At 48.3% G+C, this 71549-nt stretch overlaps 3 protein-coding genes and 1 pseudogene across 4 annotated transcripts; all 4 read right to left on the bottom strand.

The window, feature by feature from the left end:
* Positions 1-24581: 24581 nt before the first annotated feature.
* LOC125549287 (uncharacterized) lies at positions 24582-29103 on the bottom strand. Its single transcript, XM_048712735.2, has 2 exons — positions 29000-29103; positions 24582-26682 (listed from the first exon to the last, which is right to left on the bottom strand). The coding sequence occupies exons 1-2, from the start codon at positions 29056-29058 to the stop codon at positions 24651-24653; spliced, it is 2091 nt and encodes a 696-aa protein (XP_048568692.2). The 5' UTR covers positions 29059-29103; the 3' UTR covers positions 24582-24650.
* Positions 29104-37419: 8316 nt separating this feature from the next.
* LOC125547235 (uncharacterized) lies at positions 37420-45719 on the bottom strand (annotated as a pseudogene).
* Positions 45720-46397: 678 nt separating this feature from the next.
* LOC147956815 (uncharacterized) lies at positions 46398-61001 on the bottom strand. 2 transcript variants are annotated; one of them, XM_087535476.1, is made up of 9 exons: positions 60893-61001; positions 51592-51844; positions 51187-51409; positions 50968-51088; positions 49977-50339; positions 49625-49880; positions 48106-48328; positions 47875-47995; positions 46398-46545 (listed from the first exon to the last, which is right to left on the bottom strand). In XM_087535476.1, exons 2-9 carry the CDS (start codon positions 51752-51754, stop codon positions 46528-46530), a joined length of 1488 nt encoding a protein of 495 aa, XP_087391602.1. In that variant the 5' UTR covers positions 51755-51844; positions 60893-61001; the 3' UTR covers positions 46398-46527. The 2 variants fall into 2 exon arrangements, with proteins under 2 accessions (XP_087391602.1, XP_087391601.1); XM_087535475.1 differs by lacking the exon at positions 46398-46545 and having other exon boundaries at positions 46654-47995.
* LOC147956816 (uncharacterized) lies at positions 51916-58235 on the bottom strand. The gene is made up of 2 exons (XM_087535477.1): positions 56200-58235; positions 51916-52450 (listed from the first exon to the last, which is right to left on the bottom strand). The coding sequence occupies exons 1-2, from the start codon at positions 57344-57346 to the stop codon at positions 52317-52319; spliced, it is 1281 nt and encodes a 426-aa protein (XP_087391603.1). The 5' UTR covers positions 57347-58235; the 3' UTR covers positions 51916-52316.
* Positions 61002-71549: the final 10548 nt, after the last annotated feature.

Here is a 71549-nt window from a genome sequence, read left to right as displayed (position 1 = left end):
AAATGGAAAGGTGCTGCGGTAGGTACAGCTACCTGCTACAGTGCATCATACCTAACCCTGACGTTAGGGGACAAGGGCCTTAAATGCCCGTCTGCGTCGCCTAAACAGTGTAAAAGGGACCGTCAGGGACACCACCGCTCGCCACGATGGCAATCTTGTCAGTGCCGCTTGCCACCGCATACCCCTGGCTGCACAGCCTCCCGCCACGTACGCCTGGAAGGGTCCCAGAGCGACACGTTGGCGGATGTGCTGGAGCGCGGGCGCGGAGTGGTGGCTTGCCGCGGCAAGCGCCTTGCCGCGGTCGTTGTCTTGTCGCGTCCGGGAGCTTGTCGCTCATCGGGCCTTGCCGAGACATGTGGCGCGTCGCAGCAAGTTCCTTGAGATGCCTTGGGTGGCCTTCCCGGCAAGCTCCTCTTGCCGGGGTCTTGACTTGGATACTTTGTTCTTGAATGGCCCTAAAGGAACCACGGAGGACCTTGGCGGTCACCCGGCAAGCCTTGCCGCGGGATGCTGCGACTGCCCGTGCACAAGTTCGGGATACTAGGGTACCCCTACTCTAGTACACCGACAGGAGCCCCCGGGCCTGGGCCATACACGGTGCTGAGCGCTGTTGGGCCAGGCCCAAAACAGGGCACGGGCACGCGCGGCCTAGGTTACGCCGTATCTCTCTCCGCATCCACCGCGCCCTCCTCGAACGGCACGTGTTGAATGCGGCGCCGTGGGAGAGATCGTGGGGGGTTTCTTTATTCGGAAATGCGGAACGTCCGCCCCCTCCCTCCTTATAAGCAGGGGAAACAGGGGTAGTTCGCCCATCCGCTGGTTGCTGCTTCAATCTCGGAAATCTCCGCCGCTCCCCCATCTTCCCAAAGCCGAAGGAGAGCAGCGCCCCGCCCCCCATCGCCACCAGTGCCACCAACGCCGTCAATCTCCTCCACCACTTCCGCCATGGTTCCGAAAGCCGACAAGGGGAAGGCTGTGAAGACGACCGAGGCGCAGCGGCTTGCGGCGCTGCGGAAGGAGCGGGCAGTCTTCCCCCCCAGGCTCGCCGCGAAGGAGCTGAGGGAGAACTACTACCTCTTCTGGTCGGTGGAGACGCGGGCGCACCCGGGCACGCAGGTACTTCCCGCCGCCGCTTGGAAGAAGGCTCCGAACGGATACCCTTTCTTCACTTTGTTCTTCTATTACGGGCTCTGCCCGCCCTTCTCTGAATTCTTCTGCGACATCATGAATACCTACGGATTCCACCTCCTTGACTTCACCCCCAATGCCGTTCTGACCATGGCAGTTTTCGCGCATCTCTGCGAAAACTTTGTCGGAGTCCATCCCAATGTAGCCCTCTTTCGCCACTTCTTTATACCCCGGGTAGAGAGAGGAGAGCCTTTATCCGGCGGAATCGCCTGGATCTCCAGGGCCGGCAAGAAGGAAACTTATCTGGAGGGAGAATTCCACGGCAAGTGGGAGGAGTGGAGAGCAGATTGGTGCTGGATTGACGAGGAGAACCCGCAGCCGTTCACCACCCGGCGCCAAACCCCAGTAGCACGCGGCAGCGATTCGAGTGACGTGGCCCCGGAAGACGACAGGCTGAAGATTGCTGTCACCCGGATCCTGCGCCTCAGGCTTGCCGGGCTCACTTTAGGCGCTGTTGGCGCAGACTTTCTTCGCCGCCGCATCGCCCCCCTGCAGGAATGAGGAAGACCCGCCTGGGAGTTCAAGAATGCGGCGGATATCATGAGGCTGCGGCCGGGCCTCAACTTCAACTTTACTGTCCTGGAGCTCAACGCGATGCTCCAGGAGCTCTTCAAGTATGACCCCCAACATCACGAAGCTTTTAGGTTGCCGGGGGGCATTGTTCCGTTGTGCAACAATTCCTCGCTCGACCGCATCCAGGCAATGATGCCGCTGTGCGACTCGCATGGAATTGTGCCAACTTGGCAGGAGCCTGCAGACGACGTCGTGCAGCAGTTCTTCGATGACTTGGTAGAGGTGCCGATCCGCTCTGACGAGAAGGATGGCCTCACCCGCGACACCACGGATGCGGAGATGGCACTCATCGCCACTAGAGTGGAAGAGGCGGCGGCAGCCGCAGCCGCGGGCGAATTTGGGTTCACCGTGGAGGAGGCAGAGGCAGCAGAGGTGGCAAGCCGTGCCGAGCGAGGGGAGCCCACCGGCAAGAAAGAACTTGCCGGACATGGCGTCGGGTCGAGCGAGCCCGCCAAGGATACGAGCGGCTCGCTGGAGATCAACTCATCTTCCACCTCATCTTCGGACAGCTTGCCGCAAGCAGAGCCTCCATCTCCACCAAGAAGGCGCCTCCGCAAGGCCGGGGAGGTAGCGGAGCAGCAGGCGAGTGAACAGCAGCCGCGCCGCGCGACACGCTCCACCGCGGCAAGCACTGTTGCCGCGGGAACATCTCACGCTGCAACGGCAACTGGAGCGGGGCCCTTCCGGACCACCGCTTCTACTCCAGCCGGAGCGGGGTCGTCTCAGACCACCGCCACTGCTCCCGCCAAGCGGCCAAGGGAAGCTACTCCTCCGCCTCCTCGCGCCGGACGTGAGGCGGACTTCGACTTCTCCACGTTCAGCTCCGACGAGGAAGAAGAAGAAGAGTAAGATCCTCTTGTTGTACTTGCGGTTTTTCGATCCTTGCTGTTTGTCTTGTATCTCATTTGCTTGACTCTGAACTTGTTCCTTTTTAGGACTCTGGCCCAGAGAGCGGCAAAGAGAGCCAAGGCCCCGGTGATTATCATCGAGGATGAACCCACGACAACAGCGGGGGGTGCACCCGAGACAACCTTGCCGGACCCGGCAACTTTTCTCCAGAGCAGCCCCCAGTGTAAGTATCTAGTTTGCTTTCCGCTGTGAGGCGCGCATGGATATTCTGTCTTTCCTGATATTTGATTGCTGACTTGTGTAGGAGCAGAGCAGCCTCACTAGGATCCAAGGGAGAATCCCCCGACAAGGGAGAACTCTCCGGCAAGGGAGGGCTTCCCGGTAAGGGAGAAGTCTCCGGCAAGGGAGGGTTCTCCGGCAAGGGACAGCACCAGCGGCCCCCCGACGGCGGAGACCACGACTGGAGGACCCGGTACAGGTAATCCTCTTGCTTCGAAACTTCCCTTGGGTTCTTCTTCTTTTGATCTTCTTTGCTTGACTCTTCTCCCTTTTCCGGCCATCAGACCCATCTGTTGTGGAACAGATGGAGACCGAGGTTGCCGCCGACGAAGCAGCCGGTGCTGGCGATCCCGCCGGCGCAGAGGCCGCCAAGGCTGCCGCCGCAGCAACTGGCGAGGGGTCTGGCGATCGCACTGACGGCCCTGAGGCCGCAGGAGCGCCAGGCGCTACACCGACCACCGACCCGTCCGCCGCCGCCGCAGCGCCAGGCTCCGAAGAGCCCCAGCCAGGCGTCTACTTGAAGGCCGGCGACGACGTCTTCATCAACCTTCCCTGGGCATCAAGCTCCAGGGCGCCGGTCAAGGGAGAGATCTTCGACGGGGAGGTGCTTGCCTCCGTTGGGCTGACGCTGGTTGACGCGCCAAGCAGCAGCAGCAACGAGCCCGAGGAAGAGCGGCTGCTGCGGAAGTTGTTGTCGCTCTACCGCGCGCGGCAAGCCAAGCTGGAATCCCGCGAGGCGCTTGTCGCGAAAGCGGGAGCAGATATTGAGAAGCGCATGGAAGAGCTCAGGGGTTTCCACCGGGAAGCCCTCCGATCCCTGGCGGAGGAGCGGGAGCAGCTCGCCGAAGCGCAGAAGGCCTTCCTCCTCGAGAAGGCTAGAGTCGAAGAGCAACAGCGGCTTGCCGCTATGAAGCTATCCGTGCAGGAGGGCGAGCTGGCGCAGCGGAAGGTCAATCTTGACGCCCACGAGGAGGAGCTTGCCGCGCGCGAGGAAAAACTTGGCGGAGCCCTCAAGCAAGCAGAGGAAGCTGCCGCCGCCACTGAGGCCGCCAAGAAGGAGCTGGAGACGAAGGTGGCTCAGCTAGAGGACTCCAACGTGGATCCTGAGTTGAAGCTGACCACTTTGACCAAGACGCTGGACGGCGCCAAGAAGCAAGAGGCGGCCTTGAAGGAGGAGGTCAAGGCCGGCAAGGCGCTGCTGGCGAGTGCTGCTGCCGCCCAGAACACCTTCAGGGAGACTGTGGAGCACTGGACGGAGAGTCTTGTGAATGCTGCCACAGACATTGACAGGGAGTTGGCGCAGCTGGGGATGGAGGATCTCGGATATCCCTCCGACAAGAACCTCCAACCCAGCGCCAAGCTCGTCCTGTTCTTCAAGGGCGTGGCGACGGCCTTCTAGCGACTCCGGGAGAGGATCCCAAAGCAGCTGGCCGACGAGTCGTGCAAGATCTGCGCGGGAGCTCTTCAGAAAGTGTTGATGAAGGTGGCCTTCCGCAATCCGGGCCTCAACCTCACCAACGTCCTCAAGACCCTGCCGCCGGATGCTGATCTGGAGGCGCTCAAGACCCTTGTCGCACCCATTGTGGACAAGGTGAGCGGGATCAAGAGGGTTGAGGGTGATCGCGTAGACTAGGCCGCCCATCTTCTTCTATTCTTGTCGCTGCTAGCCCTTTATGAAAACAATCTGTTAGAGCCGTGACAAGTTATCTTGTAATATAACTTTATTCTGGGTGACAATTGCAATGTTATCTCCTTTACTTGATTCCTTCCTTTGCATGTTTTTGCCCTACGCTTTTAGGGAACTTGTCGGCGCAGGCACCTTTGCCGCGAGCGCTGAGTGCGGGACATCAACAGCCTGCTGGCGGTGCCGCTGCCGACAAGAAACCTTGTCGCAACTAGTCGCTGCTCACTTAAGTTGTTGAGCGGACTCGAAACAAAGTAAGGGCGCAACTATTGTAGCTCACTTAAGTTGTTGAGCGGACTCGAAACAAAGTAAGGGCACAACTAGCTACGAGTTGGTTCCTCCGCGCACAGGTTTTCCATACAAAGCACGGTCGTTCAAGGAGGATAACTTAAAAATTTAAAAAATCTGATTGCTCAAACTTTGGCAACTTATCTTTTCTGTTGTTTGCTTCCCGGCAAGGCGAAACTTTCTTGAACGACGCCTGGTCCATACCATTATCTTCTCCTCCCCCCCGGCAAACTTGTGCGCGGGGGAACCTTCCTTTCCTTGACAAGAAGAGAAAATAAAGATATATGGAGCCTTATGGCTCGTTGTTGCTTACCGGGGGTAGGTGCTGCACAAAGTTGTCGGATAACACATGCAAAAAATAGAAAGCATGAAATTGACAAGATGTGCGGAGCACATGAGCTTTACTTATGCACGGGGTCTCCGCCCGGCTTTGTACAAAGGATTACATGCAACAGCGGCAAGACTTGTACAAAAGGTGGTTGCCGGAACAGGTTCCGGCAACCGCGCCTTACGGGTAAAACTTACGAAGATGCTCAATGTTCCAGGAGTTGCTCACCGGAATGCCATCTTCGGTCTCAAGGCGGACAGCGCCAGGCCTAGTGACTCGTTTCACCCGGTAAGGGCCTTCCCACTTTGGCGTCAACTTGTTGGTATTCTTGGCGGACTGAACACGCCGAAGAACAAGGTCGCCTTCCTCGAGACTTCTGGCGTTAACTTTGCGGCTATGGTAGCGGCGCAAAGCTTGCTGGTAGCGAGCAGCTCGCACAGCAGCCTGAAGACGGTCTTCCTCAAGGAGCAGCGCGTCATCTTGTCGCAGCTGGTCTTGCTCAAGCTCATCATAAGCGAGCACTCGAGGTGACCCGTATACGAGTTCCGTGGGGATAACTGCCTCTGCTCCATAGACTAGAGCGAAAGGTGTCTGGCCAGTGGCTTGATTTGGCGTCGTCCTGATCGACCAAAGAGCCACCGGCAGCTCCTCAATCCAGTTTCTTCCGCACTTGTGCAGCCTGTCGAAAGTCCTGGTCTTGAGTGCTCGCAGCACTTCAGCATTTGCCCTCTCCGCTTGACCGTTGCTTCTCCGGTGAGCAACAGAAGCGAAGCAGACCTTGGCGCCAAGATCTTGGACGTACTGCATGAAGGTGCGGCTCGTGAATTGCGTAACGTTGTCGGTGATGATCCTGTTAGGGATCCCGAAGCGGCAAACAATCGACCTGAAGAACTTGACTGCTGACTGTGCTGTCACCTTCCTCACTGGTTCCACTTCCGGCCACTTTGTGAACTTGTCGATTGCAACGTACAAGTACTCAAAGCCCCCGAATGCTCGGGGAAAGGGGCCGAGGATGTCGAGCCCCCAGACCGAAAATGGCCAGGATAAAGGGATTGTCTGGAGAGCTTGAGCTGGCTGGTGTATCTGCTTGGAATGGAACTGGCACGCTTCACACTTGGTTACTTGTGCAGTTGCATCCTGGAGGGCTGTCGGCCAAAAGAATCCTTGCCGGAACGCTTTGCCGACAAGTGCTCTTGCGCCGATGTGGTGACCACATATGCCTCCATGTATCTCTGCCAACAGCTTTTGTCCGTCTTCCCGGTGAATACACTTCAATTTCACACCGTTGAGTCTTCTTCTGTACAGTGTCTTGTCGACAAATTGGTACATACTTGACTGCCGGGCTACTCTTTCCGCTTCTTCTTGCTCTTCGGGAAGTTCTCCTGTCTGAAGGAATCGGACAATTTGCTGTGCCCATGCCGGAGCTTGTGGCTCGACAACAAGGACTAAAGGCAAATCTGCGGCTGCGGGAACATCCGCTTCTACGGCGAGAACCTGCGGCTCTGCTGGAGCTTGACGTTCCCCGACAAGCTTGCCGGAGCAAAACTTGTCAGGAGTTTGTGCTTCAACGGAACAAACCCTAGGGCTTGCCGGAGCAGGCTGCTCCTCAGCGCTCTTGGTGTTGATCTCAGCTGCTGTGGGAACATCCGCTTCTACGGTGAGAAGCTGCGTTTCTGCCGGAGCTTGACGTTCCCCGACAAGCTTGCCGGAGCAAAACTTATCGGGAGCTTCTGCTTCAACGGAACAAACCCTAGGGCTTGCCGGAGCAGACTGCTCCTCAGCATTCTTGGTGTTGATCTTGGGGACCTTCTTGGCGGCGGCTTCGGGAAGCTCTGCCGGAAAATAGTCACCAGAAATCAACTTCCTCTTCTTGCTTTGTCCAGTTGATGGTGTTACGGACGGTTGAGTCAGCTTGAGCACAAAGATCCCTGGTTCCACAGGTAACTTAAGTGTGGCGCACTTTGACAGGCCATCGGCAATGTCGTTCTGAGCTCTCGGAACATGCTCCATCTGTAGGCCGTCAAAGTGCTCTTCTAGCTTTCTCACTTCGTCGACGTAGGCTTCCATCAACGGACTCTGATAGCTCTTGTTCACTTGGCGGACGACAAGCTGTGAGTCACCCCTGACAATGAGCTTCTTGATCCCAAGGTCTGCCGCGATCCTGAGACCGGCAAGCAAGCCTTCATACTCTGCAGTATTGTTTGTTGCTTGCTCCTTGGGAAAGTGCATCTGGACTACGTACTTGAGGTGCTCTCCGGTGGGTGCGACAAGCAGCACACCAGCGCCGGCGCCTTGTAGTGAAAAGGCACCATCAAAGTACATCAGCCACTCTTTGCTTGCTTCCTTGACGGGGATGCTCGTTTCTGGAATTTCCTCATCTGGTGTTGGCGTCCATTCTGCTATGAATTCTGCCAATGCTCTGCTTTGGATAGTTGAAGTACTCTCGAACTTGAGGCCAAAGCTTGACAGTTCCAGTGCCCACTCAATAATCCTGCCTGTTGCTTCTGGATTCTGCAATATCCTCTTCAGCGGAAAGCGAGTGACAACTATGATCTCATGTGCTTGGAAGTAATGGCGCAGCTTTCTCGAGGCCATGAGAAGGCCGAAAAGCAATTTCTGCACGCCAGAGTACCTTGACCTAGCCCCCTGCAGAAGGTAACTGACAAAGTAAACTGGGCGCTGCACCATCTTCTTCTATGTCTCCTCGTGCATCTGCGCAGATCCATCTTTGTCGGGACCAGAGCTTGCCGGGGAAGCTCCCTGCTTGTCGCTGGATGCGCCTGCCATGGTTGCTGGCTCATCATCTGCCTCCCTCTCTGCTACTAACGCAGCACTAACCACTTGATTGGTTGCCGCAATATACAGTAGCAACTTCTCTTGTGGCTTAGGTGCGACAAGTATTGGAGGGGAGGACAGGTATCTCTTCAAGTCTTGCAGCGCAGCCTCCGCTACCGGAGTCCATTTCATTGGACCTGCCTTTTTCAATAATTTGAAAAATGGCAGGGCGCGCTCAGCAGACCTAGAGATAAACCTGCTGAGAGCAGCCACACAACCGGCAAGTCTTTGTACATCCTTGACGCGCTTTGGTGCTTCAATCTGCTCAATGGCCTTGATCTTGTCGGGATTGGCTTCAATTCCCCGCTGAGATACGAAGAACCCGAGAAGCTTGCCGGAGGGGACTCCAAACACACACTTCTCGGGGTTGAGCTTGAGGCTGATCTTGCGCAGATTTGCAAAGGTCTCGTCTAAATCTTGGATCAGGGTTGCTTTGTCCTTGCTCTTGACCACTATGTCATCCATGTAGGTTTCCACATTTCTGTGTATTTGTGGCTCAAGAGCGACATGGACTACTCTTGCAAATGTCGAACCAGCATTCTTTAATCCGAAAGGCATCTGTATGAAACAGTACGTGCCACATGGAGTAATAAATGCGGTCTTCTCCTCATCCTCTTCTGCCATGAAGATCTGATGGTATCCAGAGTATGTGTCAAGAAATGAAAGCAAATCACATCCGGCCGTGGAGTCAACAATCTGGTCAATGCGCGGCAAAGGAAATGGGTCTTTGGGACAAGCTTTGTTAACATCGGTAAAATCGATACAAAGTCTCCATTTCCCATTCGCCTTGCGCATGACTACAGGATTGGCCAACCACATAGGATGGAGCACTCCTCTGACAAGGCCTACTGCTTCCAACTTCTTGATCTCTTCTGCAATGAACTCTTGGCGCTCCACTGCTTGCTTCCTGACCTTCTGCTTGACGGGCCGCGCATGAGGACAAACGGCAAGGTGGTGCTCAATTACTTTCCTGGGGACACCGGGGGTGTCAGACGGTTGCCACGCAAACACGTCGACATTCGCCCCAGGAAAGCAATGAGCGCGCTTTCCTATTTAGGGTCAAGAGCGGCACTGATAGTGAAGGTACCACCAGTGCCGTCCTCCTTGGCGGACACCTTCTTGGTCTCTGGCGGAGCTGCCATTGCCTTCTTACACTTGCCGATGGAGCTCGATGGTGCGTCCTCGACGGCAGCGCAGCACTCCGAAGAGGTACGCTTGCCGGAGTGGGCATCAGAACTCTTGCCGGACTTGGTCTTCTTCTTCCCCCCGGGAGCTTCAGCGGCAAGTGACTTGCGGTCTGTTGCGGCTGCCGCTTCCCGGTAGATCTTGTCAGCGCAGATAAGAGCATCCTTCTTGTCGCCAGGGACAGAGATGACGCTTATCGGGCCTGGCATCTTCAGCATGTTGTATGCGTAGTGAGAGGCTGCCATGAACTTGGCGAGTGCTGGACGGCCAAGTATCCCATTGTAAGGCAATGGAGTATCGGCAACATCAAAAGTGACCCTCTCAGTCCTGAAGTTCAGCTCGCTGCCAAATGTTACTGGCAACGTGACTTTCCCCTTCGGCTTGCTCCTTCCCGGGTTGATTCCTTGGAATGTGCCGGTCTCTTCGAGCTCGCTGTCAGGGATCTGGAGTTTCTGGAGTACAGCGGAGGAGATCAGGTTCAAGCCGGCCCCGCCGTCAACTAGCATCTTAGTGACCTTGAGGTTGCGGATAGTTGGTGAAACCAACATCGGCAAGCACCCGACCGCAGTTGTGCGATCAGGGTGGTCCTCAATATCAAAGATGATAGGCGTGCTGGACCATTTCAGAAGCTTGCGTGACTCGACAGGTGGTTCCGCTGCATTGACTTCCCGCACCCACTGCTTGAGTTGACGGTGCGAAGTATGCAGAGAAGCACCGCCGTCAACGCACAAGACCTCTGTGGCTTTCTGGAACTCCTGCTCACTGGTCTCAACATCATCCATGTCTTCGTCGGTGTCGTTGTCTTCATCCTTGTCGCGGCCGCGGGGAGGTCTGTCTCCTTGCCGCTGCTTGGCCTTGCCGCGGCGTCCTCCCCGGCCGACGCGCTTCTTGCCAGATTCTCCAGCGCCTCCTTGGGCCCTCTCCTTGTCTCGTCGCTCGTACTCAGCCTTTTGCTGCTGGACAAGTTGCTCGACCTTCTTGCAGCTCTGGAGGTCATGGCCCTTGGTGCGGTGAATCTTGCAGTACTGCTTGTCGGTGCCGTCCTGCTTGTCGGCGACCGCCACAGCCTGGCAGTTGGTGCACGCGGCAATCTCCTTGCCGGAGCTACCAACTTTGGCTTTCTTGGTGCCACCTTCATTGCCGGACTGCTCAACGACTAGCACATCTTTGCCTTTCTTCTTCCTGTTCCGCCGCCGGTTTTTCTTTGCCGGGGCAGCATCCTCGCTGTCAGATCCTCCTGCTCCTGTATCTTATCCAGGGAGTTTCCTCCCTTCCTCAGCACGTGCACACCTGTCGGCCAGGGCATACAGCTCACTGACGTCTCTGATCTTGCACATCGCCATCTCCTCCCGCATCCTGCTGTTACGCACGTTCTGATGGAACGCGCTGATGACCGCGGCAGGGTGGACATCTGGGATGTTGTGCTGCACACGGCTGAATCTCTGAATGTACTTGCGCAGGGGCTCCCCTTCCTTCTGGGCGAGTAGATGAAGGTCACTCTCTTGGCCATGAGGTTTGTGGCCGCCTGTAAAGGCGCCGACAAACTGATGGCACAGGTCTGCCCAGGAGGATATGGAGTTGTCCGGCAAGTGCATGAGCCAGGACCTGACGTTGGGTTTGAGCACCAGCGAGAAGTAGTTGGCAAGGATCTTGTCGTCCCGTCCCCCTGCAGCATGCACCGCGATGGTGTAGATGCTAAGGAACTCCGACGGATGTGACTTGCCGTCGTACTTCTCCGGTACATCTGGATTGAAATTCTTCATGCTGGGCCACTGGACTTGCCGCAGCTCACGAGTGAACGCAGGACAACCTACCGCGTACGGCAAGTCGCCTGGTTCCCCTGGCGCATGCATGTCAACAGAGGGCCCAGCGCGCTGGTCTGATTGACGCCGCGCTTCTCTCCGGCCCTCGATGCGAGTACGAGCGTCTTCTTGCTGTCGGTCGTGAAGAACTTGGCGCTGATCGCGACAAGCTCGTGGATCTGACGACGCGGTGGAGTCGCTATCGAGGTGGATCCGGTGAGTCGGCGATCTTGGCCTTCGGGGCGGAGAGTGCACAGTGGTTGCACCCCCACCGGTCTTGTCGCCACCGGCTCGTGCCTGGCTAACTTGCCGCGGCTGCGACGTGCTCGGCTGCCGCTGAGTGTCGCCATTGGCGAAGCCGATGAGACTCTGGATGGTGGCCCTCCAGTCGTCGATCTTGTCTGCTGTTGGAGGGTAGTCTAGGAGCAGTTGAGCTCGCGCCAAAGCTTCTGCTGCAGTGGCGGGTGGTGGTGTCGAACGGTGCGAGGAGCGGGATATGCTCGGACTTCTAACTATGTTAGAAGGAGCAATACCCTGTCCAGGCGACCGTGCCTCGCTCGTGCCAGCATGTTGGCGTGCATGTTGGTCTTGAGCACTCCGTGATCCACCAGCTCGATCTTGGTCCAGCAAACGCATGGTACCGTGAATACCATGACGCTACCGGTCCTGCACCTCCTGGGATGGGCGCGGTGCATGTACGGACGCTGAGGTCTTGGAGTGCGCTCGGTCGTTGTGGGAGCCGACTGCGCCGCCGACGCCCGTTCTTCCGCCGGCGTCTACCCCACCAGCCGTTTGCTCCAGCGGTGGCGGGTTCGGCACGGATGGAGCGGCCGCCTCCGAAGCCTTCTTCTTCGGCGGCATGTTGATAAAGATGATGAAGATCTAGCTCGCGCGAACGCCGGATCTGGTTCACACAACCTCGACGCCCCCTACCTGGCGCGCCAAAGATGTCGGGGGACTGATCCATGAATACCTATGGGACCGGCGGACCGAGTCCCTTTCGGTTCGGCGGGGGCGGAGGTCGTGCAAAGAGCGGATCGAGGCAAAGCACACGAGCAGTTTACCCAGGTTCGGGCCGCACGGATGCGTAAAACCCTACTCCTGCTTTGTGGTTTGTATTGAGTTCTTGCTCGGGAGCGCGGAGTGCTACAGTACACACCAGCAGCTAACGAGACCGAGCGTGAGTGTTCTCTGAACTCGCTAACCCCCCCTACGTTGCGCATGGGCCTCCTTTTATATGCTCAAGGGGTCACCGACAGTTGGCAACGTAGACAAGGGTAGAAATGGAAAGGTGCTGGGGTAGGTACAGCTACCTGCTACAGTGCATCATACCTAACCCTAACGGCAGGGGACAAGGGCCTTAAATGCCCGTCTGCGTCGCCTAAACAGTGTAAAAGGGACCGTCAGGGACGCCACCGCTCGCCACGATGGCAATCTTGTCAGTGCCGCTTGCCACCGCGTACCCCTGGCTGCACAGCCTCCCGCCACGTACGCCTGGAAGGGTCCCAGAGCGACACATTGGCGGATGTGCTGGAGCGCGGGCGCGGAGTGGTGGCTTGCCGCGGCAAGCGCCTTGCCACGGTCGTTGTCTTGTCGCGTCCGGGAGCTTGTCGCTCACCGGGCCTTGCCGAGACACGTGGCGCATCGCGGCAAGTTCCTTGAGATGCCTTGGGTGGCCTTCCCGGCAAGCTCCTCTTGCCGGGGTCTTGACTTGGATACTTTGTTCTTGAATGGCCCCAAAGGAACCACAGAGGACCTTGGCGGTCACCCGGCAAGCCTTGCCGCGGGATGCTACGACTGCCCGTGCACAAGTTCGGGATACTAGGGTACCCCTACTCTAGTACACCGACACATAATAACGCCCGTGTTCTCTAGGAAGAAGAACACTCGCCGGACTATATCCGAAGAGGTCGCCAATCACGCCTCAACTAGTCGGGCTCCAGGGCCGGACACGGAAGCAGAAGCGAATACGAGGCGCACGCCGGATGTTCCTCTGACAGAGGATGCAGATAAAATATCCTTCACAAATTCCGAAGTGGAGAGCGCCATGAACCACAGGCGTCGCCGAGCCGTACTCCGTGACGCTTGTTTCTCCCAAGAGGCGTTTGATGACTTCAACTCAGGAGACGCGTACATCCGTGCTGCTCAAAATGGTCTAGCCAGAGCCACGGACCAGTATGTAAAGGATATACGGGTAAGAAAATTTGATGATTACATATAGCAGTGGCCCCTGAGACTAGAAAAAGTTTAAATAACTAATTTAAGGATCATATGTTATGCAGGTTCTTACAGAGAAGAATACCCAGTTGTCTCATGAGCTTGAAGAGTGCAAGGCCCAGCTACAGGCTGCAGCTACCACAGAGAAGGAGTCCGAGAATGCCTCCTCTGGTAACCCTCTATTTTTTTAGAATCATAGGTACCATGTAGAGTGCGGCATACATGCGAATCTGACAATAAATATTGCAGATGACGCCGGAGTAAATCCGGATGAGCAACATCTCCTACGCCGGCTAAAGGCTGGCGAGCGCGTGCTTACAAAAGCTAGGCAGGAGAAAAATAATCTCCAGGATGCCAACACCCAGCTGAGCGTGGAACTAAAGGATGTTCGTGCCTAGCTATCGGACTCCGTGAAGGAGAATCAGCGGCTTCGACGCGGCATTTTCAGTAAGTGCTTGAACGGACTTTAAAAAGAGTTCGGCGAAGAAGCCGGCTAACAGAGTTATGTCTGTAGGTATGCTGACGGGTCGTCCCGCGGATGAAATGCCCGGGTCCGCGGGTGATCTTCTACCCGATCTCTCACAACTGCACGAACAAGCTCGGCAGGTGATGCAAGGTATTACCCATGCCTTATGGCCATCCGTCTCCCTGCCCTAAGGCCTTGGAGGGCTTGCGGAGAAGCTTAAGGGAGCGTGGCGGCGCTTCCGATTATGGAAGATATCAGCCTACCGTCAAGGTGCCAGGGAAGCCTGGGCCATGGTGAAGACGCGGTACACCAAGGCTGACCCAAACCACATGGCCGAGGTCGGACCTGTGGGGCCCGATGGGAAAGAGATCCCCGTGAGCTTAGTGTATGAGCAAGTAGAATTGGCCGCAAAGTATTCTCAACAGGATTGTAGACTAGACAGCCTGTTGGATGGTATAGAAGAGGAATTTAGTCAGTCAAATTGACTATGTAATTAAAGTGACATGTATAATGCCTTCTAGCCGGATTGTAGATCATTTGTCATGGCAGACCTTTTCGCTTCAACCTCGGGACCCGATAGTCCGGAGTGCATCCGAATACCCTCTCGGTTATGTAAGAACCGGGGCATGCATGGAAACCAGGCGTAGGGTCATTAGTGCTTGAACAGACAAGTGCCCAACTAGTTATGTTATATTACATGCTTAGTAAGAAACATCTTCCAGGGAGAATAGTTCCGTTAGGGGTTCCTTTCCCTGGGTACGCATGCCCTAAAGTGCATGTCCGGACTGCGAAGAGACGCAGGAAAAACATCTGGGGGCACATATGGAAAATAAAAATAAAAAATCATTTTTGTTCACCGACCGAATATTCCCTTAAGAACGCTAGCTTTCGGCTTCACCCAGTCTGAGGTACACATCCGGCTGACCCGGCAGTAACAATCGCAGAGGTGCTCCCCTTATGCCCTAGCCGAATTAACGGGAACGTAGGGCATAAATACAAGAGCCAGGCAACCCAGCTTGGCCAAAACTTAAGTCATATCGATGCATATAATGGCGAAGAAAAGGTACATGCGGAAGGATGACACATGTGCTGGGCATGAAGCCCGGATAAATAAGTAAGCTTCTGTGTAAGAAGCCCCCAGGTATAATGAGCGCGGCTAGCGCATCAATGGTGTGCAGGCAAGGCACGAGTTGGCCCTTGAAGGCATCGGGAAAGAAAATAAAAGAAGAAGGAGAGAAATAAAGGACATATAATGTATATGCAAAAAATGGACAGAGGAAGGAGACGAACATAGAGTCCGGCCTTAGGCGTAGAATCTTCGGAGCCTGGCTGCGTTCCATGGGTTCGGCTCAAGTCGGTTATCCGATGCATCTCGCAGACGGTACGCCCCGCCGGTCAGAACTTAGTCAATGATGAAGGGACCTTCCCATTTGGGCTCGAGCTTGGTCTTTTTCTTCTCCGGCAGGCGTAGAGCTAGTTCGTCAACGTTGTAAGTTTTGGCCCGTACTTCTCTGCTTTGGTATCTTCGAGCCTGTTGCTGATAGAATGCGGAACGGGCTTTTGCCACGTCGCGCTCCTCCTCTAGGGTGTCCAGATTGTCCTGCCGATCGGGCTCGGCTTCTCTTTCTTCATACATGCGCACTCGAGGTGAGTCATGAATTATGTCGCAGGGCAGAACCGCCGCTGCGCCGTACACCATAAATAAGGGTGTGTATCCGGTAGTATGATTCGGCGTGGTCCGCAGGCCCAGAGTACGGAGTCGAGCTCCTCTACCGAGTGCATATTAGATTCCTTTAGGGAACGCACTAATCTGGGTTTGATGCCGCTCATGATAAGACCATTTGCTCGCTCTACTTGACCGTTAGTTTGTGGGTGATAGACGGAAGCATAATCGAGCTTAATGCCCATGTTTTTGCACCAGAGTTTTACCTCGTCGGCAGTGAAGTTCGTGCTGTTATCGGTGATGATGCTGTGGGGGACGCCATAACGGTGTACAACCCCGGATATGAAGTCTATCACCAGTCCGGATTCGGCCGTTTTAACAGGTTTGGCTTCTATCCATTTGGTGAACTTATCCACCATGACCAGTAAGTATTTTTTCTTGTGGGTTCCCCCTTTAAGGGGTCCTACAATGTCAAGCCCCCAGACCGCGAAGGGCCAGGTAATGGGGATTGTGTGGAGGGTGGTGGGTGGCATATGGCTTTGGTTTGCAAAAAGCTGGCAACCGACGCAGCGTTGGACCAAGCATGTGCATCTGCCCGGGCCGTTGGCCAATAAAAACCTGTACGGAAGGCCTTGCTTACAAGGGCCCGGGCTGCGGCGTGGTGGCCGCCGAGTCCGGCATGAATTTCTGCCAAAAGCTTCCGCCCTTCCTCTTCAGAGATGCACCTTTGAAGGACTCCGGTTGTGCTTTTCTTATAAAGCTTTCCCTCATGGACCCTATAGGCTTTAGATCGCCGCACTATGCAGCGTGCCTCATTTTGTTCCTTGGGGAGTTCCTGCCTAGTTAAGTAGGCCAGGAATGGTTCTGTCCACGGGGTGATGATGGCCATTATTGCGTGGGCTAAAGGTGTTATTTTGGTGGCAGAGCCTCCGATTATGTCAGAGTGTGCGGTATCGGGCATTGTGGCCGGGTCCGGAATACTGTTACCGGTGTCCCCTTCACATACCACAGATGGCTTAAACAGCCTCTCCAAAAAGATGTTAGGGGGGACCGCATCGCGTTTTGCACCGATGCATGCGAGGACATCTGCCGCCTGATTGTTTTCCCGGGCCACATGGTGAATTTCGAGCCCCTTGAACCGAGCTGACATTTTTAGGACGGCGTTGCGGTAGGCTGCCATTTTCGGATCCTTGGCATCGAAGTCTCCATTTATTTGGGATATCGCGAGGTTCGAATCCCCATGCACCTCCGGGCGTCGAATGCCCATGGAGACTGCCATCCGGAGACCATGTAACAGGGCCTCGTATTCGGTTGCATTGTTGGAGTCCGTGTACAATATTTGGAGTACATACTGGACTGTGTCTCCGGTGGGGGACGTCAGGACGACGCCAGCCCCCAGACCGGCCAACATTTTAGAGCCGTCGAAGTGCATAATCCAATTGGAGTATGCGCCGTACTCTTTAGGGAGTTCGACTTCTGTCCACTCGGCGACAAAATCGGCCAACACCTGCGACTTAATAGCTCACCGAGGTTTATATGTTATGTCGAACGGGAGGAGCTCAATGGCCCATTTGGCAATCCGGCCTGTGGCGTCGCGGTTGTTTATTATGTCATTGAGTGGTACTTCCGAGGCCACTGTAATCGAACACTCCTGAAAGTAGTCTCATAGTTTCCGGGATGCCATGAATACCGCATATGCTATCTTTTGATAATGCGGGTACCGTAATTTGCATGGAGTGAGGACAGTGGATACATAATATACCGGCTTTTGAAGGGGGAATTTATGTCCGTCCGCTTCTCGTTCGACGACGAGCACTGCGCTTACGACTTGATTAGTCGCTGCTATGTATAGTAGCATTGGTTCGCCGGTGTTAGGCGCAGTCAAGATTGGGTTGGTTGCCAGTATGGCTTTTATTTCTTCCAATCTGGCTGTGGCAGCATCCGTCCACTCGAAGTGTTCGGTGCGCCGAAGGAGGCGATAAAGAGGTAATGCCTTTTCTCCTAAGCGGGAGATAAAGCGGCTTAGAGACGCCACACATCTGGTTAACTTCTGGATTTGTTTGAGGTAACAGAAAGGGCCGTATCGTGTGATGAATGTCGTTGCGGCTTGGTCGGACTCCGCCATCTCGATTTGGTGGTAGCCGGAGTATGCGTTGAGGAAACACAATGAATCGTGTCCTGCGGTAGCGTCGATAATTTGATCAATGCGGGGGAGAGGGAAGGGATCCTTTGGGCAGGCTTTGTTGAGGTCCTTGAAATCGATGCATAGGCGCCAGGATTTGTCCTTCTTTGGTACCATCACCAGGTTTGCTAGCCAGTCCAGATGTTTTATTTCTCTGATGAATCTGGCCTCCAATAACTTGGATAGTTCCTCTCCCATAGCTTGTCTCTTGGGTTTACAGAAACACCGAAGAGTTTGCTTGACCGGCTTGAATCCTTTAAGGATATTAAGGCTGTGTTCGGCCAGCCTGCGTGGGATTCCTGGCATATCTGCAGGATGCCAGGCGAATATGTCCCAATTCTCACAGGAACTCTCGTAGTGCGGCGTCCACGGCGGGGTTTAACTGTATCCCGATGGAGGTTGTTTTTGTAGCGTCCGTTGGGTGGACTTGGATTTTGACTATTTCATCCGCTGGTTTAAAAGAGGTGGACTTGAATCTTTTGTCAAGTATCACGTCGTCCCTGTCCACTGTGGAGCGTAGCACGTTTAATTCCTCGGCCGCAAGGGCTTCGGATAGTGCCTCGAGGGCCAATGCGGCTATCTTGTTTTCGGCGCGGAGTGCTGTGTCCGGATCACTAGTGAGAGTGATGATTCCGTTGGGCCCGGGCATTTTGAGCTTCATGTACCCGTAATGGGGTATGGCTTGGAAGATCGTGAACGCCTCCCGCCCTAAAAGGGTGTGGTATCCGCTACTGAACGGAGCCACTTGGAACGTAATTTCTTCGGACCTATAGTTCTCCGGCGTGCCGAACACCACATCTAGTGTGATTTTCCCTGCACAGCGCGCTTCCTGACTGGGGATTATTCCTCAAAAGGTTGTGCTGCTTCGCTCGATGCGGTTCCAGTCTATTTCCATTTTTTGAAGGGTTTCCTCATAGATGAGGTTTAATCCGCTGCCGCCGTCCATGTGCACTTTGGTGAGTCAAAAGCCGTCCACAATTGGGCTGAGGACCAATGCGGCTGGTGCTCGGGCTGTTCGGAATTTAGGTTCGTCACTGGCATTGAAGGTAATAGCCGTGTCATTCCATGAATTTATTGTTGCCACGTGGCAGATTTCGGCAAGGCTACGGAGTGTTCGCTTTCGCCTATTATTTGATGCGAAGGTCTCAAAGACTGTTAATACCGTATTGTTATCCCTGGGATGGTGCTCTGTGGCATCTGGGATGAGAAGATCCTCGCCACTTTTGGCCACCTGTCGGAGTATCCAACATGCTCTAAGGCTGTGTGTTGGTATGGTATCCGCTGTACTATGGATTTTGCAGGGTCCGTTGAGCCATCGCTCCAATACGGTTCTACGCCCTGTAGAGGGTTTTTGCTTTTTTGGGATTAACTCGGGTGTCCTATGATGGTGCACCCTTTTGCTGCGGACTAGGCGTGTGTTCGGGGCCGGATTATCCCAAAATTTTGTTTTGGTTTTTTCAGGCACTTTCCATCGCACAGTATTTTCGTACTATGGACGCCAAGTCAGTGAAGCGTGACATCTCACAGTGACTTATGGCGTTAAGGATTCCCTTGTTCGTGAAATTATTGCAGAAAAATAAGATTGCGTCTTCCTCGCGACAATCCTTAACCTTGTTCATCACAAGGAGGAATCTGACCCAATAATGATGTACTGTTTCCTGGGGCTCTTGCCTGATGTGGGAAAGATCGCTTATATTTGGGTGGGTGGGTGGAATTGATTCCGAACCCTTACCCGATCTGAGATCCAGGGGCCGAGGAGTTTCCAATCTTGGAAGTTTGGGTTCCGGGATGTTGCCCGATAATCCTGGCTCGCTGCCTGACTCTAGGTTCGGGGCTTGAGTGTTGTCCTCCCGCAAACCGGTATCCGGCTCGGAGGGCTCAGGAATCCGAACATAGTTAGTCCTCAAGATAGAGGAAAGGTCGCCGCATTGTTCCTCCACCACGGCAATGTGATGGGTGACCGGTGGAGAGTTAATCTCCCTTTGATCGGGTTTAAGCCCAATTCGATCATAGTCCGTAGCGACTCCCAAGGCGGCGATGCGATCCAAGAGCTCGTTTAGGGAAGAGAGCTCCATTGGATCCATCTTCTCGGTGAGTTCCGAGTTGACGTGGAGGCTGTTTTCGATGACCCGAGAAGTCATCGTCGGCGCAGCGGCCGAACAGGCGGTCATGATGAAACCACCTATCCGGAGAGTTTGGCCGACAGCCAAAGCTCCCCCAGCGGTAGTGCCGTCTTTAAAGACGAGACGAGACATCCTTCCTCACAGTGACGGCACAGTGGAACTCTCAATGAAAGCACCAATGTCGGTGTCAAAACCGGCAGATCTCGAGTAGGGGGTCCCAAACTGTGCGTCTAGGCGGATGGTAATAGGAGACAAGGGACACGATGTTTTTACCCAGGTTCGGGCCCTCTCGATGGAGATAAAACCCTACTCCTGCTTGATTGATATTGATGATATGGGTATTACAAGAGTTGATCTACCACGAGATCAGAGAGGCTAAACCCTAGAAGCTAGCCTATGGTATGATTGTTGTTGTTCGTCCTACGGACTAAACCCTCCGGTTTATATAGACACCGGAGGGGGCTAGGGTTACACAGAGTCGGTTACAAGGAAGGAGATCTACATATCCGTATTGCCAAGCTTGCCTTCCGCACCAAGGAGAGTCCCATCCGAACACGGGGCGAAGTCTTCAATCTTGTATCTTCATAGTCCAACAGTCCGGCCAAAGGTTATAGTCCGGCTGTCCGGATACCCCCTAATCCAGGACTCCCTCACTCATGCTTCACTTAGATTATTTTGAGAGTCTTAAATAGCATGGTAATTTGCTTAAATAATCCTAATATGCTAGGTATACAAGATTAATAATAAAATTCTCTTATGAGTGTGTTGAATACCATGAGAAGTTGGATACTTGATAATTGTTTTGAGATATGGAGATGGTGATATTAGAGTCATGCTAGTTGAGTAGTTGTGAATTTAAGAAATACTTGTGTTAAAGTTTGTGATTCCCGTAGCATGCACGTATGGTGAACCGTTATGTGATGAAGTCGGAGTATGATTTATTTATTGATTGTCTTCCTTATGAGTGGCGGTCGGGGACGAGCGATGGTCTTTTCCTACCAGTCTATCCCCTAGGAGCATGCGCGTAATACTTTGCTTTGATAACTTGTAGATTTTTGCAATAAGTATATGAGTTCTTTATGACTGATGTCCATGGATCATACGCACTCTCACTCTTCCACCATTGCTAGCCTCTCTAATACCGTGCACCTTTCGCCGGTATCATGCACCCACCATATACCTTCCTCAAAACAAACACCATACCTACCTATCATGGCATTTCCATAGCCATTCCGAGATATATTGCCATGCAACTTTCCACCGTTCCGTTTACTATGACACGTTCCATCATTGTCATATTGCTTTGCATGATCATGTAGTTGACATTGTATTTTTGGCAAAGCCACCATTCATAATTCTTTCATACATGTCACTCATGAGTCATTGCATATCCCGGTACACCGCCGGAGGCATTCACATAGAGTCATATTTTGTTCTAAGTATCGAGTTGTAATTCTTGAGTTGTAAGAAAATAAAGGTGTAATGATCATCATTATTAGAGCATTGTCCCAAGTGAGCAAAGGATGATGGAGACTATGATTCCCCCACAAGTCGGGATGAGACTCCGGACAAAAAAAAGAGGCCATAAAAAAAGAGAAAAGGCTCAAATAAAAAAATGAGAGAAAAAGAAAGAAGGGACAATGCTACTATCCTTTTACCACACTTGTGCTTCAAAGTAGCACCATGATCTTCATAATAGAGAGTCTCCTATGTTATCACTTTCATATACTAGTGGGAATTTTTCATTATAGAACTTGGCTTGCATATTCCAATGATGGGCTTCCTCAAAATGCGCTAGGTCTTCGTGAGCAAGCAAGTTGGATGCACACCCACTTAGTTTCTTTTTGAGCTTTCATATACTTATAGCTCTAGTGCATTCGTTGCATGGCAATCTCTACTCACTCACATTGATATCTATTGATGGGCATCTCCATAGCCCATTGATACGCCTAGTTGATGTGAGACTATCTTCTCCTTTTTGTCTTCTCCACAACCACCATTCTATTCCACCTAAAGTGCTATGTCCATGGCTCACGCTCATGTATTGCGTGAAGATTGAAAAAAGTTTGAGAACACCAAAAGTATGAAACAATTGCTTGGCTTGTCATCGGGGTTGTGCATGATTTAAATACTTTGTGTGGTGAAGATAGAGCATAGCCAGACTATATGATTTTGTAGGGATAACTTTCTTTGGCCATGTTATTTTGAGAAGACATAATTTCTTAGTTAGTATGCTTGAAGTATTATTATTTTTAAGTCAATATTAAACTTTTATCTTGAATCTTTCGGATCTGAATATTCATGCCAAAATTAAGAAGAATTACATTGAAATTATGCCAAGTAGCATTCCACATCAAAAATTCTGTTTTTATCATTTACCTACTCGAGGACGAGCAGGAATTAAGCTTGGGGATGCTTGATACGTCTCCAACGTATCTATAATTTTTGATTGCTCCATGCTATATTATCTACTATTTTGGACATTATCGGGCTTTATTATCCACTTTTATATTATTTTTGGGACTAACCTATTAACCGGAGGCCCAGCCCAGAATTGTTGTTTTTTTTGCCTATTTTAGGGTTTCGAAGAAAAGGAATATCAAACGGAGTCCAAACGGAATGAAACCTTCGGGAACGTGATTTTCTCACCGAACATGATCCAGGAGACTTGGACCCTACGTCAAGCAACCAACAGGGAGGCCACGGGGTAGTGGGGCACGCCTACCCCCCCAGGCGCGCCCTTCACCCTCGTGGGCCCCCCGTTGCTCCACCGACGTACTTCTTCCTCCTATATATACCTACGTACCCCCAAACGATCAGATACGGAGCCAAAACCCTAATTCCACCGCCATAACTTTCTATATCCACGAGATCCCATCTTGGGGCCTGTTCCGGAGCTCCGCCGGAGGGGGCATCGATCACGGAGGGCTTCTACATGAACACCATAGCCTATCTGATGAAGTGTGAGTAGTTTACCTCAGACCTATGGGTCCATAGTTATTAGCTAGATGGCTTCTTCTCTCTTTTTGGATCTCAATACAAAGTTCTCCCCCTCTCTTGTGGAGATCTATTCGATGTAATCTTCTTTTGCGGTGTGTTTGTTGAGATCGATGAATTGTGGGTTTATGATCAAGTTTATCTATGAACAATATTTGAATCTTCTCCGAATTCTTTTATGTATGATTGGTTATCTTTGCAAAGTCTCTTCGAATTAACAGTTTGGTTTGGCCTACTAGATTGATCTTTCTTGCAATGGGAGAAGTGCTTATCTTTGGGTTTAATCTTGCGGTGTCCTTTCCTAGTGACAGTAGGAGCGGCAAGGCACATATTGTATTGTTGCCATCGAGGACAACAAGATGGGTTTTTTATCATATTGCATGAATTTATCCCTCTACATCATGCCATCTTGCTTAAAGCGTTACTCTGTTCTCTTGAACTTAATACTCTAGATGCATGCTGGATAGCGGTCGATGTGTGGAGTAATAGTAGTAGATGAAGGCAGGAGTCGGTCTACTTGTCTTGGACGTGATGCCTATATACATGATCATACCTAGATATTGTCATAACTATGCTCAATTCTGTCAATTGCTCAACAGTAATTTGTTCACCCACCGTAAAATACTTATACTCTTGAGAGAAGCCACTAGTGAAACCTATGGCCCCCGAGTCTATCTTCATCATATTAATCTTCCAATACTTAGTTATTTTCATTGCTTTTATTTTACTTTGCATCTTTATCATAAAAATACCAAAAATATTATCTTATCATATCTATCAAATCTCACTCTCATAAGTGACCGTGTAGGGATTGACAACCCCTTATCGCGTTGGTTGCGAGGATTTATTTGGTTTGTGTAGGTGCGAGGGACTCGCACGTAGCCTCCTACTGGATTGATACCTTGGTTCTTAAAAAATGAGGGAAATACTTACGCTACTTTGCTGCACCACTCTTTCCTATTCAAGAGAAAACCAACGCAAGTGCTCAAGAGGTAGCATCCATCACCTCGGCGCGCCAACGGAGGGGTTGCGCGTCCATCACCGTGTTCGGTGGCCAGACGGATCGTGTTGCCTCTGGTGAGGCAGTGATGGTACACCTAACGCCGGATCCACGCGCCATTTGGGTGGATGCAATCGAATCGATTCCTAATTAACAAAAGGAGTCACAGAGCTGCTGTCAGGCGGCCTCCTCCCGGGAGTGGCAAAGCGCAAGCCGGACAATCATCTCCTCCTCGAGACCGTGTGGGATGAGTTCGGGGTTGACGGATCTGGAGGTATACGACTCGATCCAGTGCCCCCATGCCGGAGAAGGTCGGAGATCACCGGACGGGAGCTTGGATGGCGGATGGGAGTTGACAGAAGTGGCTAGGGTTTGGTCCGACGAGCAGATGAGGAGGAATATATGTGGGGTCGGATGGGCCAAGACCGGCGTGGCGGACACGCCCGGGCGCCCCCATATCTGCCCCAGATTTGGGTTGAATATGAGGGGTCCCGGTCAGCCCGGGCGTTTGAGGAGCCCGTCTTCGGTTTTTTGTGACCGGTCACTGACCAGGCCATCCACCCGAGCGTTTGGGGCGCCCGGTTGTAGATGCTCTGAGAGATGTGTTTTCTGGGGTGAAAGCGGGTTTAGAAGAATGTGCTAAAATACAAGGAAAAATGTAAAAGTTCTTCTTTGATAGCTAGGATGATTAAGAGGTTGATCTAAGTGAGGATATAGATACAGTAAACAACATATAGTGTTAGAAATTTGAACACGGCCTTTGCTGAATGTTTGGCGTTTGGTCAAATAACAATGCTAGTAGACAAGTTGACAAACTCAAGTGCACAAAGCATAGCACAAATAGATTTCATAGTATTTGAATCCAAACTAAATATTTGCAAGTGGATATTTGCAAAAGAAAACGGACTAGCCAATGAAAATAAAAAAGATACCAGTACAATACACAAGGTTTATGACCCTTGAAGCATCTGAAAATGGTAAAGGTACAAAGCTAAGCATCCGGCGGTGGTAGAAAAGGGCCTAGTAAATGCATCAGCATTAGTACATGCGTCACGAACTCCCCGCCGGTACTGAGATGCTTGACATGGAAAGACCCCCCGCAGCGAGGCGCGATGTAGAAAAGCATCTCCAGCCATACCTCTGCAATGAGTTCCCAGCGGTCATCTTCAGGCATGTTAGTCAGATCACGAGCCACTCTACGTGCACGAGGCAACACTGGAGAATCAAGAACCTTCATGTTGTTTTTCAAAAGTTGCACTTGATTTACCGGTTGGTTTTTGCTGCAAAGCTTGTCCATATCGGTTGGTTGTTGCCTTTCTCTGTTAGTTGGAAGCGCCATCATAACAGCTTCCCTCATACCACGATTAACACACCCTCGAAGAGTTTGCTTGATTTCCTTCTGAGTGTTAACATGTACGAGCTTGGAGCTGGTCGTAAGCATCACATCACACGTGAAGACAAGATACATGGTATAGTTTGATAGCTCTCTGATCGCTCTTATTTTCTTAGTTTGATCAGGACAGGTGATGCTATTTTCTCTCAAGTAATATATCTCTGTTGCAATGTGCCAGATCAACACACTTGTTGGCAGGTCAGCATTGTTAATGATCGTGCGCATATCAGTCCATCTCTGAAGCGCTAGCTGTCCACGGAAGCTAGCAAAGTTCCAGCATTCTTGGTCACCTGTTCCCAATTCTAGCAGCTTATCAAGGACAAGCTCCTCGAGCTCTTTACTAACGGCAATTCTTGAAAATGGCTTGCCAATCCATGTTGATACAATTGGCACGATGCCTGTGGACTTTTGTCTGGTGTGATGTTCCAACATGTTATATTGTCCAAGCATTTTGGACCAGCGTTTTCTGTGTCGGCCGGCAGGGTGAATATAGTTGGCTACACGCAAGACTACATTCGTAAGTGGATAACATGTTGGTGCTTCCCTTGATGCAAAGTAGGAAAGAATGGACATGAAGAGAGATGCCACCTCAAGGGTTATGGCCCCTACGAGTAATATGTAGGAGACTATGACATCAGTCGTGTTGTAGAGTTCGGCTTTTTCAGAAGCCATAAAGAGACGCAATGTTATCAAGGCCGAGATAAGTGGGAAGAGCAAGAGGAGTGAAGCAATGTGAAGAAATACTATGGCTGTGATTTTGTCCTCGGAATCTTTGGACATTATTGTACGGATAGGGAAAATCCAGAACATATTAAGCAAACCCTTGGTGTAGATGCGTTCATAAGAACGAACAAGTAGTGTGCCGACATAAACATAGGTATTGGAGCGGTTTGCACTAGACTTGAGCACATTGAGCAAGCCTGGTATGATAGATGCACATTCAATAGTATCCCTATCATTGAGTGGAGTATCCATCAGTATTTGTGCGAAATTGTCAACGGGTGGCAGCTTCACATCATCCTGGTTAATCATCATATCATGCACTACTTGCTTTAGTATATCCTCGGAAGGCCCCCTAGTCAAAAGAGTCGGTGTATAGTATACACCGCGTACATATCTATCCAAAATAGGCACGGTAGCATCTGTGAGGAGAAATGTTCGAGATGAGCAAAGGCAAAAGGTGCGCCCAATGTACTTGAAAACCCCAGACAAGAACATGAGCACCGTGGCAGCAAGGAGGCGACTGTCTTGCCAAGACGATATGGTGATTATGTAGCCAGCCACCGATGCTTGGGTGATCAATCCTAGCAGGTGTCGTTGCCAGAGCTCGTTGTCTTGCATGGAGAAGGCAGTGATAGTGTCTTGCCCTCCCAAGTGTAGGAGTAGGAATGGTGTCCAGAAGATAAGAAGATGGTGTGAGCCATTCGCATGGACCGCGAGATGACCGAGAACAAAAATGGCCACAGAATCGGTAGATAAGTAGGCTAGCCATATAAGAGAGTTGAGGATGCGGGACACGTTGTGCCTCCGCATGCCTGCTGTGAAGAAGAGGAATACTTGTAGGCCAAAGCTTGCAAGTATGAGGCAATGAATCTCCCATTCGCTCCAGAGCACTTGGACGACCTGCAAGCTGCCGATGGCCAAACCCAAAATAAAGATCGTCACTCAATGGTTCATCAGATATTGTATTACTTGCACATATTTGGATGTTTTATTATTACTCCTTCCGTCCTAAAATTCTTGTCTTACATTTGTCTAAATACAGATGTATCAAGTCACGTTTTAGTATAAGATACATCTGTATCTAGACGAATCTAAGACAAGAATTTTGGGACGAAGGAAGTATTATTTTGTATATGCAAAATAAAAATTTATAATAAAACGTTTTGTAATCCCCTTTTGTTTGAGGCGTTTCCATCAAAAACTACACATTATTTTTAAAAAATGGCACCACAACATGTAACCATAATTTAGTCAATTTCTAGGTTAATTATATCTATTATTAAAGGGGAATTGGTCGTCATACATTCGCCTCCACCTCTGCCCCCTTCGGGTTGGTTGTTTCCCTCCTGTATGCACATTTCCCATGTCTCGCATTAACTCAATCAAATCGTACAAAATACTCAACTAAATCAAAACTCTCCGCGTGTTCCCTTACCCATAGCCAAATCAAATCAGATCTTACTGAAGTCTTACTAAATTAAAACTTTACTTCTCTTCCCCTACTCATACTCAAATCACAAATCTTATCAAAATCTATGGTGGGTGTAAGGTATACGTCGAGTATTTAACAAAAACCTACCACATTTTATGGAAACGTTCCTACAAACTACCACTTTACTAATTTGTGCCGAAAACTACCATTTTCTCACTAATCCTTGACTAAAAACTATCATGTTTGAAAAGAGCCCGATTTGCCTCTTTTAAACACGTTTCTGACTGGTTGGGCCCACACATAAGCGTTGACGTGGCACATTAGCAAAATTTGTTTGATGGCAGCCGAGGAGCTCGCGGCGGCCGGCGAAGGACGAAGGGCGCAGGGCGGGCGGCTCCAGTGGCGACCCATAGCGACCCGCAGCGGCTCCGGCGGCTCCAGGAGTGACCCGCGGCGGCTCCAGCGGCGAAGGGTGGCGGCAGCGGGCGCGGCGAGACCGGGCGGCCGGAGGCGGGGGCGCGGCCGCGGGAGCCGCAGCATGCGAGGAGCAGCAGCAGGGGCACGACAGTGGCGAGCCGTGTGTGGCGGGGGCGCGGCCCGGGCGTAGCAGGTGTGGCGAGCGCGCGTGGTACAGGGACGGCGACCACGGTGCGCATGGCGAGGGGCGGCCACGAGCGCCGCGGGCGCGCGCGTGCGGGTGCGGCTCGGAGCACGAGCTCCGGCGCTCGGCCACCACGTTGATGCGGCAAGTAACCGAGGGGGGAGTAGAGGGGAAGCAGCGGGCGCTCACGATGGTGACATGGAGCTGCACGGGGTGGTCGGGGATGCGGCTAAGTGTGGCTCCGGCAGTTTGCGGGGCGGCGTACTGCGCGTGAGGAGGAGAGGTTGTGCGGGCGAAAGGGTCACCGGAGAAAGAGATCGAGGCGGCAGCGGCCTTCATCGGAGGCGGAGAAGATGAAGTACTCCGGTGACAAAGTGGAAAAGTGATAGTTTTTTAAAAAATTAGTCGTTAGTGTTTTTTAAAGAATTAGTGAAAAAGTGATAGTTTTCAGCACAAATTTGTAAAGTGATAATTTGTAGGCACGATTTCATGAATTGTGATAGATTTTTGTTAAATACTCGGCATATGTCTAAACGATTGGTGTTAGCCACTACAATATGTATTCCCTCATTACAATGCATGCAAAATTAGCTATTACTCCCTCTGTAAGGAAATATAAGAGCATTTAGATCACTATTTTAATGGTCTAAACGCTTTTATATTTCTTTACGGAGGGAGTACAAAGTAAGATAGGTAGATAGTGGTTGGACATTGATCAAAAGTATTTAAATATGTGGCTGAGAATAAACCATATTCGAGGTAAATGTAATGCAGTATCTCCGTCCTAAAAAAATAGACCCTATAAGATTTGTCAAAATTTAGAGGATTTATTTATGTGTGTGGTCTAGGAGACTAGGAGAAAGAGAAGAACTCGATCTATATATAGACTCTCGCGTGAGTGTGCCGTCCATGAAGAAAGCAATGGAAAATAGACAAAAGCAATGCAATTAAGGAATGTGTTGCATGGGCCTGCACGGGACAAACACAAATTACTAGTTCCGCTTTTCCTTTCGAGGTTTGAAATTACTAGTCTCTTGTGCATTGTAGAGTTACTCCATGTAATTGTATATATACTCTGTGCACTTCCAGAATGTCTTAAGTTTTCTACTAGTACAAAATTAAATTCCCGCAAAAAAAGTTCAAGAAAATAAGTACGAGAAAATGAAGGCAAGGAGTTGCATGCATTGTTACCTTTGTTTGTCGATCTCGTTGGCGCCTCCAACTTGCCCAATATCCCTTAGTGGCCTCATTCCCAATCAGGCCGTGGGTAGACAAGCAAACCAAATGGATGGTTCGAGATGTTGTAGTAGTTGCTGCACGAATTGCACACTGATTTATACACGCACGCAAGCACGAATGGAGTAAATCTCAAGTCGAGATGGTGCGAGATGCTTGCTTCCACGAAACCCATTCTCATCCTCTTTACAAAAAAGTGAACAAAATCCCTCTGCTGATGTCGCGCAACAAGGCAAGAACTGTATTCTAATCACTTTGCTTGTCTTGGATATCTAGGGCCTGTTCGGAGTCCCTCCTCTCCACAACTCTGCTTCCGGAGCTGGAGGAGCGACAGTACAAAACCGCAGAGTGGGATAGGAGGCGCTCCACAGATTCTCTGTTTTCACGGAGCGGGAGGATTACCGAACAACCCCCTAGTATCACGAATAAAGCTCCTCTACAATAAAGAGAGCGAAAATTCTTCTCTTTTGTAATGGAATGGTCCCGTCGATATATAGCTTGCTCAATGGCGTCAGCGAAATTCCAGCGTCCGGGTACTCATTATGGATCAACAACACTGAGTTTGGAGAGGAAAAGGCCATGCTGCGCTCGAGTCTGTGTCTTCGTGAAGAAGTCAGCCAACTGGAACTCAGAGGGCACATAGTGAAGAGCGAGAGTTTGATCCTGCACAGCAGCACGCACAAAGTGGGCATCCACACCGATGTGCTTGGTGAGCTCATGCTTCACCAGGTCACGCGCAATACTGATAGCACCGGTACTGTGTGACAGTAAGGGAGTCGAGGTAGTAGCAGACACACCAAAATCCTCAAGTAACCATCGTAACCAGATCACCTCAGCCGTCAACATAGCCATGGCTCGCAACTCAGCCTCTGTATTCGAGCGAGAAACTGCAGTCTGTTTCTTTGTCTTCTAGGAAATAAGGGCAAATTTGATAATTTGCCATCCCTTACCTCCCCCTTTCATAATTTGCCCCCCCCCCCCCCCCCGGAATGACAGGTGGGGCCCGGGCCCGCCCGTCATTGAGACAATGGGTGGCAAATTGTGAAAGGGGGAAGTAAGGGGTGGCAAATTATCAAATCGCCCGAAATAAGAGAGCCACCGAGAAAGACACAGTAAGCAAACAGCGAGCGTCGATCAGAGGGATCACTAGCCCAGGGTAGCATCAGAGTAGGCCTGGAGCTGAAGAGAGCTGGAGCGGGGAAAGAAAAGGCGCTGAGAGATCGTGCCACGAAGATATCGTAGAACACGGAGGAGGTGACTATAATGGACAGAGGTGGGAGCTGAGACAAACTGACTCAGGATGTGGACAGGATAGGAGATGTCAGGACGCGTAATAGCAAGATAGACAAGGCTGCCAACGAGGTGACGATAGCGAGTGGGATTAGGAAGAGGGTCACCATCAGAGGCACAAAGCTGAACGTTGAGCTCCATAGGAGTCACAACAGTGCGCTCATCACTGAGAGCAGCGCGAGCAAGAAGATCCTGAATGTATTTTTCTGGGGAGATGTAGAAGCCATCAGAGGTCGAGGAGATCTCAATTCCAAGAAAATAGCGAAGCGGACCAAGATCAGTCATGAGGAACTGGTCGCGAAGGCGAGCCTTAACAAAGGCAATGTAGTCAGAGTCGTCACCAGTGATGATCATGTCATCCACATAAAGAAGGAGAAGAGTCCGGCCATGAGGAGACGTGTGAACAAACAGCGCGGGATCATGGTCACTGGGCAAGAAACCAGCGGCAGTCACCACAGAGGCGAAGCGCTCAAACCAGGGGCCTGTTTAAGACCATAGAGGGAGCGGCGAAGTCTACATACCATACCATCAGGAGCGTAGTACCCCGGTGGTGGCTACATATAGACCTCCTCACGCAACTCGTCGTTGAGGAAGGCGTTCTGAACATCAAGTTGAGAGATAGACCAATGACGAACAGAGGCCACGGCAAGAAGAGTGCGAACAGTGGTCATGTGAGCCACATGAGCGAATGTCTCATCATAATCGCGTCCCTGCTCCTGTTGAAAACCACGAGCCACAAGACGCGCTTTGTAGCGCTCAAGAGAACCATCAGAGCGAGTCTTAATCTTGTAGACCCACTTGCAGGTGATGGGATGAACATCGGAAGGAAGCGAAACCAGATCCTATGTGCCAGAGCGCTCAAGGGCAGCAAGCTCTTCGGCCATCGCAAGCTGCCATTCAGGCTGAGTCATGGCAGTTTGATAGAAAGTGGGCTCAGCAATAACAGAGAGACCATATCGATCAGGAGAATAGTGATCAGGCGGGGGTGAGGCCGAGCACGGAGGTTATGAACTGGGGGAGGCATGACGGGAGGAGCACCAGAGGTGGAAGGCGCGTCAGTAGAAGCATCCTCAGAACAAGGGCGACGAGTATAGTGGAGAGGAAACGGTGAGAGAGGGTGATAGACTGGAGATGATGGTGGAGAGGTGGAGGAGTAGGATGGGGAAGATGGTGTCGGTGGTGAATGAGAAGGAATGAGAGGGGAAGGAGTAGGAAGAGGTGAAACATGAGGCACATGGTGAGGTGTATCGGGGAGAAGAAGAAAAGAAATATCGTCCACAAAGAAGCTTGAGGAAGAAGGACCTGGGTAGTAAGGGCGAGACTCGTCAAAGGTCACATCACGCGAGATGCGCAAGCGACGTCCAACAGGATCCCAACAGCGATAGCCCTTGTGCTCATCACTGTAGCCAAGGAAAACACACTCAACCGACTGAGCAGTCAGTTTGGTGCGTTCTCGCGGGGCAAGAAGGACATAGCACACACATTCAAACATACGAAAGGCGGAGTAGTCAGGAGAACGACCAGTGAGATACTCCATAGGAATACCACCTTGTAGGGCAGTCGATGGCTGAATGCTGATGAGGTAGGTGGACGTAGAAACAGCCTCAGCCCAAAAATGTGGGGGAAGGGAAGCGGCGATCATCAGTGCATGAGCCGTCTCAAGCAAATGATGATGCTTACGTTCTGCAACGCCATTATGAGCATGAGCACCAGGACAAGAGCACTGGGCAAGAGTACCCTGTTCCGCGAGAAAACCACGCAATAGTTGGGAGATAAACTCTCCAGCGGAGTCAGCACAAAAAGTGCGAATATGCGTGGAAAAGTGGGTGTGAACCATGGCAGCAAAACATTTGTATATAGGGAGAACCTCGCTACGAGATTTCATGAAGTAGAGCCAAGTGTAGCGAGAGAAATCATCAATAAAAAAAACATAGTAGCGATGGCCACCTTTCAAATCAAAGGGAGCAGGACCCCAGACATGAGAATGAACTAAGTCAAAAGGACGCTGAGATACCGACTCACTGGTAGGATAAGGTAACTTGGTCTGTTTGCCAAGTCTGCAACCATTACAATGTAAGGAGACATCTCCAGATACAGACCCTAAAAGGCCCTGACGAACTAAAGAAGACAAGCGAGAGCCACAGATGTGACCAAGGCGATGATGCCACTGCTGGAAGGACGCAAACGAAGAGACAGCAAGAGCATGAGAGCTTGCAGAAGTGGTGACAGCGGAAGGAACACAAAGCCAGTCAACCTCCCAAAGATCCGCTGACTCACGGCGCCGGGGGCCAGCACCAACCAAAGCCTTGGTGCGACGATCCTGAATGGAGCAAGAGTCGGTATCAAGAATGACACGATAACCAGAATCAGTAAGTTGAGCAGCAGAAAAAAGATTCATGGTAAGACGAGGAACATGTGAAATGCTCGGGACAGAAAAGGACGGAGTGAAAAGAATACCACGACTAGCAACAGGAAGAGATGTGCCATCGGCAGTAAGGACATTAATAGAAGAATCAAGAGGGCGAAGAGAGGACAAAGCTGAAGAATCAGAGGACATATGAAAGGAAGCTCCAGAGTCCAAAACCCACGAAGATGTACCTGACGGTGTAGATGCTGGCGGTGTGGTGGAAGCAGTCACAGCAGCAGCAGAACCCGTCGATGAAGAACCAGAGCAAGCAAGCAAATTCTTGAGCCGTACAATGTCCTCGTTAGTGAGTGACGGAGTCAAGGAAGACGCAGGAGTCCCACTGGAAGAGGAGCGCCTCTGGTCATGCTTCTTCTGGCGACAATCAGATTCCGGGGTGACCTGACCTGGAGTAGTATCCATAGAAGGTGTCATGACGCGACGTGCCCTTCTCAGCATAAGGAGGGTGACCCATGTGATAGCCTGGCTTCTTAGGGATGATAGACTACTCATATCAATAAGGAATTCCTTCTTTTCTGGGAGCCCATTCGGACAGAACTCCAAAGTTAAGCGTGCTCAGCTTGAAGTAATGTGAGGATGGGTGACCGACCGGGAAGTTGCTCCCGGGTGTGCACGGGTGAGGACAAAGTGCGCAGAAAAGACTAGTATTGATCTGTGGGGCCAATCTAGATCCCGCCAGGAGTAACAACCACCGGCGGGTGTGTCCGGGGCGTTACAAGTTGGTATCAGAGCCGACCCTCGCGGTTACACGGATGGTTGCGGACAGGTGCGTGGTCATGTTGTTCATGACGTTTATGACCCGTCGTGGCACCCGACATGACACATGTACTGGACTGGAAGCACAGACGTATGTTCCAAGAGGGAGCGTTCCTGTGACCCGACGAGGACGTCGGTTCCTCTGAGTGGGGGTGTATGTGATAGCCTGGCTTATTAGTGATGATAGACTACTCATATCAATAAGGAATTCCTTCTTTTCCGGGAGCCCATTCGGACAGAACTCCAAAGTTAAGCGTGCTCAGCTTGAAGTAGTGTGAGGATGGGTGACCGACCGGGAAGTTGCTCCCGGGTGCGCATGAGTGAGGACAAAGTGCGCAGAAAAGACTAGTATTGATCTGTGGGGCCAGTCTAGATCCCACCAGGAGTAACAACCACCGGCGGGTGTGTCCGGGGTGTTACAACCCACCCCCTGAAGGAGTAGGCAGGAGCGGTGGAGCAGTAAGACGAGCAGACGCCACAGGAACTCTAGCAGCCAACACTGACGGAGCAGCAAGTAACCCAGCAGAGCGAAGGCGGGTCTCCTCAGCACGAAGCTCGGCAAACACCTCCGAGATAGGAACACGACCACGAGCAAGCAGGTGAGCACGACGAGGCTCAAACTCAGATCGGAGGCGAGATAAGAACTCATGAACCCTCTGAATCTCCAAGTCAGACTGCGTAGTCTGACAGCAACGGCAAGTGCCACAAACAACTGTCCGCAGTGAGTCAAGCTGACGCCAGATGCAGAGCACTGTGAATAGAACTCATCAATAGACGAGTCACCCTGCTGAAGAGCATGCTCCTGACGCACCACAAAAAGGTATAGAGCATCGCCAGAGAGCTGATAGCGCTGACAAAGGTAGGACCACATCGCTGCGACAGTGCCGATACCTGATAACCCACAAGTATAGGGGATCGCAACAGTTTTTGAGGGTAGAGTATTCAACCCAAATTTATTGATTCGATACAAGGGGAGCCAAAGAATATTCTCAAGTATTAGCAGCTGAGTTGTCAATTCAACCACACATGGAAACTTAGTATCTGCAGCAAAGTGTTTAGTAGCAAAGTAATATGATAGTGGTGGTAACGGTAACAAAAAGTAGTGCAAGCAATAGTAAATATTTTTGGTATTTTGTAGTGATTGTAACAATAGCAACGGGAAAGTAAATAAGAGAGAACCAGTATATGGAAAACTCGTAGACACCGGATCAGTGATGGATAATTATGCCGGATGCGGTTCAACATGTAACAGTCATAACAAAGGGTGACACAGAATTAGCTCCAATTCATCAATGTAATGTAGGCATGTATTCCGAATATAGTCATACGTGCTTATAGAAAAGAACTTGCATGACATCTTTTGTCCTACCCTCCCATGGCAGCGGGGTCCTAATGGAAACTAAGGGATATTAAGGCCTCCTTTTAATAGAGAACCGGAACAAAGCATTAGCACATAGTGAATACATGAACTCCTCAAACTATGGTCATCACCGGGAGTGGTCCCGATTATTGTCACTTCGGGGTTGCCGGATCATAACACATAGTAGGTGACTATAGACTTGCAAGATAGGATCAAGAACTCACATATATTCATGAAAACATAATAGGTTCAGATCTGAAATCATGGCACTCGGGCCCTAGTGACAAGCATTAAGCATAGCAAAGTCATAGCAACATCAATCTCAGAATATAGTGGATACTAGGGATCAAACCCTAACAAAACTAACTCAATTACATGATAAATCTCATCCAACCCATCACCGTCCAGCAAGCCTACGATGGAATTACTCACGCACGGCGGTGAGCATCATGAAATTGGTGATGGAGGATGGTTGATGATGACGACGGCGACGAATCCCCCTCTCCGGAGCCCCGAACGGACTTCAGATCAGCCCTCCCGAGAGGTTTTAGGGCTTGGCGGCGGCTTCGTATCGTAAAACGCGATGATTTCTTCTCTCTTATTTTTTTCTCTCCGAAAGCCAATATATAGAGTTGGAGTTGGCGTTGGAAGGTGTCCAGGGGGCCCATGAGGTAGGGGGCGCGCCCTAGGGGGGGCGCCCCCCACCCTCGTGGACAAGGTGTGGGCCCTCTGGTCTTCATCTTTGGCGAGAATTTTTTATTATTTTTTATAAGACATCCCGTGGAGTTTCAGGTCATTACGAGAACTTTTTTTTGCACATAAAACAACGTCATGGCAATTCTGCTGAAAACAGCGTCAGTCCGGGTTAGTTCCATTCAAATCATACAAGTTAGAGTCCAAAACAAGAGCAAAAGTGTTTGAAAAAGTAGATACGATGGAGACGTATCAATACCCATGAACTCCGAAGCAAACTGAGGGAGGACACTTGCAGTGAGAACAGCATCAGGTTGAGCATCATCATTGCACCACTGAGTGTAAGCAGACAAATCATCTCGATAGACGGAGAGAGCATCAGAATAGGCGGATACCTGCTAATCATAAGCATCAACCGCCGCATCATCAAGAGCCTTGGCTGCATCCCGATCTGCCTGAGAAGCATCAGCAACAAGAACCGGCAGAACCAGCGGGGTAGGAGCCACCGGAGCAACATGGCAGGGCGGACAGGGTACGTCACCAGAGAGAACACCCCACAACAGAAGGCCGCGCATCTGGATGCGCATGAAACCTGCAAACTTATCATAGTTGGTGCCATTGAAGATTACCGAGCACCGATGAACAACGACATAGCTCGAAGAAGACATGAGGAGCTCCCTCTGTTCTTTTCCTCTTTTTTTGGAGTCAACGGGTCAGCAGAGACCCGACCTGGATCGAGCGGGATCAAGGGATTGGGCACCTGCTCGCTTGCCTGCACGCTCGCTCGCTCAGCCCATGCTGGAAGAGAGTCAACGACCACAGTCCACCCGATCTGGATCGGGCAGAAGAGCACGCTAGGCCAGCAGGGGAGTGCTCGAGCGGGAGGGAATCGACGCTGGTGGCTGGGGCAGCGACCCGTGCGCAACGGCAACGGAGGCGGCCCGAACCAGGGGAGCGCTCGAGCCGGGGGCGGCGACGGCGGCCGGAATCAGCCGGGGGCGGCGACGGCAGCCAGGACCAGCCGGGGGCGGCGACGGCGGCCAGACTTGCCGGGGCAGCGGCGGCTGGACGGAATGGAGCGACGTCCTAACGGGCTACGGGCGGCTGCTGCGCCCGGAACAGCAGCAGGCAGCAGCGTCTCGACCAGAGAAAGAGAGAGAGAGAGAGGGGGGGGGGGACGACGAGGCCAGAGAGGAGGTTGACGGATACGGCGGCGGCCTGAGAAGATGGCCGGAGACAGCGGCGGCCGAAGGCAGGCAGACTAGGTACGGGACGCACGGGGTTGCATCGTGCGGGGGGAAAGGGCTAGCTTGACATCTGATATCATGTTGGATAATCAGCAACTAATCTTTTACTGAGAGACCATTACATATACATGTGTGGTAAAATGCAGAAAACCCCTTATACAATGAGGATATATCGAAAAGAAACTATACACATCTAACACAAAGCAACTGAGGATGCAGCATGTGTTTGTGTTGGATGGATCACCATCACGCTGCCTGTCTCCGTGTGGAGGGCCAGTGCAGCTGGCCGGCTCTTGGTCCTGCCTCTCTCACTCTCCTCGCAAGGGTCCTTGTTGCAAGACTGCGGAGAGGAAAACACATGGGACCATAGGATTGCTGAAGAAGATGGCCGTCTTTTGCCCGATGCCTTATGGTTCATGATTATCGCTTAAACTTAATTAGAACTTCAGTGTTTCTTGATAGCCAAACGATACAATGTTGGGCAGAGTACTACTGGCCATGTCAGGCTGAGAGTAGCTCACCCAAGATACATCATAAAGATCACCGGAATAAGAAAAAAAATAGCCGTGAGCTTATGGTTCGTTAGCTTCTCAGGCACTTGCGCTTATTCAGCTTCATATGCTTCCTTAGCCCGCAAAACACATCCTTTCAATAATTTTTTTACATGAGCCCTAAAATCATAAACTTGCAGCATTTGTCTAGAGACTTTCAAACAAGCATCCTTATCCAGCTTAACTTCATATTTATCTGCATCATTGACCAACCTTGATACTTCGTCTTCTGAAATCTGACATGTAGACATTTATTTGAAAGAGTGAAATTTCCCAAGAAATGCACTGCATGCAGCTGGGGACACATTCAAAAAATAGTAGTACATACAGTAACTTACCTTGCAGGATTTGCCAGCTCTTTCAATGCACCATGTCTTATTCAGAGCTGTTGCAATCTTCCGTGAGCCCCAACCATCGGTGTCGATGCCGGATACATCCTTAATGAGAGCAGCTGCATGATGCAACTCTCCAGACTTCTCATTCTCAAAAGGGTCACACTGAAACAAGACGTGAGCCAACATGACAATCCGCTCATTGACCTGGATACAAAGAGTATTCCTTCATCATTAAAGCAAAGGATATATTTTTCCGTACTCCAAAACGTTGCAACGTCGTTAGAGTATGCGAGCTAATTGCTGTTGGGATTAACACCGATTGGTTTCCCTGTCCGGCACGGACTAGTAGCAGTTATCGAAAACTCTACGCCCCACATTAACTCCATCACAGTTGAATCATACAGGCAGGTATTTTCTGAAAAAGAGGAGTCACAGCAAAAAATGATGATAAATAAAGTTATCGATAAAAGTAACGAGCGAACGTTCGGAATTAGGGAATAGATCCGAACGATCTGACTGCCGTTCGATCCTGATTCCCCGCGCGATAATTTCTCCCTCGCTCGCCGCCCGATCCGTTTCTGGCGCGGGCCCAACCACCCGTTATGCTTCCCGCGCGTGAAAAGATATGGCAAAGAAAAAAGTGCACCTCCAGGGAGTCGAACACACGCTCTGCTCCATGGGATACCAGTGCACCACCACCTGGGCTAAGACTGGCTTTTGTATTTTATGTACAGGTTAGCTAATATTTATTTATTCAAACGTGGGAAAACAACAATGTTTTCCACAATGAGAAGAACCATCTGGACCAAGTTTTTTAAGGAACGATGTGTTGTGTTTGTACTTGTCTCCTTATTGTACAGATGATCATTTTTTAGAGAAATAAATGTTTCGCCTCCTAGACTTATATAACTTCTTTTTGTAAATATGATGATAATTTATGCACAGCAAGACTGATAACTTAGATACAAATATTGTGATAAACTTTGAACGAGGGACGGGGTATTGTTGAAATAGAGTTGATAACTCATGTGTATTAGCATGGTAATGTACGCACATCAGAGCTGATAACTTATTTAGCCCAGACGTGGTAACTATTTTGACTCATGGAAAAACCCGTGACTCATGTGTGCTAGCACGGTAATATATGCACAACAGAGCTTATCATTTATTTAGCCCGGACGTGGTAACTATTTGACTCGGAAAAAAGTTATTGAAAAGCACCATCGATAACTCATGTGTATTAGCATGATAATATAAGCAGAGCAGAGCCGATAACTTACTTAGCCAAGGCGTGGTAACTTTTTGATCTGGAAAAAAGTTGTTAAAAAACATCATGACAGCTCACGTGTAAATGACATGGTAATATATGCACAACAAAGTTGATAAATTACTTAATCCAAGCCTGGTAACTTATTTACCAAAAAACTCATCGAGGATATACCAACATAGAACCTACTTTCGAATTTCCCGTCACGTAAGATTTTTTATGTTAAAACGACTTTTTGATCAGACCAACGGTTTTTTGATTAAAAAATTGAGTTTCGAAATAGAAGAATGTAGGACGACATTAGCTTTTTATGTCCTTTAGTGTATGCATGCATGTGGGGAGAAGGTAAGAGAAATCATTTTTATGCCCCGGTATTTTTTGTGGAAACAAGCTGATAACTTATGTACCACAGATGTGATAATTTACGTATTATAAGCATGGTAACTTTTTGTCCGTAAAAAGTCGTCGAAATATACTGGGGAAAAATGTTGTTAAAAAATACCTCCATAACTCATGTGTAAACAACATGATAATACACGCACATAAGAGTTGATAACTCATATAGAAATATCGTGGTAATTTTTTGACCGAAGGAATGAAAATTGTCAAAAAATATACCCCGATAACTTTTGTGCAACATGGTAATATAAACAATAAAGCCGATAACTCACTACAAACATCATAATCACTTTTTAACCCTGAGATAAAAGTTTGTTGAAAACATACAACGAAAAACTTTTGTGTAAATGACACGGTAACTTATGTATGACAGAAGTGATAACTTACGTAGTCCAAATGTGGTAATTTTTGGTCTGAAAAAAAAGTCGTTAGAACATATCAACATGGGATCTAGTTTCGAAGATCTCGTCGAGACAATTTTTTTTGTGAAGACGGTTTTTCAATCGGAGCGACGATTTGAACTACAAAACATTTTAAAGTTTGAAAAAAAGGAATTTAGGATGACATCAGCTTTTCGTCCTTTAGTGCATATATGCATGTAATTAGAGGGAGGAGTGCACATGAAAGAAAAATTAGTCATTGTAATGCATGCATGTATATAATTAAAGTGAAAAAAGAATCGTTCTTGTCTATTGCTAAAATCCGAACGTTTGGTAGTTATAAAAGTCTTAAAGTTATTAAAAAAAACAGGCAAACCATGAGAAGCTGGCATATCACTCACCAATCTCTCTTCAATGATCTTTTTTATATTCAGGCTTTGCAACAGCCATCCTCTGCCCAGGGCAGTGGTACTTGAGGATCATCTGAGTAAGACTTTGTTTAACACTTAACACCAGTGTCTCGATTAACGGTGCTGGACTTGTCCTCGAGAGTTCGATACTCTCTCAGCCAAACAACCTGATAATGATGAGCATTATGCATGTTCAGGGGCAAAAGGAAATAATGAGTCAAAGTATCTTTTTTTTAGAAAAGGAGGATGACTCCCGGACTCTGCATCTAGGCGATGCATACGGCCATTTTATTAATTATTCTCACAAGACCTTACAAAAAATACAACAGTAAGACTAAAGCCGCCATCTAAGCAACAGACTGTCGCTACACCTATACAGTTAATGAAGGGGCGCAGATAGCCTGGGCCTAATACCAAACAGACATCGCAGCCAAACCTAACATCTAAGACCTGGGGTCCCATCCAGGACGCCTGCCGGGCATGGGTCTCACCGGTCCGACGTGCACTCAGTGGCCGCCGCCGCCAACTGCCACCGCTCCATCTTCAGAACTATACTGATGCATCAACCTTGCTCGGTCCAGCTATCGTCGACGCCACCACGGCGCCCAACGGCACCTCCTCCCTGCGCGCAAACAGCTGAGCACGTCGCGGTCGCCACTGATATACCTCAGCACCATGCTGCCAAGTACCACCAGCAGACACAGCTTGAAGTCTTTGGAAGATCTATCATGCGTAGCACCTGCCGACCAGGCATGACAAAGCGTAGCACCTGTCGGTCAGGCATGACTTGACATCTCCACCGAAGCTCCGTGCAAGACGAAGTCGCTCCACCTCCAGCCTCTCTGAACGGGAGCACCCCAGGAAGACACGGCGAAGAGTTGAGCACCACAATCACCGCGAGAGCCGGACCAGCCGACCGCCATGGCGAAGCGACACCATTAAAGAGAGAACCGTCGCCATCAGAAACGCCAAGAACGCGCTGCAGCTGTCCCACCTCCCGGCGGACCCAAAGCGGCGCCTTCAAGAAGGTGACGGAGCTGAGCACCGCCGCCGCCCAACAAAAGTTGTGGGTTTTCACCCGGGTACAGGGGAGGACGAGGGGGAGGGAGCTAGATCTCGAAGCCGCCTTCAAGAAGGAAACAGCACCCGGAGCACCGCCGGCGTCGTGGCCGCTGCAGCCGGCCAAGAAATTACTCCGATCCAGAGCTCGCAACCCCACATCCGCGCAGTCAGCCACCGGATTCGGCGGGACTGACGAGGAGGAAGCAGCAGCACAGAGGCGCCGTCTTCAGATCTAGCGAAGGAGAGCAGCAAGGGATCCCTCCAACGCGGCGCCCGCATCCACCGCCAACTCGCCGCCCGCGCGGCCGAGTGGACGCCGCCCTCAACACCGGCGAGCGCTGCCCGCCCAGGACGACGCCGCCCTCACTAGCAGAGGCCGCCGCCTCAAACCCTAGGCCCGAGCCTGAGCGGCGTCGCGGCCGAGGGCCTCGCCGCCACCCTCATCGGCGACCGCGCCGATGACCCGGCACCCGTCTCCGGCGGCGCCGAGGGAAGAGATCGAGAAGGGGGGTGGCGGACGGCGAGATCGGTCGCCCCCGAGTCGCCCTCGAGAGGGCGACGCGAGGGAATGGGCTGTACACCATGAATCAAAGTACTAATGAACAGTGTGTGTTACGTTCCTCCCTCGTTGCAAGAAAATGAAATTAACATGCAATCGGGAGAAGGAAATAAGGGGGCACAATACAACCTTCTTTGCCTCGGCGCCGCAAGTGAAGTGAGTCCATATTTTCTGGAGGAGACAAGGGATAAATGTGAGACAAGATGAGTTTATAGAGAAAACTATTTATATCTACAATACCTAATATATAAAATGTGAAACTACGTCCTATGATGAATCTAATGATATAAATGTTTGACATTCTAGATATAAATGTTTTTCTTCACAAACTTGTCAAAGTTGGAGAAGTTTGACTTTTCAAAAAAAAATATTCACTACATTATGGAACAGAGTGAGTAGCTAAAAAAGAGCAGTAGAGCACTATGCGAGCTTGGGCCAATAATGCTAAAGATACGGGCAGCTTCAACGGACTTTTACGGGATGGCAGGGTTGGCCCTGGGGTGTAGATCCGCCCCTATCGTTCGCGTCACCTTTGGGAAAAAGAAGAATGAAATGCACAGTGTTCGATGAATTTTCTAATCCATTGTTTTATTTCTCAAAAATAAAAATGTCGTTGAAATTGCATATGCCTATTTGGAGATGAATTCTCTTGTTGAGTTGTTTTCCGACGACTCACTGAGAGTAGTGGCGCACTACTGTTTCACATGATTGCCGTACTTCATCGCTTGAGTACAGTTTAAGTCCACACGATTGCTCTGCCCCGCCACCATTGGTTCTAGCAAGATTATCAACATATCATGCGCTTCTTCGTTTCGCCGATCTTCATAAACCCGCAGCTTGAGAGTTGCTCGCCGGAGATGGCTATGTCACGAACTCACGATAGATTCTTCCGTGTCTGCTGTAGCAAGCATCCCATGAACGCACTCTGTTGATGACTGTAGCACAGTCAGACCGAAGAGAACAGTCAGAGCTTCGGCTGCCTCTGCCTCACTGCAGCGCTCAAAGAAGAATATGGCCCTCATTACGGATACAGTTTGCAGGAGCATGCTTTGGACTTTGGACGTGGTGCACAAAATGGTCCTGTTTGGAGAACAAGGGATGGTAAACCTGTGAGAATTTGGAGGCATGATTTTGGTTACCGCCTATGATCTCCAAGTGACCGCAGGGAAAACTAACTCAAGACTTAACCAAGTCACAGTGCCGGGCACGAATGAATGGGACGCGCAACTGATTGGACTATCATCAAGATGTGGACGACTGTTAGTTCTTGCTCATCACTTCTTTCATTAGCAAGTACCCTGAATTCCAAATCATACATTGTGAATTCTGGTGCGCTGTTAAAGGACAAGATATTAAACAGTGAAACAAAAACTACTCAAGCAGGAAGGCTTTAATTAAGGAACTCACCTAAGAGCTTCTGCGTCATGGATTATCTGCACCTTCGTCCTAAAGTTAGCAGGAAGCATTTTTCTTTCTTTTCTTTCTGTGGGACAGCAGGAAGGCTTTTCTGCCTGTTTGACAACCAACGACAGGCTCTACATCATCCGCCAGTTCAGACTTCAGAGCAAGAAGAGTGAAATAAATGCACGCAAGCTCTGAAAAGTAAAGATGGTCGAAAGTGTCGTCGGTGAACTGACCTGCCTTACTGATGAACACACAATTTTGTAACCCTATTCGTCGATTTCCACTTCGACAAGCCTATCAATTATATGATGTATAGTTGGTCTCCTCACTGGGTTGAAGTCAGTGCACTCTATCCCTATCTTAGCACATACTCGTACTTGTTCCAGTTCCAGTGACATGTCGATTCTGTTACTCCAACTTTCGAGTATCTGCGATATCAAATAGTGAGATGTAGGTTAATGAAAGGATAAACTTCTATCTAATCAGCGACTGAGAATGTAGTCTACAAACCCCATAAATATGATGTTAATGTGCACACCACATAAATATCAAATTAACTAACAACTTTTTTTTATACCTGAAATGTAAACTGCACCCAACTGTTCTAACGCTGTGTAATCTGTATTTTGATGTTCGGTCAAACAAAACAAATAGAAATAAAAAGATAGTGTTAAAGCATTTCAAAGACTGCATTAATTTTTGCCCATTTGCATAACTACAGGTTTACATTAACATGCAGGAATGAATGGGGTGTAAAATTTTGCAGCTATTTTGTGCTTAGCGGTGCTGCATGCGCTTCCATAAGTACAAATTTATATACATACATACATACATATATATATATATATATATATATATATATATATATATATATATATATATATATATATATATGGAACGGTTATATAAATTCATACATCTTCAACATCACAATATCCCTTCTTCCCTGTTAGCATCTCCATGATTATAACACCAAGACTGTATATGTCTGTTTGGAACGTGAGGGTTCCATTGAAGTATTCTGGTGGCATATATCCCCTGCATGAAACGAGAGAACGAAATGAATATATAATTTGTAAGTGAAGAAGGAGCTTTCAAGAGGTTTAGCCGCTTACATTCTTCCGGCTAGTCTTGTAGCATGGGTTTGTTGTTGACTAAAACACGTTAGAAGACAAAAGTCACCAATTTTGGGAACCATATTATCATCCATAAGTATGTTTTCAGGGTTTAGGTCCAAATGAAGAATACGATTCTGATGAAGATAATTTAAACCCTGACAAATTCCTTCAATTATCTTATAGCGCGTTCTCCATTCAAATCCACCAGAAGCATCTACACAGGGAAGAGGAGATGATAAAACAGTTTACTGTTTGAGATACTTGAAATTCTTCATCTTTAGAATCAAGATGTAGACGAGAGGATATATTTATATACTACCATTACATTTGTGGATGATTGAAATAAGGAAAAGAAAAAGTCCATTTTACTACCCTAAACAAAGTTGGTGGTTCACATTACCCCTTGACGTTTTTTCGGTTACCCCCCTAAACAATCCCATACCAGACAAAAAAAACCTGGGTGGTTTGCCCAAACCGGATGCTGACGTGGACATGGTCAAAGGTGGTATTTGACCTATGTGTGGGTCCCACTCGTCAGTTTTTTTAAATCTAAGAAATAGACAAGAAGTACTGTACTTGCGCCTCACCTGTTGGAAGTTTCGGCCCAACCCAACCCAGCGAGTGGCAGGGTTGTCTTCAACCCCTCGCCAGGAGGACGTTGCGTTGTGGGCGTTCGTGCGTCGACGGCCACCTCCTGCTTTTCGATGTCCAGTGCGTCCCCGCGCCTTTCTTCGCGACCTAAAGAAGTGCACGGCCTCCTCTACCTCTTCCCTCTTTCGCAGCTCCCTCTCCCCTTCTTTAGCTCTCTCCCCCGAGTGTCTCCGAGAGAAAACGTCGCCGCCACCCTCTGTCCTCGTGGCCACCGGCCACCTCTTGCCACACCAACATGTCCAGGAGCTCCGCCTAGACGCCTTGAACATCTCCGAAGAAGAACTCGAGCTCGGACACACTGCATCGCGCTAACCGTTGTCGTCTTCCTCGTTGGCATCTGAAGATCGCCGCTGTCGATTCGGACACTTCAGAGCCTCCCCGGACCAGAAAAGGTGCCCTACGACTTCACTGTGAGCTCCTGCCCATTTACCCTCTTCCCCCTTCGTCAATTTCGTCCTCCAACTAAGGTAGCCGCCATGACCGAAGCCGCCGTCCGCCATTGCAGATGAGCTCGTCGCTGCGAAGCTCTCCCAGCCGCCACGTGCTGTCCAGCAAGCTCCTGCTGCCCCGTAGTTTCCACCCCTACTCATCTTGCTCGTCTGCATGCTCCTTCACAGTTGCCCGCATGCACCCGAGTGCCGCCGCCAGCACCAGCCACCCCGGCACCCGCTGCTGCAACCAGCCGCCACGCCTCGTCGCGCTGGTCACGCAGAGCCCACGCGCGCATCCAGCCTCCACCGGAATCGGCCACCCGGTGATGTCTGCCATGCTCCGGTTAGCCACCGGCTAAACCTATCATTTGCACTTAGTTAATCCAGCTCTTGAGTCACTGCCAAGCGGGTCCCGCTGCCTAATTAACCACATGGCTAATTTCCTGTTTTGGTTAAGTTAATCCTCATGGCCCCACCCGCAGGTCAAAACCACCATTGACCAGAGCCACGTCAGCTGCAAGTCAAGACAAACCACCCAGGTTTTTTTTTGTTCGGTATGGGTTTGTTTAGGGATGAAAAGAGCAAAAAAATAGATCAGAGGTAATGTGAACCACCAACTTTGTTCAGGGTAGTAAAATGGACTTTTTCTAAGGAAAACAAAGATGGAAAAACATGTTACAGCCAACGTGATCCTACAGATGATATAGTCAGAAAGACTTCCTCTTGGTAGAAGCTCAAAGCAGAGCAACCTTTGTTGTACATCTGCCATGACCAACTTTCCCTTGTAGGATAGCATTTCTCCCCGTGTGTCCGAACAATACCCTAGAAATCGTATTATGTTTTTGTGCTTTGCCTTCATCAAACATTCAACCTCCTGGTGGAATGACCTCTCACTAAGATACCCGGACAGTTTCTTCACAGCGACTGTCACATTCCCAAGCATTCCCTGCAGCCGGAACATGCCTTGTTAGCATAAATTCAGTCTCAGATCACGGGTACTTGAGAGTTACCGTACCTTATAAACAACTGCAATGCTTCCTCTGCCAATTTCCTGATCATCCGAGAAATAATTTGTGATTTCTTCTAATAGATATAATGGCAAGGCCTTCGGCTCAGCATTTTCATCAAGTAGCATTTGCAGGAGATCATCTGCCGTGAGTGTTCTGCGGTGCCAAACAGATGAACTAGCCTCACTAGTTTCAGTAGACACGTCTGTAAGTTCCACTTCATCAAGCCTAGTGATTATACTGTGTGGATCTGGTCTCATCTTTGGGTTATAGTCAGTGCACTCTTTCCCTACCTCGGCGCATACTCGTACTTGTTTCAACTGTGTGTGTATGTCTCCCTTGGTATTTCTCCAACCTACCCTTCCAGCTTTCAAGCACCTAGCGAATCAACCTGTGGTTGAGTTGGTTAGGTGGACAGTGGTATCCCCAACCCACCAGGGTTCAAATCCTGGTGCTCGCATTATTCCTGGATTTATTTCAGGATTTCCGGTGATGCGCTTTCAGTGGGAGGAGACGTTTCCGTCGACGACGAGGCGCCTACGGTGACTTCGTAAATCTCAAGATGATATGCCGGCTCAGTCTCTCGGAGGTGCTCATAGGGGTAGGGTGTGCGTGTGTGCGTTCATAGGGATGAGTGTATGCGCGTGTATATGAGCGCTTGTGTCTGTACTGATGCTCAAAAAAAAAAAGCTTTCAAGCACCTATGAAATTACATTGTGAATTGTGATTTATTTATGAGAATGTACTAACCTCATACATAATATGTTCACGTGCAAAGCCATGTAAAATGAAGTGTACTAGCTGCATAGTTCGTCAACTATGAATTTGAACTGATTAAAAGGTTCTCCAAAGACCAAATTTACTCACACATTTCTGTGTCAGATCACGCCATGTAAATTGGGGTTTAACGTTCAGCCAGAACAGCCACCCAGATGATAAGATATGCAGTTGTGTTTATTTCTCCCTTCAAATTAGTATATTTCCTTTTTCTTGGTAGTTTTAGGCAAGGTTTTGGTTACTGGATAGCAAAATTTTACCAAGGGGCATCGAGATTCACAGTAAACAATGGTTATGAGAAAATACCAGATGGTTAAGCAATAAGTAGTGTGCGAACTATATAATAAATCACAAATGCAAAGTAACCACCCATTGGTTCGTACCCTACCTCCAATATCTTTTTTGTTTCCGCATTGTGCTCTACCACGACATTACTGACGAACTAGTGAAACCACTAGGGTACAAATAAAATCGTGCGTATATGTATTCAAACTAGTCGGTTATTAATTTTTGTCCTTTAAGTGGGCATGGCTGGGAAATGTGGTTACTGCAGTAACCAAAAATACCATGTATATTTAAGGAGCTACTGATTTTCCTCATTTGCAAACTTAGTGCTATGTTGATAACATTATGCAACTTTCCACGATAGTAGGAAAATCAGGCATGATATTATACATGCAAAGAAAGGAATGGCATAACTTTTCTTACATTCTCAACATCGGTATACCCCTTTTCTCCAGTCAGTATCTCCATGGTTATAACGCCAAGACTATACATGTCTGACTTCTCTGTAACTTTTCCACTATAGAATTCAGGTGCTAGATAAGCCCTGCATAAAGATCCATATATATGCTCCATTAATTAACGGGAAATGGGGATGATGCATAAAAACAGTACGTAGCCAACAAAATGACCTTTTGAGGAGCTTAACCGTCTTACATTGGTTCAATCAATTTGGTAGTAATTGTCCAGCTTTGATTTTCATCAAAGCACCTCGAGAGACCAAAGTCGGCAATTTTGGGCAGCATATTTTCATCCATCAATATATTAGTCGGTTTCAGATCTAAGTGAATAATGCTATTCTGGTGAAGGTAATATAAGCCCTCACAAATCCCTTTAATAATCTGATACCGCTTTCCCCATTCAAGTCCACGAGATGCATCTATAATACCAGATAAAACTGTGTTTAGTATTCGAATACTTCAAGTCCTTAATCTTTGGATATTGGAGAGTATACAAGATACATCTGATGCTTGAACTAAATCTTCTATTATCATGGTAAACAAAGAGATAGGCAAGAAAATGAAACAAAAATATGGAACAAACGACCATGGTGTACCATCTTATAATTATGCTCACAACATCTAAAATAAAAGTGCTCCCAACTGATGGATCTTCACAATGTTGTGGGAGAAAATCATATTTTATAGATAATCACGACTGTATCTAAATACTATATCACAAACGATAAAATTCATAATTGTATTTAACATATCACGAAAGATAGAATTTCACAACTGTGTTTTAACATATAAAAAGGTCATTGATCTACTAACACTCTTATTACTAGCGGACCACAACCGATATACCTTCCTAAAAGTCTAAAATCTAAATAGCCCTTTGAAAACACTCTTATTACTAGCCCTTTGAAGACCTTACTGATTTAATATCATAAGCAGACTAAATAGACCAATCTAATATCACACAAAAAATGCCAGAATTTTGAAAAGTTGGGCTTCTTTGCGCTGTAAGTTTTCCATTTGCCATTAATAACCATTGTTGGACCGCTGATCGCCTCGCGAAGATAAGGCTACCGCACCCTGTAGCCTATGCCCTCTCTGTGATCGGGTTTGGACGTGGATTCTCCAAAGGCTTGGCTTTGCTGCGATTGCACCCCAGCTTACTGCAGTTCGCTTCTCAAGTTGGTGGTTCAGCGCATGCAATGGAGTCCCCAAAGAATTCCAGAAACAGAATGGGCTCAATTATCTCATCATCTCAAGCCTGGGAGATTTGGAAGCATAGGAACGAGTAATAGAGCTAGACCGTGAGTCCCCTTGGTCTTACAGGCTGTGGCAAACGAGAGCGCTTTGTGGTGTTCAGCTGGTGCCTCGGGACTCAGCGAGCTACTCCTAAGTTTGCTCACCCCGGACAATTAGTCCTCCCTCTAGGCGAGTCATTCGTGTGCATCTATTTGTGTGGCGATCCTTTGCTAGTGTGTGTGGTGTGTGTTCGGGGCGGGGGTCTTGCTGACACCTTCACTGTACTTGATTTTCATCTTAATGAAATGATACGCAACTCTGCTGGGTGTTCTTGGAAAAAAATAAAATAATGAATGCATAATAGTACACCATAGTGTCTCGAAAAGATTGGAAATGGTTAAAGATATTTCCCACGCGATCACCAGAGATATTGTGCAAATTTTATTGATAAAGTAAGAGAGATGGTAATGTGACCCTACCGGTGATGTAATCATGAAGACTCCCTTTAGGTAGATACTGAAAGCACAGCAATCTTTGTTGTACATTTGTGGTGACAAATTTTCCATTGTAGCTTATCCTTTTTCGTTGCGTGTCAGAACAACATCCCAAGAATCGGACTATATTTTTGTGCTTCGCATTCATAAGACAGCCCACTTGCTTGTAGAATTTATTCTCATCGATTTCAATGGTTGTGAAGAGCTGCTTCACAGCCACCATCCCATTCCCTAGCAATCCCTGCAATCTCAACATGTCTTTCACTTTATCAGTATTCGCCAGCTTCTTGCACAGCTATGCTATGATTAATACCATGGTAGTTTAAAGTTATTGTACCTTATAAACAACTGCAAAGCCACCCTTTCCTATTTCCTTATCGTTGGAGAAATAATTTGTGATTCCTTCCAAGAGAGATAATGGCAGGTTCTTCGGCTCTGCATCTTCATCAAGTAGCATCTGCTCCAGGTCATGTGCCGTGAGTAAACCAACCTGCTTCACGAATGAACTACTCACGACATCTTCAGTGAACCCAATCATGCTTTCTGTTTCTTCAAGCCTCTTGATAATACTCCCTGGATCTGGTCGTATCGCTGGGTTATATTCAGTGCATTCTTTCCCTACCTCTGCGCACACTCGTACTTGTTCCAACTGAGTTTCCCCATTTGATTTGTCCAATCTATAACTCCAACTTTCAAGTATCTGCAAAATTGCAACCTTGAGTTAATGGTTAATGAAGACGGGTAACAACTTTTTGGATGAGAAACTAAAGTAGGTAGGCTACGCAAAGTTGCGAACACCCTGCATAATATTATTGTGCAAACAACAAAATTTCTAACACCAAACAAACAATGAAATAACCTACGGTTCCTTGTCAGAGCTACTTGTATGCACATTGCACTTTTCTGTTCGATCAAAACAAGTACAATAAAATGTGGGTTTTTCATGTCAGCGGCAACTTGTGCGACTATTATCAAAAAAAACATAAATTTATGCAGCTATACTTTTTTATACCTTCAAGTTTTATATTTGCATGTGTTCGTCTTTTTTATATTGCTTGGTCTCTTTAGGAGTGTTACCTTTTGTTTTCAGCTTTGCCTTTTTTTAAGAAGTTACTCATGTTTGTTGGTTATATTACACAACCGAAATTTGAATTTTTTTCCTATATATTCTTCCAAGAATGTTACTTTTCCATGTGCCAAGAATAGAATAACGACTTGGCGATTCTAAAAAAGAAAGAACTAATGACATTATGCAAAAATATGCACACATGATTTTGTTAAAATTGGACTACAACATGACACTTCATATTAAAGACAATAATTCGTACCTTCTCCATTTTGGTGTATCCCTTTTGTCCTGTTAGCATCTCTGCAATTATAATACCAAGACTATATATGTCCACCTTGGGTGTGATTTTTCCACCGTAGAATTCTGGTGCCAAATAACCTCTACATAGAAATGGATGGATGAATATGAAACGAGACTGCAATATAATTCATGTATGCCTAACAAAAAATTCAGAATGTGAGGATACGGGCCAGCTTACGGTGTTCCAGCAAGTTGTGAAATGTTAATCTGGCTTTGGTCTTCAGTGAAGCACTTTGACAGACCAAAGTCGGCTATTTTCGGTACTAGGTTGTCATTCAGCAATATATTAGCGGGTTTCAGATCTAAGTGAACAATCTGATTATCATGGAGATACTTTAAGCCATTGCAAATGCCTTTGATTATTTCATACCGCTCTTTCCATTCAAGTCCACTGTATGCATCTATCACAGAGAAAAGAAAGTGGAATTAGGATTCAAGATAATTGAAGTCCTTAATATCTGAATACTAGAGTAATTTTTGTTATGTACATATGGAAACCAAGTAGGAAGGCAAGTTTTGTGCAGAGTCTTCATCGATAAAGAAGGTTACTACCAAAAAGAAGTAATGTGCAAAATGTTCCTACCGGTGATATAATCATGAAGAGACCCTTTGTGTAGATACTCAAAACAGAGCAACCGCTGCCGTACATCTGCCATAACAAAGTCTCCCTCATAGTCTACCATTCTCCCTTGCGTATCGGCACAATATCCTAGAAAACGTACGACATTTTTGTGCTTGACCTTCATAAGGCATTTGACCTCTCCCTGGAATTTGTCCTCATGGATATGCGTATTGAGTAGCTTCTTCACAGCGATCAACCCATTGAAAAGCACCCCCTGCATTCGGAAAATTACCAATGTGCACACATTTTTGAGCTATCATATCTTTTTTTCGATAAACAGGGGATCACCCCCGGCTCCATTTCATATAGAAAGAAACCACATCATAGCAGTATCTTACAGACCCGAAACACCCAAACAGAGAACAGTCTACAGCCAGAATAGTCTCAGGAGGAGATCTACCTCCCAACACAGATTTTTGAAACAGAAACTACCGGAGCATGCTGCAAACAGACAACAACGTCTACTCTAACACTCAACCACTCAAACATGAAGCCACCACACACTAGGCTAACCTAGACAGACAGACCCCTCTCCCCACCGATGCTGACCACATGGATGCTGTCTGCTTCCTCTGGGTGTTGCAGTTGGTACTCCAGCGTGGCCCTTCCTCCGTGTGCAGCATTACCCACTGCCTTTGTCCAGAGCCCAGCATCAACGATTTGGTCTTCAAACCACTTGCGGCAGCTCAGCCTGGTTCTAGCATCAACGGATTTCTCAGGGTCCTCCAGATCAGATCTCGAAACTCTTGCATTTTCCCCCTTGGAGATCTTGGAACAGCTTGGTCCAGTCCCTCAGATAGCGGTAAACTAGCCCCAGAACCTGTTTCATAGAAATCCAAGAGCACCTATTAAACACTACAAAATTCCTAAAATTCCACAATCCCCACAGGACAGCAGAGCTCACAACATTCAGTTGCTTGCATTTTTTGGCACACAGCCAGTATTTAGCTACAGATTCAAAATCAACCACAGAAATGTTAAAGACAGTATTAACCTCAGCCCAAACTAGCCTAGCTACCACACATTCAAAGAGTAAATGACGAACAGATTCAATCTCCTTGCAAAAAACACATTCTAATGGCTTCACTATGCCTCTCTTCCTAAGGTTATCACAAGTCATGATTTTATTCTGCGAAAAGAGCCATAGAAAACCCTGCACCCTGGGTGGAACTTTCACACTCCAAACAGCAGGGAGGTAAACAGGCTGCACCCCCCTGAAATTCACAATGGCGTACATGGATCTAGAAGAATAAACCCCTTTTGACTCATACTTCCAGATCAAAGAGTCAGCCTCCTGGGAGAAAACAGTTAGTGACAAAATCTCAACCAATTCAAACCATTGCAACATCAGCTCATCTGAGAAGGTCCTCCTAAAGGTACATTTGAGCTCCTGGCCATCCCAGATCTCTGCAATGGTTTTTTTTTTCATTCACCAAGACATACAAGTCCCAGTATTGGGTAGCTAAGGGAGTGTTACCATACCAGGTATCCTCCCAGAATCTGACCAATCTACCATCACCCACTTGCCACTTGTACCCTACTTTCACAGCCTGCAAAGCCCACATCACCCCTTTCCAAAACTGGGAGGGGTGTGGGTCTCTACAGCAAAGGATGTTGGGGCTTTTAGTATTATATTTGTTATCTACAATTCTCCTCCACAGAGAGCCCTCCCCAGCAATGTACCTCTTAACCCAAGATCCAATCAGGCAGAGGTTCATATCTTGGAGGTTTGGAACCCCCATACCCCCAAACTCTTTTTTCATGCAAATGGAAGGCCAGTTAGCCAAATGAATTTTATGAGCACCATCAGTGTCACTCCATAGACAATTGGCCATGTGGGAATTAATCAAATTAAGAGCCCACTTAGGAAATTTGAAAAAAGACAGGAGATAGATAGGGATGATAGCTAAGCAGGTTTTAATAAGAATAATCCTCCCTAAATATGACAACAACTTTCCTCTCCACCCAGCTATTCTTGCCAGAATCTTATCAATAAGGTATTGCAGGTCCTCCCTGCTTAATTTGTCAAAATGTAATGGGATGCCTAGATATTTGATAGGGAAGGAACCCACCACACATTGGAAAATGTCTACAAACTCATCTAACTCCTGCGGAGCAACATTAATGGGAACTAGAGCACTCTTGTGGTAATTAATTCTCATACCAGACACCTTTTCAAAACAGGTAAGAATCCATTTAAGATTTAAGGCTACTCTACTATCCTTTTCTAAAAACAATAAAGTGTCATCAGCATATTGCAAACACAAGACCCCCCCAGGAGCCAACTCAGGACACAAGCCCCTAATCAAGCCTGAGTGGGATCCTTTAATTAACATCCTAGAGAACACATCTACCACCAAGTTAAAAAGTAAAGGAGCTACAGGATCTCCCTGCCTCAAACCTTTACCAGTGAGGAAGAAGTCACTTTCCCCACCATTTAATTTGACTCCAACAGAGCCTCCTTGAGTAACACTCTTAATCCAACCAATCCACTTAGACCCAAATCCTCTCAGAGCCAACATCTCATAAAGGAAATCCAGATTAACTTTATCACAGGCCTTTTCATAGTCTATTTTAAACACTAAACCCTGTCTACCAGTGGAATGCACTGCATGCACTACTTCATGTGCAGACACCACACTCTCTAAAATAAATCTACCCCTCACAAAGGCAGATTGGAAGTCAGATATCAGCCTACCAATCACTCCAGCAAGCCTATTAGTAAGAACCTTAGTAAAGATCTTAAACACACAATTAAGGAGACTAATAGGTCTAAATTTGTTCATAGTCTTAGCCTCATTCTCTTTAGGAATCAAGGTAATCATGGCAAAATTAAGTCTAAAAAGGTCCAGGCTACCATTAAACCAAGCATTAAGCATCTCAATAAGATCATATTTAACCAATTCCCAAAAGTTTTGATAGAACATAAAGGGTATCCCATCAGGACCAGGGGCCCCATCTGAGTATGACCCAAACACAGCATTTTTAATCTCCTCTTCTGAGAACTTGGCCTCTAATCTAGCATTCTCCTCAGGAGATACTTTGTCTTGCTCATTATAAAAGTCATCATGTAGATGTATGTCAGGTTTAGCCTCCCAACCAAATAAACTCTTATAGTAATCAGTAGCTATCTTCTGCATACCCACACTATCACTAACTGGGCCATCATCCCCTTCCAGGACATGAATAATCTTTTTTCTCCTCCTCTGGTTAGCTACTGCTTGGAAATAAGCAGTGTTTCTATCCCCCTCTAAAATATTTCTATCTCTAGACCTTTGTCTAGCTTTAATTTCCTCTATCTCCCACATATGTTGTAATTCTTTAAGGATGCAACACATCCTATCCTTATCCTCATCAGTCACTGTACCAGACTCAGCTCTAATATCTAGAGAATCATAGTCCTCCATAAGTTCTTTCTTATCTCTCCTCAGGGCAGCCTCTATGTTTCTACTCCACCCTTTAGCTAGCCTCCTAAAGGTTCTAACCTTATGCTGCCAAATATCTATAGGATTATTACTGTTACACCTACTAGACCAAGCTCTCACCACTAAATCATTAAAGTCAGGCCTGGTCAACCACCATTTCTCAAACTTAAAGCTGCAGGACTTGGGGATCAAATTGACCCCAGATTCCCAAACCACAGGAGTATGGTCACTGCCCACCCTAGGTAACACTCTAGCACTAGCCAAAGGGTAAGCAGCATCAAACTCAGTGGTGCAGAAAATTCTATCAATTTTAGACATAATCAAATTCTCTTGATTGTTACCCCAAGTATATAATCTACCAGACATGTTGATCTCCAACAGAGACCACATGTCTACCCATACATTAAACTCATCAGCCCACCTAAAGTTAATATTGCCATTGTTCTTGTCCTCTACAGTTCTAACAAGATTGAAGTCACCACCAATGATAGCAGCACCAACCCAATCTAGGAAAAGACTATGCAACTCAGAGAGAAAGGCATCTTTATCTACATCATAAGCAGGGCCATAGACTGTAGTAATTCTAGAAACCAGCCCTTTACTTTTCTCCTTGACCAGAACACTAACCGAAAAAAGTTTGATATCCCAACTAATAATATCAAAGTAGTCTAGATCTACCCCTACTAAAATGCCTCCAGCAGAGCCATTAGAAGGTAAAAGATTCCACTCAAAATTCCTATCACCCAGCAGGTTCTTAAGAAAATTTCTAGTAAAACTACTCTGTTTAGTCTCCTGAAAACCAACATAAACAGGATTCAAGGGAAGGATCATGTCCTCAATACATTTCTTTCTCCCAGGAGCCATAATGCCCCTGGCATTCCAGAAGATGTATCTCATGGACAATTTTCCCTGGGGTGCTTGCCCCATCTATGTCTAACAGGAGTCCATCCGGCTCCCTCATCTACCACACATCTTTTATCCACACTACTATTTTGATCTAGATTTCCAGAAACAGTAATAGACTCACTACAGCTACTGCTAGTATCTGCAGACATATTTTCACCAATTCTAACACCAACACTACTAGTCATATCAACTAACTCATCAACAGGAAGAACACAGAAAGGGTTTTTTGAAGCAATACCTCTCATTGTAGGAATCTCGAGATTTTGCTTCATTTTCAACATTTGAGCTTTCTCAATAGTATTTTGACTCCCAGTCACCCTGGCACTTTTCCTAGCAGCTTGCACAGGGCCCCAGTTTTTCTGCTTCCTCCTTTTCTGGACCCCCTGTTCCTCAGGCACTTTCTGTTCTTGATTCACCTCAGCATCATCCAAAGACTGAAAAGTGGGCATGGTATCCTCAGGGAGATCATCCGGTTCCTCCAAAGGATCCTCTTGAACCTCAATCTCCAGCTCTTCTAGCTCTTCAGCCACCTCATCCAGCTGCTGCAGCTCAGAGAACATGAAGGTAGTCGCCTCCATCTCAGGGTTCTCCATAGGCATTACAGATGAACCATCCAGGCCCTCATCACACTGAGGTTGAGATTTTCCACCTTCCAAGCTAGCTGAATAGGATGAATTTCCTTCCAGAGACCTCTTCTGAACAACAGTATTACTGCAGCTTCCTTTGCCACTCAAGGTTCCCTCATTGCTACCAGATGCATTACTGCTTTTCCCAGTGCTGTCCTGATCCATGCCATTAGTGTCCATTTCTCTGCGTTTGCTTGAATCCTCACTCTTGTCATCATCACCTCCCACTCCCACACTGTCCTTGCCTGCTAGATCAACAATTGGAACCTCAACTACCATCCTAACTTTAAAAGTTTTACCTCCAATGCCAAACACTCTCTCAGTAGGAATCTTGGAGGGGTCCCTACATTGGACTTTCACTCTAACACACTCAAAAAGAGACTGAAACATCCCATGCCAATCAAGATCAATCAGCAGGCCAAAAGCTGAGGTACACTGGTCTAAGACAGACCACTCACACCATTTTGGCAGCAGCCCCCTGATCTGCACCCAGACTTCCTTCAAGTCTTCCATGCATTTCAGGTCTTCTTTCCACACCTCCACATTCACAGTGATATTTGGGTTGGTTAAACCAAAGCAAGGGTATCCAGCAACTTGCTCAACTGAAATGTGTGGTGGGAATTTCACCACATAAGACCATCTCCCCAGTGCCCTCACTTGCCAAGGCCAATTGGTCTTGTAGATCTCAGAAAATTCCTTTATCAGCTCCTCCTTAGACAACTCTCCAGCTTCTACATAAACAATCCCACAATTCCTCATATTCCCCAGGGCATTTGCACCCAGGTCTGGGACTTCTACATGGTAGAACCCTAGCCCTGGAGCCGCACTCCCAATGTACTTTGCCACTTGATGTGGCCTCTTCTTGACTGGGCAGGCATCCACTTGATGAGCAGTAGATTTGCAGATGAAGCATTTTTTGGTAAATCACACATGGCTCTATGGTGTCCTGGGTCACCACAGTTAAAGCATGTCACCTGAGCATAATCTGTGAACTCCCTACTGCCAGTGCCCTGCATCTGAGACTGAGCATTGCTCCCTCCTGAACCTTTATCCAAGTTCCTCTTCAATTTCTCTTTCCCTGGAACTCCACCTTGACCCTGTTGAGCTTGCACTTTACCACTCCCCTACTTCTTCAACTGCGCATCAGGGACCTGTGGCCTCATCCGGCCCTGCCCACCAGGGTGATCCCATTGTGGACCCTGCTGGTGAACCATGGGAGGGGCAGGGTAGGGAGGTTATCTTCCAGCAAACATCCATGCGCTGGAGCCCCTGGGAAACCGAAGAACGGAGGTGGGTAACAAAACTGCTGCATCCCCCCCGACTCAGGCAGCGGCTCCTGCGGCGGTGGTACAGAGGACACCGGGCGGGATCCACGCCCTCTCCCCCTACCTCTGCTGTCGGCCATCGCGCACTTCTCCTGGATCTCGGCGAAGCTTGGTCGCGGTCCTCGCCCCCACGACGATCCCTTGCAACTGAAATTGACGCTGTTGTTGAATCTACAATCCTCCTCGCTTGCTGGGAAGCAATCAGCCGCAGAGAATGCTTCACTAGCAAATCGCTCCTTCAGGATCCAAACCAGAGTCTCTCCACCCTTAGGGTTCCGCCTTGCGCCGCCGCGAACTCGATCTGGAGGGGGGGGGGGGAGGTGGGGGAGGAGGGGAACTCGATCTGGATCCCACAGCTGCCCAAAGTAACCTGCATCCACCTCCCCTCCCCCGCTGACCACCGTGGCCCATCCATCCGGCCCCTCCACGTGACCATGGCCCTCCAAACTGAATTTGAAACCGCCCCCCGCCGTGAGCAGCAACAACGGCGAAGCCTCTCCATTCCTGAATCTGCCCGCCGGAATCCCCCTTGAACGCCGGCGACATCGAGCTTCCGCACCAGAACCACCAACCTCATCATCAAGGGCTAGACCACCCTGAATAGCCGCCACTTTGCCCTCTGAACACGGGAAGTGGACGACGCTTCCCCCGCAGCCCAGTTCAGAATCAGATCCGGCGTGAGCGCCCCCCCCTACCTCTGCTGTCAGCCATCGCGCACTTCTCCTGGATCTCGGCGAAGCTTGGTCGCGGTCCTCGCCCCCACGACGATCCCTTGCAACTGAAATTGACGCTGTTGTTGAATCTACAATCCTCCTCGCTTGCTGGGAAGCAATCAGCCGCAGATAATGCTTCACTAGCAAATCGCTCCTTCAGGATCCAAACCAGAGTCTCTCCACCCTTAGGGTTCCGCCTTGCGCCGCCGCGAACTCGATCTGGAGGAGGGGGGGGGGGAAGGTGGGGGAGGAGGGGAACTCGATCTGGATCCCACAGCTGCCCAAAGTAACCTGCATCCACCTCCCCTCCTCCGCTGACCACTGTGGCCCATCCATCCGGCCCCTCCACGTGACCATGGCCCTCCAAACTGAATTTGAAACCGCCCCCCGCCGTGAGCAGCAACAACGGCGAAGTCTCTCCATTCCTAAATCTGCCCGCCGGAATCCCCCTTGAACGCCGGCGACATCGAGCTTCCGCACCAGAACCACCAACCTCATCATCAAGGGCTAGACCACCCTGAATAGCCGCCACTTTGCCCTCTGAACACGGGAAGTGGACGACGCTTCCCCCGCAGCCCAGTTCAGAATCAGATCCGGCGTGAGCGCCCCCCCCCCCCCCCCCGGCGCGAACAGGCGATCTCTCTCCGCTTGGGTTGTCCGCGACATTGCTCTCAGAGCCAGAAGCATGCGAGCATCCCTCACCGCCCCCGACGCAATCTCTGCATCTCGAGCAGCTCGAGTCGCTTCCACCCGCGCCTGAATCTCCGTCTCCTGCAACCTCGCCACCTCCTCCAGCAGCCTCCGGATCTCCTGATCTGACGCCACACCTCCTCCGCCAGGTGCCGCCATCAACGGCACTCACCGAGATCGGACCGGAGCGAATCCCCCCTGATGGCGACCGCAACGCCACCTGCAGCCCTGCGCCGAGCGGCGCGGCACGCCTCTAGGAGGAGAGCCTGACCCCGACCGGAGAGCAGGGATCAGCCCTGTAGGCCGGCGGCGAGAAGTGCGGTGGCGTCGACGGTGGGGAGGGGAGGTGGGAGGGGAGCGGGGACATGTACCTTCTCATGACTCAGCACTTCCAGCTATCATATCAACCGTGATTAACGGGTTAAGAATCAATGTACTTTATAAACCACCGCAAACCCACCCTTTCCAATTACCATATCATCGGAGAAACTATCGGTGATGCTTTCGATAACTGATAATGGCAGGGGCCTTGGCTCTGTGCTTTCATCGTGTAGCATGTGCTCTAGGTCACTTCGTGTAGCACTAACTTGTTCATCCATTTGTAATAACACACTGCAATACCCTGAAAACAAGCTAGAGCAAACATACATGATTTATGAGGCTGCCGAACCCAACTCTCGAATTACTCAGGTATTAGAACAGAATACAGAATGATCACTCCTCTGTTCTGCGCACATAAAAGGCTCCATAACAAAACTCGGTGGGCTTCATAGGTTTTAATTTGGTAGAATTGTTTTTTTTTCTTTTGGATAACATTAGGACAAGGTTTAAAAGCTTGGTAGAATTTATTGTAAAGTATTTTATTTAGTTAAGCCTTAGATTAACGGTTAAATAAATTTAGCGAAAGTTCCTTTTCTTTTTCTTTTCTTTTTTTATCTCTCTGCCCGTGTGCATCTAATGGCCCTGTTCACCGGCCACGGTGCCATCATGGTCCAAAAGACCCCAAATAAACTAAGCTTACAGTCCCCCGCAAAAGAAAAGAAAAACTAGCTGGGGCGCTGGTGGCGGCAAGTGATGAGCGGTGTTCTTGACAGTGTCAAAAATTTCTCAGGACAAGCGGCCTCGTCGTGGGAGCGACAGGAGCGTTGACCACCTTGAGGATTTCCATTCTATTTTTGAAGAAGAAATGGTTTCCATTAAAGAAACCAGAACACCAAAGGATTCACCTCTCAACACAGCCCAAACACAATCTTGAAAGAAAAAGGATCTTGTCGCTCGGCAAAAACAGAGATTAGCAATCCACTCCCCGGATCCGGATCTTGGCAAGAGCGTCAACCGTCAATCCACTCCCCGACCCGACGTTGACCACATCGGGGAGAAAAGGGAGGGAATAGAAACGAAAGATCCCAAAACAGAGCCTGAAATCCTCACGAAACTAGGACACACCAAGGTCGCTCCCCGCCGCCGCTGATAGATCTCTCGGCAGCCAGCTCAATTAGTTGGAGGGGATAATAACAAGGCGGAAGCAAAGTTACTAGTGGTGGTGGCCAGTTCATTGTAGGGCTGCTCGTGGTTACCTTGCAAGAAGCGCAGATGCGATCTTCAAAATGTTGGAGGAGTCAGCGGCAGGAAGACGCGGATGGTTTCTGAGCTTGACCAAACTAAAGGAAAAATAGTGGGTGTGGGTGGTGTCAGGATAAGGACCAGGACGGCCACTTGGACGGAACATTTAAATAATATAAATATGATGGTGGCCTGCCTAAAAAGAAGTTGAAAGAAGTACTATTAGGCAACTTAGGTCCGCTGTTTGGTTCTACTAGTAAATGGTTGCACGTGTAATCTTAAGATTTGTTTTTGTTTATTCTACTTCATTCGTTGTAATCAAATCAAAGCAATCTCTTCAAGTTGTAGGTTTCAAAATATAAGCTGTGAGGTGATAATCTGTTCCTCACATGGCAATATACACTTTCATATGCAACAGGACACTGCCACTTCAGAGTGCGACTGCATGCCCTACCAACTTACTATGGCATGACCGATTACTAATTAAGCTGCCACAAGTAAATCGTTTATCAATCAAATGCATTATGGGCATTTGACCGATTAGGGGATTACCTCGTGCCACAGTGACATGTACAAAATTTGAACGTGATTTATTAAATTTTTGACAAATAAATCACATGAAATGCAGGACGATGCGCTTAACCTTGAACGTTAGGAGCGGCCGCTGGCCATCTTCGCCATCATCTCTCCCTCATCGGTGGCCACCCAGTGCTTGTCCTCGGCCTGGTCTTCTTCACGACCTTGTTGCCGTTGTTCCCGACGGCCGGCATGGCCGGGCAGGCGGTGTCCCTGATCTTCTTCGTGACCTTGTTGTCGTCGTTCCCGACGGCCGGCACGGCCGGGCCCCAGGCGGTTTAGTCCCTGACAGCCGGCACGACCGGGCAGGCGGTGTCCCCGACGGCTCGGTGCGATGCGGCTTGTGACGGTTTCCTTGTGTCTGTTTACTTTCTACGAAAGTGTATGGAAGGAAGGGGATCAGGGTGAAGAGATGATTGGTTAACGCTAAACGTGCTTAATCGCTCGCCATTAGGAAAATAATGATGATTGGATTAAGACGAATGAATGACCGACATTTGTTGGATCTGCCTCACTCGGTCTTTTTATATTGGTATAGATGCATTGCATTGTCACACACATTTTTTGCCGAGTTAATTCTTACATATATGAGCAAACTATTACAAGATTTAATTTGAATATATAGTAAATAAATCATGACGAGAATAACAGAGATTGAGCTAACCACGGGAACTAGCATAGTAGATGATCATATCGAATCTAAGGCACATACTAGAAATAGAAATTCTAGCACGATCTCAAACAAAAAGGACATGATCATATACTGTGTAGCCCAAGCAGAACCGTTGGCCTTGATGTTGTCGCCCATGTCATTGATGAAGAGGTTGCTGAGGTCGGGGAAGAAGTCGCTGCCAGTAGTCGCGCGAGTGCACTACGTAAAAACCTGATCGCCACTCTCCAGTACAGGATCACCACTAGTAGAAAAGGGGGCAAAGGTCCAGGCCGGGTCAGCCCATTAGTCCCGGTTCAGTCCAGAATCGGGACCAATGGGGGCATTGGACCCGGTTCGTGAGCCCAGGGGGCTGGCCGGGCCACGTGGGCCATTGGTCCCTGTTCGTCTGGACCTTTGGTCCCGGTTGGTGGGACGAACCGGGTCCAATGGGCCTCGCTCCTGGCCCACCACCATTGGTCCCGGTTGGTGGCTTGAACCGGGACCAAAGGCTTCCCTTTAGTCCCGGTTCATGCCACCAACCGGGACCAATGGGGGTGCCTATATATACCTCCTCGCGCAAGAGCAGAGCACACTGCTCTGTTTTTTCTGGCCGAGGGGGAGAGGGCTTGGTGGTGCTCTAGCTCACCTCCTATGCACACAAGGTGTTCGATGGAATGCCCGAGCCACACTACTTAAGCTTTCTCCTCTCCAAGCTTGACCTCCAAGCTCCATTTTCCTCAATATTTGTCTAGGTTTAGCGGTCCATCACGCCCCGTCCCCGTCTTCACCGCCGTCGATCACCCGCGCCGAGCTCATCGCCGGCACCACCGTGGTGAGCCTCTTATTCTTATCTTCTTTCTGAAAGGAAAAAATATTCTTACTTGTATGTTTACATAGATACTTGTATTATTTTCTTACTTTTATTATTGCATCTTATATAGTGCGATGGTTTTGATATCCGCCCCCGTCGGCCCTCGTCCTGTCTATGATTCGGATGTGGTATATATATTATCTTTATAACTATTGGTTCATTTATTGTTTATGAAAATTATGCCGACCAACGTGACATAGATTTTATTTATCTAGAATGTATGTGAACCGGAAATTCCAACCGACCCTATTGTCGAGAGGTTAAATTTAGTTGAAGAACAAAAAAATTTCTTGAAGGAAAAAATAAAAAAATTGAGGAGGAGAAGATGATATTGGAGTTGCATGTTGCGGATGTCGTCGATGATCACAAGATCAAGATGGATGCAATGCGCTTGAAGATTAGAAAGATTAGAAAACATGCCATCCATACCGAGGCTTGGTATCATTATGCCGTTGGATCAATTGTTACCTTGGTTGCGATTATGATCGCATTTGTTTTCGCATTGAAATGTTTTACATAGTTTCACTGTATGGTTTAATTAATTAGATGCTCTGGAGAGCTATATGTTGTTAGATGAGAACTATGTATGTACTTTGGTTTTAATGTGATGATAAACTTCTATTAATTTGGACACTTAATTATATATAATGCACGCAGATGAACCGGCAATGGATGTACGGTGACAGACACACCTCCGAGTACATTAAGGGCGTGCATGAGTTTCTCGATGCGGCTGAGGCAAACAAGAAGAATGGTTTTATGTGTTGTCCATGCACTAAATGTGGGAATACGATGTCTTACTCTAACCGGAAAATCCTTCACACCCACCTGCTTTACAAGGGTTTCATGCCACACTATAATGTTTGGACGAGGCACGGAGAAATAGGGGTTATGATGGAAGGCGGCGAAGAAGAAGAGTACGATGACAACTATGTGCCCCCTGAATACGGTGATGCTGCAACGGGGGGAGCTGGTGAAGATCAAGAGGAACCAGACGATGTGCCCAATGATGCTGCAACGGGTGAAGCTGCTGAAGATCAAGAGGAACCAGACGATGTGCCCGATGATGATGATCTCCGCCGGGTCATTGTCGATGCAAGGACGCAATGCGTAAGTCAAAAGGAGAAGCTGAAGTTCGATCGCATGTTAGAGGATCACAAAAAAGGGTTGTACCCCAATTGCGAAGATGGGAACACAAAGCTCGGTACCGTACTGGAATTGCTGCAGTGGAAGGCAGAGAATGCTGTGCCTGACAAAGGATTTGAAAAGCTACTGAAAATATTGAAGAAGAAGCTTCCAAAGGATAACGAATTGCCTGACAGTACATACGCAGCAAAGAAGGTCGTATGCCCTCTAGGATTGGAGGTGGAGAAGATACATGCATGCCCTAATGACTGCATCCTCTACCGCGGTGCATACAAGGATCTGAACGCATGCCCGGTATGCGGTGCATTGCGGTATAAGATCAGACGAGATGACCCTGGTGATGTTCACGGCGAGCCCCCAAGGAAGAGGGTTCCTGCGAAGGTGATGTGGTATGCTCCTATAATACCACGGTTGAAACATCTATTTAGAAACGGAGAGCATGCCAAGTCGATGCGATGGCACAGTGAGGACCGTAAGAAAGACGGAAAGTTGAGAGCACCCGCTGACGGGTCGCAGTGGAGAAAAATCGAGAAAAAGTACTGGGATGAGTTTGCAAAGTACCCAAGGAACGTATGGTTTGCTTTAAGCGCGGATGGCATTAATCCTTTCGGGGAGCAGAGCAGCAATCACAGCACCTGGCCCGTGACTCTATGTATGTATAACCATCCTCCTTGGATGTGCATGAAGCGGAAGTTCATTATGATGCCAGTTCTCATCCAAGGCCCTAAGCAACCCGGCAACGACATTGATGTGTACCTAAGGCCATTAGTTGAAGAACTTTTTGTTGGGGAACGTAGCAGAAATTCAAAAAATTTCTACGTGTCACCAAGATCTATCTATGGAGAAACAAGCAATGAGGGGAAGGAGAGTGCATCTACATACCCTTGTAGATCGCTAAGCGGAAGCGTTCAAGTGAACGGGGTTGATGGAGTCGTACTCGTCGTGATCCAAATCACCGATGACCAAGTGCCGAACGGACGGCACCTCCGCGTTCAACACACGTACAGCCCGACGATGTCTCCCACGCCTTGATCCAGCAAGGAGAGAGGGAGAGGTTGAGGAAGACTCCATCCAGCAGCAGCACAACGGCGTGGTGGTGATGGAGGAGCATGGCAATCCTGCAGGGCTTCGCCAAGCACCACGGGAGAGGAGAAGTACTTGGGAGAGGGGAGAGGGCTGCACCAGAACATTGGTATGGCTGCCCTCCCACCCCCACATATATATAGGGGCAAGGGAGAGGGGGGGAGGCGCAGCCTTGGCCCTTCCTCCAAGGAAGGGTGCGGCTAGGAGGAGTCCCTCGTCCCCAAGGCACCTCGGAGGTGCCTTCCCCCTTTAGGACTCTTCCTATCCCTCATCTCTTGGCGCATGGGCCTCTTGGGGCTGGTGCCCTTGGCCCATATAGGCCAAGGCGCACACCCTTACAGCCCATGTGCCCCCCCGGGGCAGGTGGCCCCACCCAGTGGACCCCCGGGACCCTTCTGGTGGTCCCGGTACAATACCGGTGACCCCGAAACTTGTCCGGTGACCAAAACAAGACTTCCCATATATAAATCTTTACCTCCGGACCATTCCGGAACTCCTCGTGACGTCCGGGATCTCATCCGGGACTCCGAACAACATTCGGTAACCACACACAAGCTTCCTTTATAACCCTAGCATCATCGAACCTTAAGTGTGTAGACCCTACGGGTTCGGGAGACATGCAGACATGACCGAGACATTCTCCGGTCAATAACCAACAGTGGGATCTGGATACCCATGTTGGCTCCCACATGTTCCACGATGATCTCATCGGATGAACCACGATGTCAAGGACTTAATCAATCTCGTATGCAATTCCCTTTGTCTAGCGGTATTGTACTTGCCCGAGATTCGATCGTCGGTATCCCGATACCTTGTTCAATCTCGTTACCGGCAAGTCTCTTTACTCGTTCCGTAACACATCATCCCGTGATCAACTCCTTGATCACATTGTGCACATTATGATGATGTCCTACCGAGTGGGCCTAGAGATACCTCTCCGCTTACACGGAGTGACAAATCCCAGTCTCGATTCGTGCCAACCCAACAGACACTTTCGGAGATACCCGTAATGTACCTTTATAGCCACCCAGTTACGTTGTGACGTTTGGCACACCCAAAGCACTCCTACGATATCCGGGAGTTGCACAATCTCATGGTCTAAGGAAATGATACTTGACATTAGAAAAGCTTTAGCATACGAACTACACGATCTTATGCTATGCTTAGGATTGGGTCTTGTCCATCACATCATTCTCCTAATGATGTGATCCCGTTATCAACGACATCCAATGTCCATGGTCAGGAAACCGTAACCATCTATTGATCAACGAGCTAGTCAACTAGAGGCTTACTAGGGACATGGTGTTGTCTATGTATCCACACATGTATCTGAGTTTCCTATCAATACAATTCTAGCATGGATAATAAACGATTATCATGAACAAGGAAATATAATAATAATCAATTTATTATTGCCTCTAGGGCATATTTCCAACAGCCTCCCACTTGCACTAGAGTCAATAATCCAGTACACATCGATATGTGATTAACACTCAAGGTCACATCCCCATGTGACTAACACCCAAAGAGTTCTGGGTTTGATCATGTTATGCTTGTGAGAGAGGTTATAGTCAATGGGTCTGAACCTTTCAGATCTGTGTGTGCTTTACAAATCTCTATGTCATCTCCTAGATGCAGCTACTACGTTCTATTTGGAGCTATTCCAAATAACTGTACTACTTGGAGCTATTTCTAAATTGCTGCTCCATTATACGTATCCGGTATCTCTACTCAGAGCTATCCGGATAGGTGTTAAGCTTGCATCGACGTAACCCTTTACGACGAACTCTTTTAGCACCTCCATAATCGAGAAAATTCCTTAGTCCACTAGTTACTAAGGACAACTTTGACCGTTGTCCTGTGATCCATTCTTGGATCACTCTTGTACCCCTTGACTGACTCATGGCAAGGCACACTTCAGGTGCGGTACACAGCATAGCATACTGTAGAGCCTATGTCTTAAGCATATGGGACGACCTTCGTCCTTTCTCTCTATTCTGCCGTGGTCGAGCTTTAAGTCTTAACTTCATACCTTACAACTCAGGCAAGAACTCCTTCTTTGACTGGTCCATCTTGAACACCTTCAAGATCATGTCAAGGTATGTGCTCATTTGAAAGTACCATTAAGCGTTTTGATCTATCCTTATAGATCTTGATGCTCAATGTTCAAGTAGCTTAATCCAGGCTTTCCATTGAAAAACACTTTCCAATAATCATATATGCTTTCTAGAAATTCTACGTCATTTCTGATCAACAATATGTCAACAACATATACCCATCAGAAATTCTATAGTGCTCCCACTCACTTCTTTGGAAATACAAGTTTCTCATAAACTTTGTATACACCCAAAATCTTTGATCATCTCATCAAATCATACATTCCAACTCTGAGATGCTTACTCCAGTCCTCAGAAGGATTGCTGGAGCTTTCCATACTTATTAGCATCTTTCAGGATTGACAAAACCTTCCGGTTGTATCACATACAACCTTTCCTCAAGAAAATCGTCGAGGAAACAATGTTTTCGACATCCTATCTGCAAGATTTCATAAATAATGCAGTAATCACTAACATAATTCCAACAGACTCTTAGCATCGCTACGGGTGAGAAAGTCTCATCATAGTCAACTCCTTGAACTTGCCGGAAAACATCTTAACGACAAGTCAAGCTTTCTTAATGGTGATACTTACCATCATTGTCCGTCTTCCTTTTAAAAACCATCTGTACTTAACAGCCTCACGACCATCGAGCCGTTCTGCCAAAGTCTACACTTTGTTTTCATACATGGATCCTCTCTCGGATTTTATGGCCTCGAGCCATTTATCGGAATCTGGGCCCACCATCGCTTCTCCATAGCTCGTAGGCTCATTGTTGTCTAGCAACATGACTTCCAAGACAGGATTACGTACCACTCTGAAGTAGTACGCATCCTTGTCATCCCACGAGGTTTGGTAGTGACTTGATCGAAGTTTCATGATCAATATCATAAGCTTCCACTTCAATTGGTGTAGGTGCCACAGGAACAACTCTTTGTGCCCTGCTATACACTAGTTGAAGTGACGGTTCAATAACCTCATCAAGTCTCCACCATCCTCCCACTCAATTCTTTTGAGAGAAACTTTTCCTCGAGAAAGGACCCGATTCTAGAAACAATCCCTTATTGCTTTCGAATCTGAGACAGGAGGTATACCCAACTATTTTGGGTGTCCTATGAAGATGCATTTATCCGGTTTGGGTTCGAGCTTATCAGCCTGAAACTTTTTCACATAAGCGTCGCAGCCCCAAACTTTTTAAGAAATGACAGCATAGTTCATACGGTGTCATCTCATCGGAATTACGTGGTGCCCTATTTAAAGTGAATGCGGTTGTCTCTAATGCCTAACCCATAAACTATTGTGGTAATTCGATAAGCGACATCATGGTATGCATCATATCCAATAGGGTGCAGTTATGATGTTCGGACACACCATCACACTATGGTGTTCCAAGCTGTATTAGTTGTGAAACAATTTCCACAATGTCTTAATTCTGTGCCAAACTCGTAATTCAGATATTCATCTCTATGATCATATCATAGATATTTTATCCTCTTGTCACGACGATCTTTCAACTTCACCCTGAAATTACTTGAACCTTTCAATAATTCAGACTCGTGATTCATCAAGTAAATATACTCAACATCTACTCAAATCATCTGTGAAGCAAGAACATAACGATATCCACTACATGCCTCAGCACTCATTGGATTGCACACATCAAAATGTATTACTTCCAACAAGTTGTTTTCTAGTTCCATTTTACTGAAAACGAGGCTTTCAGTCATCTTGCCCATGTGGTATGATTTGCATGTCTCAAGTGATTCAAAATCAAGTGAGTCCAAACGATCCATCTGTATAGAGTTTCTTCATGCATATCTACCAACAAACATGGTTCGCATGTCTCAGTCCAAAGATCCATCAACATGGAGCTTCTTCATGCGTTTTATACCGATATGACTTAAGTGGCAGTGCCACAAGTAGGTGGTACTATCATTACTATCTTATATCTTTTGGCATGAACATGTGTATCACTATGATCGAGATTCAATGAACCATTCATTTTAGGTGCAAGACCATTGAAGGTATTATTCAAATAAACAGAGTAACCGTTATTCTCCTTAAATGAATAACCGTATTGCGATAGACATAATCCAATCATGTATATGCTCAATGCAAACACCAATCTCGATGGTACAGGGAGCGTGCGATGCTTGATCATATCAACATTGGAAACATTTCCAACACATATCGTCAGCTCACCTTTAGCTAGTCTCCGTTTATTCCGTAGCTTATATTTCGAGTTACTAACACTTAGCAACCGAACCGGTATCTAATACCCTGGTGCTACTAGGAGTACTAGTAAAGTACACATTAACATAATACATCCAATATACTTCTATCGACCTTGCCAGCCTTCTTATCTACCAAGTATCTAGGGTAATTCTGCTCCAGTGGCTGTTCCCCTTATTACAGAAGCACTCAGTCTCGGGTTTGGGTTCAACCTTGGGTTTCTTCACTAGAGCAGCAGCTGAATTGCCGTTTCATGAAGTATCCCTTTGTTCCCTTGCCCTTCTTGAAACTAGTGGTTTCACCAACCATCAACAATTGATGCTCCTTCTTGATTTCTACTTTCGCGGTGTCAAACATCGCGAATATCTCAAGGATCATCATATATGTCCCTGATATATCATAGTTCATCACGAAGCTCTAGCAGCTTGGTGGTAATGACTTCGGAGAACCATCACTATTTCATCTGGAAGATCAACTCCCACTCGATTCAAGAGATTGTTGTACTTAGACAATCTGAGCACAAGCTCAACAATTGAGCTTTTCTCCCTTAGTTTGTAGGCTAAGAAAATCGTCGGAGGTCTTATACCTCTTGACGTGGGCACAAGCCTGAAATCCCAATTTCAGCCCTCGAAACATCTCATATGTTTCGCGACGTTCCAAAACGTCTTCGGTGCCTCAACTCTAAACCGTTTAACTGAACTATCACGTAGTTATCAAAATTTGTATGTCAGATGTTCCCAACATCTACAGACGACGTTCGAGGTTCAGCACACTGAGCGGTGCATTAAGGACATAAGCCTTCTATGAAGCAAATGAGGACAATCCTCAGTTTACGGACCTAGTCCGCATAATTGCTACTATCAACTTTCAACTAAATTTTTCTCTAGGAACATATCTAAACAGTAGAACTGAAGCGCGAGCTACGACATAAATTGCGAAGACCTTTTGACTATGTTCAGGATAATTAAGTTCATCTTATGAACTCCCACTCAGATAGACATCCCTCTAGTCATCTAAGTGATTACATGATCCGAGTCAACTAGGCCGTGTCCGATCATCACGTGAGACGGACTAGTCAACATCGGTGAACATCTTCATGCTGATCGTATCTACCATACGACTCATGCTCGACCTTTCGGTCTTCTGTGTTCCGAGGCCATGTCTGTACACATGCTAGGCTCGTCAAGTCAACCTAAGTGTTTCGCGTGTGTAAATCTGGCTTACACCCGTTGTATGTGAACGTAAGAATCTATCACACCCGATCATCACGTGGTGCTTCGAAATGACGAACTTTCGCAACGGTGCACAGTTAGGGGGAACACCTTCTTGAAATTTTAGTGAGGGATCATCTTATTTACTACCGTCGTTCTAAGTAAACAAGATGTATAAACATGATAAACATCACATGCAATCAAATAATAGTGACATGATATGGCCAATATCATATAGCTCCTTTGATCTCCATCTTGGGGCTCCATGATCATCTTGTCACCGGCATGACACCATGATCGCCATCATCATGATCTCTATCATCGTGTCTTCATGAAGTTGTCTCGTCAACTATTACTTCTACTACTATAGCTAACGGTTAGCGATAAAGTAAAGTAATTACATGACGTTTATGTTGACACGCAGGTCATAAATAAATTAAGACAACTCCTATGGCTCCTGCCGGTTGTCATACACATCGACATGCAAGTCGTGATTCCTATTACAAGAACATGATCAATCTCATACATCACATATATCATTCATCACATCCTTTTGGCCATATCACATCACATAGCATACCCTGCAAAAACAAGTTAGACGTCCTCTAATTGTTGTTTGCATGTTTTACGTGGCTGCTATGGGTTTCTAGCAAGAATGTTTCTTACCTACGCAAAGACCACAACGTGATATGCCAATTGCTATTTACCCTTCATAAGGACCCTTTTCATCGAATCCGATCCGACTAAAGTGGGAGAGATAGACACCCGCGAGCCACCTTATGCAACTAGTGCATGTCAGTCGGT

The sequence above is a fragment of the Triticum urartu genome, chromosome 7A (genome assembly GCF_056163025.1).
Source record: "Triticum urartu cultivar PI428250 chromosome 7A, HENAU_Tu73, whole genome shotgun sequence".
NCBI lineage: Eukaryota > Viridiplantae > Streptophyta > Magnoliopsida > Poales > Poaceae > Triticum > Triticum urartu.
This window is presented reverse-complemented; position numbering and strand designations above follow the sequence as displayed.

Bases quoted from the DNA above. Each gene is read 5' to 3' on its own strand.
- LOC125549287 (XM_048712735.2), bottom strand. From the start codon at position 29,058: ATGAGGCCACTAAGGGATATTGGGCAAGTTGGAGGCGCCAACGAGATC. The intron at 26,683-28,999 runs GTAACAATGCAT...GGCCATCGGCAG, and splicing joins AACGAGATCGACAAACAAAG to CTTGCAGGTCGTCCAAGTGC.
- LOC147956815 (XM_087535475.1), bottom strand. From the start codon at position 51,754: ATGAAGGTCAAGCACAAAAATGTCGTACGTTTTCTAGGATATTGTGCC. The intron at 51,089-51,186 runs GTAAGCTGGCCC...ATTTCTATGTAG, and splicing joins TCACAACTTGCTGGAACACC to AGGTTATTTGGCACCAGAAT. The intron at 47,996-48,105 runs GTAAGACGGTTA...ATCTTTATGCAG, and splicing joins ACCAAATTGATTGAACCAAT to GGCTTATCTAGCACCTGAAT.
- LOC147956816 (XM_087535477.1), bottom strand. From the start codon at position 57,346: ATGAGGAATTGTGGGATTGTTTATGTAGAAGCTGGAGAGTTGTCTAAG. The intron at 52,451-56,199 runs GTATTGCTTCAA...TCTATGAAACAG, and splicing joins CGAGATTCCTACAATGAGAG to GTTCTGGGGCTAGTTTACCG.